Source organism: Myotis myotis, unplaced genomic scaffold (genome assembly GCF_014108235.1).
Source record: "Myotis myotis isolate mMyoMyo1 unplaced genomic scaffold, mMyoMyo1.p scaffold_m19_p_7, whole genome shotgun sequence".
Taxonomy (NCBI): domain Eukaryota; kingdom Metazoa; phylum Chordata; class Mammalia; order Chiroptera; family Vespertilionidae; genus Myotis; species Myotis myotis.
In genome coordinates, this window is record NW_023416379.1 from 21646307 (window position 1) to 21718395 (window position 72089).

General features: G+C 39.9%; 3 protein-coding genes across 5 annotated transcripts; 1 reads left to right on the forward strand and 2 right to left on the reverse strand.

Annotated features, from left to right (window-relative positions):
- Positions 1-332: 332 nt before the first annotated feature.
- On the reverse strand, positions 333-39308 carry STX7 (syntaxin 7). 3 transcript variants are annotated; one of them, XM_036316930.1, is made up of 10 exons: positions 39178-39308; positions 33686-33836; positions 14776-14845; positions 12322-12415; positions 11491-11628; positions 10663-10715; positions 10028-10124; positions 8771-8843; positions 6864-6946; positions 333-2972 (listed from the first exon to the last, which is right to left on the reverse strand). In XM_036316930.1, the coding sequence occupies exons 2-10, from the start codon at positions 33768-33770 to the stop codon at positions 2883-2885; spliced, it is 783 nt and encodes a 260-aa protein (XP_036172823.1). In that variant the 5' UTR covers positions 33771-33836; positions 39178-39308; the 3' UTR covers positions 333-2882. The 3 variants fall into 3 exon arrangements, with proteins under 3 accessions (XP_036172823.1, XP_036172824.1, XP_036172825.1); XM_036316931.1 differs by lacking the exon at positions 333-2972 and adding an exon at positions 4154-4391; XM_036316932.1 differs by lacking the exons at positions 333-2972; positions 6864-6946 and adding an exon at positions 8487-8645.
- Positions 39309-51371: 12063 nt separating this feature from the next.
- Positions 51372-52418, forward strand: LOC118660629 (trace amine-associated receptor 9). Its single transcript, XM_036318268.1, has one exon. The coding sequence runs from the start codon at positions 51372-51374 to the stop codon at positions 52416-52418; it is 1047 nt and encodes a 348-aa protein (XP_036174161.1).
- A 14020-nt stretch (positions 52419-66438) lies between these two features.
- Positions 66439-67452, reverse strand: TAAR5 (trace amine associated receptor 5). The gene has a single exon (XM_036315996.1). It carries the CDS (start codon positions 67450-67452, stop codon positions 66439-66441), a length of 1014 nt encoding a protein of 337 aa, XP_036171889.1.
- Between the last annotated feature and the right edge of the window lie 4637 nt (positions 67453-72089).

The following is a 72089-nucleotide window of genomic DNA, read 5'->3' on the forward strand; positions in this document are numbered from 1 at the left end:
AAGTGTATTTCCTTGCCCAGAGGTCAAGCTACTCAGATCCTATGGTAAGCTTAGCGTCAGAGAAGTCTGAGACCCACAGGTCAGTTTTTTGTTTTTGTTCATTGAATCATGAAAATATACAACTTTATATTTTGTTTGAGATGCTATTACTTACCACTAATGAAAAATTTTTATCACATTTAAATGAACTAAAAATTGTTACTTAACTCGTAACTTACCCAAACAACTCTCTTCATCCCATTCTGAAATTTTATTTTTATTGCAGCAACCTGATCATGTGTAAAAAAGTCAATTTTGCCTTCCAAAAAAAAAAAAAAGGCTGAATAACTTACTCTTGTGAATTGCTCTTTATTATTAAATGGTGGACAATGACTTTTTTTTACACAGGTTTTATCTTTTATTAGAACATTCTTTTTTCTACTAAAGAAACAAAAATTATACCAACTATAAAAGCTATTCTGCACTTTTCTTGCTAAACTACAGACTAATTTTGTGGAACAAGAAGTCTTCAAAAGTCATTTTTTTCTTCATTAAAAATTTGTCTAAAAAGACAGGTGTTCAAAACACTTTATTGTGTAGAAAATTTTGCCATTTTTAACAAAAGCAGTGAAGACCCCATAGGACTTAGTGGCAACCTTTCCACGGAGCAGTGTTCTCAGTCAATGATGCAGATGCTGCCATGGGAACTGGGCATGCTCAGTGGCCTGACTCCAGATGCTGTGCCCAAGGTTTGCTGTCCTAGATTGAGTTCCATCTGTATCCATATCTACATATTTTTGGAGTGATCCCATGCCCACTAAAAAAACAACCTGCATTATGTTGAAATGACACCAATTATTCTTTTACCATCAATCACTGTGCAAAACCAAAACATTTTCATAATATTTAATAACCAATACAATGGCCAAATAATTCATGCCACACTGTCATTCAGCTTAAGAACAGAAGCTGGTTAACCTCAGTCTGCATCATCCAGCATGTCTTTGGAGGACACTGAAGTGAACAACATGTGTCATTTGATAAGGAAACTTATTCAGTTTGAGACTCAGTTTGCCTCAAACAATTCCGATATGTTGACAGTCATTAAAACAACTCTAATTTTATTTTCTATAGTGTAAGCTTTGCCACCTTTCAAAGTGATTTTAAAACCTAAAGGAATACTTCAAGAATTTTAAAATTTTGGTGACTGCAATGGTTTTTTTTTTTTTTCTAATCAAAACTATTCTTTCTGTTCCAAATATTTTGTGCAAATGTTCCCCTTCAAAATTAATGATTCTTAAAAGAATGCAAGTCACTGAAGTTCCTGGTTTTAGTCACCGATTTGTGTCCCAGTTAAAATCACTTATAAATTATTACACTTTAAATAATGGTGCTCACATCATGCCAAAAAATTAAGTGCTTTTGCTGTTCTTGGGAACTTACCATAAAATAAATAAAGGTAAATGCATTTGTCTTTATGGTAATAACATTTATCAAGTACAACTGTGGCAAAAAAAAAACACAAAAAAAACAAAAAACCCCCCAAAAACACACAACTGAAGAGACCTGTGAAAGCCATTGGGACTTCCATAGCCATGAGATACTGGTGTGTGACATGAAACAGAACGCTTTTCTGCATTTACAAAGAGCCTGGTGGGCTCGCACTGACTTCAGAACAGATGGAAAGTATGAGTTCTCCCTGCATCACCCATCACCCACACACCTATTTAGATGTTTGTTTATTGTTCCCATTTGAAGCTCATAGCTTGCCATATAAAACACTGATTTTGCTACATAAGAACATTATGAAATACAAACTATAAACTAAGATAATCCTCTTTACAGTATTCAGATTAGTGCATTAAAACAACATTGACTTAAAAAAGGCAAGTGAATTCATTGGCAAACACCATTTTTTTCCAGTGAAGATGGTACAAAATAAACACTATATTTTAAGTGCTGGGTGCCGAAAAACATTAATTGTGGAACAGTTACCTCCCCAATAATTTTGACCTCAGGATACAAATGTGACCATTGTTCTACAGGATGTAAGGCAAGATCATTAATTTCCATTTTAACAGCTGTGGAAATGCACAGCAGAGTGACAGGTTGGGATCTTTAGAATTCCAGCACAATAGGTATTGATTTGTCATACTCTCCTTCCAAATCATATCAAACATTTAAAGTGACTACACATTATTCAGTAAATGTCAGATTTAAACAGAGCCTACGTAAAAACAATCTACCCTTACTATTTCACCAGGCAATCTACAGCAAATGCTTAATATATACACATCCGGTATTTGAAACACAGTAGGAAATTTTTCACTGACTTCATTCAGAGTAATCAAGGGTCTTAAGAGAAGACAACAGTAAAAGTTGAATAGATAATCTGTGCTGGTATAAACCAGAAAAAAAAAAAAAGCCAACAGAAGCAGGTCAATTTGTTTTAAGTTATTGAGAATATTTCCTCTGCTGGCCCTAATCCAAATTAAATTTGTGATTTTTAATTGAAGTAACACAAGTCTGGGTGCATGTTACATTGTGACAAGAGAGACAGATGCCCACAGAACACACACACACACACACCTTTAAATTTATTAATTCCAAAAATGAAGTCAACAGGATAAATAAATTATACATGAAAGACACATACAATGTGGGCAAAAACTAAGTTATTAGACCAAAAATCATGGAAGTTATGCCAGCACTGACATTTAAAAAAACTTTCAGTATTAGGAAATATCATATTTGATCCAAAGGAAAATTCCCCCCAAATAAAAAGTTTGGGAGCCATCCTTTATGCAACACCTTTAAAATAATAGTAAAAAAAAAAACATGATTGCAGGAGCTTTCCTACATAATTTAGATAACGCAGTGCAACCCTGTGCTCCTTCATAATTTTAGCCTTTCACTCCCCATATGACACCAATAATTACAACTCCGATGACAAGGAGAGAAATGATGATGCAGATGGTTTTTCTGGATTTGCGCTGCAGATGCAAAAACAAAAACACGTTTACAAATGTAGAGAAGCATCACCATAGCAACTGAAAATCATTTGGTTCATTTCTAGAGTAAAATCAATAGCAACTTATTGCCCCCAAAATTCTTGGCTGTATTTTTTTGCTTCTTAAAAATCTCTTCAATTCAATGGAACTATTTTTTCAAAAATATTTTTCTCAAGTGACTAGGACAAGTCAAGGGATATTTTTTCTGGGGTAGAAGACACAAGAAAACAAAAACTACTGATTTAAAGCATTAGATTGAGGTTATCTACCTATGAAAACAAAGAACAGCTTAAAAGCTTATAAATTTTAAAACTTTCAGCAAAAAGTTGTTCTTAAAAAAAAATTGTACTTCAAATTGCCAGTTATAAAAATAGTCACAGGGGTGTAAAGTATAGCACAGGAAATCTATACTAATAAAAGGGCAATATGCTAATTAGACCGGGTCGACTGGACATCTTCCACATGTCTGACTTCCTCTGGACAAAGCCACGGTGGCGGGGGCCGAAGCAGAGGGAGTTAGGGGCGATCAGGCCAGCGAGGGAGCAAGCAGTTAGGGGCGAGATCAGGCCGGCCAGGGGAGCAAGCAGTCAGGGGACGATCAGGCTGGCAGGAGAAGGCAGGTGGGGGCAATCAGGCCAGTAGGGGAGGGCAGTTGGGAGCGATCAGGCCAGCAGGGGAGAGCATTTGGGGGTGATCAGGCCGGCAGGGGAGGGCATTAGGGGCGATCAGGTTGGCAGGGGAGTGGTTAGGGGGCAATCAGGCTAGCAGGCAGAGGTGGTTAGGGGTGATCAGGCAGACAGGCAGGTGAGTGGTTAGGAGCCAGTGGTCCTGGATTGTGAGAAGAATGTCCGAGGGGTCCCAGATTGGAGAGGGTGCAGGCCGGGCTGAGGGATAACCCCTCCCTCTCCCCCGTCCCCATGCACGAATTCTGTGCACTGGGCCTCTAGTATAGTCAATAATATTATAATAAATATGTTGGTGTCAGATGGATACTAGACTTATTGGGGTGATCACTCCATAAGGTATATAAATATCTAATCACTATGTTGTACATTTGAAACTAATATAATATTGTATATCAACTGTAATTGAAAAATACATTTTTTTGTTTGTTCTTCAAAATGAGTTCTCTGAAAATGTCAGCAAGAATAAGTGTTGAGCAATTTTTCCCAAAGTTATTTTATTAGTTTCCAAAATCATTCTCATTCTTTCACATTCATGAAAACGGCATTCAAACTCTCAACATACAAATAAAAAACAAAAAGGCAAAAACATTAAGATACAGTCATTTAAAATATAAAGATTAAAGATTTATTCCATTCTTCATTCCTGGCCCAGTTGTAGATTTCTATATTTCTTAATGGCTTGTGTATCTCACAGCAACATGCAGGAATCCTTTTTCTTGCAGAGTAGAAAAATTTGTAAATATACTTTGTGTCAACCAGAAGTACCATTAAATTTATAAAAAGTATGTTTCTGACTCTGAAGTTACCCTGAAAATGGTGAATATTTTCAGTATTCCACATATTCATCTAATTTTTCAACTGAATACTCCTTATATATGAAACATAATTCCTCTAAAGTTTCAATATCATGCTTACATATTTCCCCCAGACCCCACTTGCTTACCCCAGACACGTGTAATGCACCTTTATGAACAGTCACAGGTATTCATTTCACTACAGTCCAGCTGTTACCTGGGGAACCCTCCCTAGGGTCGGGTAGTGAGGTCGTTGGGGTGCTGCAGTGGTAAGAGCATTTATCACCTTCTTCTATGCTCATGGTCCACACAACCTATTTCGAAGCACCCTATTTTGCAAAGGCAGGAGTTTACTATCAAGGCTTCCAAGTAGGACTATTGGAAAGCGGCTCTTTTCCTGGGACCTGTGTTGTGTGGCTCTTTTCTCATCCCTGTGGGGCCTCCCAAGTTAAGCATAAGGGCAGCTCCAGTTTGGAGGTGCAGCCTGGAAAGATGTGTTTCTTTTCCCCAGGGAGGCTGCAGGCTTTTCCTTGCATAAGGAAGAGGAAAAGTAAAACTTGTATATATCTACATTCCCCCAAAGTCCAAAAGCCAAATGAAATATGTAAGCCCAGTCACTGAAGAATCCTGCTACACACTATGTTTGAGCAGTTATAACTGTTGGCATTTACAGATTACCGTGTGTGTCTATTTATGAGTAATAAAGGCTATGACACAATGACGTTAATTCTTCAGCGGTGCATATCTGAATCACATGCAAATAGACGGTAAATATGCATTACTCCATCAGTGAATGTAACTGGCTGTAACTCAGCGTCGTTATACAGCTTAATTGTTCTCTACATATCACTGAATATGCAGTGATCTGTCCAGTGAAAAAATGGCATTGACATTAAAGGGAACTTTTATAGTTAGTGAGAAGAGTAAAAAGCAACTGGAAACATCTAAGGTGGTACAAATCTTAGATATTTTATAAGAAGGTAACAAGGTCTGAGAAAATAATTATGGACAACAACAAAAATGAAGTTCTGAAAGGGAAGTCAAATCTTAAGTGGGACTTAGTGGTTTCTAAAAAACCTGGCTTTTTTTCCTTTAGAATATCAAAGGTCTACATATTAAACAATATATTGATAGTTCATGGTCCTGATATGCATATAGTACTTGAAACATACTTTATATTTGATAAATACATATGGACTCTTTATATTAACCTGATTTACTTAAGAAATCAATTTACTCCTAGTGAAGGGCCTGCCGAATGCTGACAGAATACCCAATAGTCAAGGACACTGAATACAGTGAAACCTCGGTTCTCGAACTTAACCCATTCTGGAAGGCTGTTTGAAAAGCAATTGGTTAAAAAATGGAATCATTTTTTTCCCCATTAGAAATAATGTAAATTGATCCCCAAATGATTATTTTAATCTTTCTTATATACAGTATATGTCTAATGTACTGTTTAATCTATAAACACTTCTTTTCTTAAACTTATCGAACCACCCCCTCCTTGCCTTAAAGGAGTCACTTTCAGCACTCAGTACAGGGGTGTCTTCCAGGTCAGCATGCAGCATCTTTGTTTGTTCCTATAACTGCCTCCGAAATGCTATCGCCGGCTAACTGCTTTTCCTTTATCCAAATCAACAACAGTTTTTCTACCTCTTCCATTGCCTGTGATTAGTGTTTCTTTACACCCTTAGCAACATTAGCACTCTTGAAGGCCTCTTTACCAGTATGTTTTAAAACTGATTTCACCAACAACAAAAGCATTCTCTCCTTTGTTTGTGGCATGAGAGATGCTTTTGGTCTTGCTGAGGTATCAGTGTGAAAGGGCTGTCAGGTTGAAAACAGAAGTTTGGTAACTTCAACAATCGAGACATTTTTTTCTGTGAACAACTTGGTTGGGAACCGAATTGTTAGAGATTGGAGATGTTCAAGAACCGAGGTTTGAATGTCTGATTTCCACAGGACCTGAAGAGATCTCTGTAGGACAGAAATCCTTGTTCCTTAGTCCACAGTGTCACTGACAAGAAGGGAAGAGAAGGTGGAAGGGAACAGTGAGAAACAGGCTGTCCAAGAGGTTCTGGGTTGGAATGTCACGGTGACATCAGAGCCTGTCAGAAAAGCCTGGCGTTCCCTCCCTATTGTTCCCCTCAGGATGCTAAACATCAAAGTTCCTATCCCTGCAGCCATGATTCTGGTTCGACCCTGAAACATTCAGGCTAAGTGCAGTTTACACTGACTGGCATATTTCTGATCTGTCTTCCATGGGATTTTAAACTTAAACAACTATAGCCACTTTACACCTGATCACTCACACTCACATTCACACACACACTCACACTCACATAGTTAAAAGTCCGAGTTATAAGACAATTTACTTGAGTTAATATTACCTGATAATCTGATGCCCTCGACAGCTGCTGGTTTGCCTGCTGAACATGCACCTCTGCATTCTCGACGTTGGCTTCTATGCTATCTGTAAAACAACACACAACTGTAATCACATGTTGATGCTACAGTGAGAGCTGCACAAATCACTAGATTTCACTCAAGGTAAGACCAAACGCGTTCCTTATCCAAAGGTTAATATTACTATCTGATCCAAGGCAATATAATTGCTCATCTGGATCCCTGAAATAGCCCTTTGAGTGGTCTCTTCGCTTTTGGTGTTGCCCCTTTACAGTCTATTCTCAACCTAGAAGCCAGAGTGAGCTTAAAACCCATGTCATATTATAACACTCCTCTGCTCAAATCTTCTCTGGCTTCCCACCTGTTAATAACAGAAGTCCTTACACGGCTCAGGATCCTACATGATGGCATCCCTGTGACGTCGGACATCATCTCCACGCTCCCCCTGCTCACATCACTCACCCAAGAAGCCAGACGTGCTGCTGCCCGAAGGCCTTTGCACTTGCTGCTCCCTTTGCCTGGAACACTTTCTCTTACTTGCTCCCTTACCTATGAAGTCTTCACCGAAATGTCACCTGTGAGTAAGGCATTACCTGACTATGTAAAGCAGCAACATTCTCTGCCTCCAGCACTCCTGTCCCCTACCCTGGCCTTATTTCCCCACAGCACTTTTCACCATTTCACCCTTCCCTTTTTTATTGTATCTCTTCTTCAATTAGATTATAAGGTCTATGAAGACAGGGTCCTTTATCTATTATTTAATTTCAGCTGAATCCCCAATGCCTGCATTTGTGCCTGGATATAGTAGGCACTCAATAAATATTTGTTGGGTGCATAAGTGGTTTTCGAAATTTTACCCTGTGATTTACTAGGGTGAGAGAAGAGACTAGAATGGACGAATAATAGTTCCATTGAACTACATAGGTTCAAGTATTTCAATGGAACCAAATTCAGAAAGCATATTAAATGTATTTATATATATATATATATATATATATATATATATATATATATATATATACACACACACACACACACACACACACACACATATATATATTTATATTTCAAAATGATCAGGATCCTGATCAGTGCTGACAATGACACCTTAAATGAATCACTATTACATTTAAAACTTAAAGGGAGCCTTAGTCACTGGTTTATTTTTAAGAAATTTTAAAAAAGAATTCTAAGTAATACTACTAAATAAATCTACCAAAACCTCTCAGGATGAATGATCAGGCAAATAGCTACCTATTCCCTCTAATCTAAAAGGCAAGATAGCACGAACAATTATAAATAGCACAAATTTTCCCAGAAGTCCTTACTGTGATGAGAATTAGATTGGGATAAGACCAGAGATCCTGGAAATGAGCTAGAATGACATCTCATGGTGCCTTCCATGATCTCAGCAGGAGGCCCGATTAAATTGGAGGATTCTAAAATAAATGAGTCTGGTCATTTCAACCACTAGGAGCCAAAAAAGAGATCTGTTTGTTTGTTTTTTTAAAACATAATTTTATTGATTACAGAGAGGAAAGGAGAGGCAGAGAGAGATAGAACCATCAATGATGACAGAATTGTTGATCGGCTGCCTCCTGCATGCCCCCTATTGGGGATCAGGCCATAACCTGTGCATGTGCCCTTGCCCGGATCGAACCCAGGACCCTTCAATCCGCAGGCCAACGCTCTATCCACTGAGCAAAACCAGCTAGGGTGAGATCTGTTTTAGATAATGCCAAGGGTGATGTTTTGTCTGCTGTATACTATGCTTTTGATTTCAGAGGAAACAAAGGAGAGAGGGAACAGTTACTCTTGTTTAAGAACCACAGGTAAACTTCAGGTAGTTTGCTCACACCTCATAAAATAAAATCTAATCAGTAGGGCTTACCTATCACATCTCCTTGCTCATGAATCATCATTCCCAAATCTTTAAATATTTCATTAATATCCATAATATCAGCCTAAGAGAAAAAGGCACATATTATTAAAATCAGAAATTCAGTCCCTAATACACAGAAGGGGAAAATTCAAAACAAAACAAAAAACAAACCACCACACATAAGAGACTTAATGCATAAATTTCGGAAATAACAGAAAATTATTCTACTATAAGCAATCCCAGGTAAGGAGAGCTTGAATAACAGTAACCAATCCCTAAAATAAGTTTGTAACATTAAAAATATTAAGCACACCAGGATGAAAATGAAGGATCTGTATTAGGAAAGGGCTGTGATTACCAAGTTTATGTTATATAACCTGATGCTATGTTATCGCAAGCATTAGTCTTGCTATTTCCTCACAAGGACATAAAATATTCTTATGATATATTTCTAGTAAAAATCTATACATCAATTTGACAACTTAAAAGAATAAAACATTAGGTGTATGCAAATTTATGAAATGTGATGGGTAAAAAAGTTATAAATTTACTTTTCTTCAATATATAATAACTATTATTTTACCTGATTAAAGAGTAAAGTTTTGATACTTTATTCAGGAGGGATGGGGCAATTTTCATATTCATCCCTGTCTTAGTTTTCCCATCTATAATAAGGCGATGGTAATGTCACAGTTAACACTTCACAGAGATTTACGAGAACTAATGAGACAGTGAACATACAGAGCTTGTCACCATAGTACTTGGCACATGGAAGCCCTCAATAAACTGTAGCTACTGTTAGCTATTACGAGCTCACCCTCTAGGGAGCATGCAAGTGCCGTAAGAACTAAGGCTTTAGATCTTTTGAATGTCATAAAATACTAAAGAGAAATAAAATACTTTTAAAGCCCTTGTAAAAGTCATTACACATGCAGAGGACATCATCTGCCATAGAAGGCATCAGACTTGCTGAACAGACATTTACCTCCACACCGATAATTTTCTCAATACTAAAGTGACCTGAGATGACTTAAAAGAATTTAAAAAAAAATGTTAAAGTGGAAGAGAGTATGTCCTCTCACCCAGGCACAAATTCTAAAGAGATGTTTCTTAAAGGCATTATTCTAATTTATATCAGAAATGCCACCAAATAGATATATTTATTTAGTTTCCTTTCTCGAACCCTCTCCCAGCATTAGCTATGCATCTTGAGGACAAAGTCACCAAGAACTGAACAGCAGTCCAACTCTACAATGTAAAGCTTACTTCAAGTTGCCTAATAGAAGACTCTCTCTCATGGATAAGGCGGAGGTCATCCTCTGTAATTTCGTCATCTTGCACTTGCACTTGAGATTGAGTTTGGCTAATAAAAAGAAAAGAATATGGAAAAAAGAAAGACTGTATTAAACCAATGAGACTTCTTTCCTACTAAAAATACTAAATGGAATATTTTTTAAAGTCAGAGAATTGCTCAAATTCTAAGAATATAACAGAAATATTCATCAAATTTTACTCTTATTCCATATGATGGATACTACTTTTTTTAGAGTTATGATTTAATTATTGGAAGCTGTATTTGGCAGCTGGATATTTCTTTTTTGGTTGACTTAAACCTCACACAAGAGAATATATCAAATGATAATTAAGCAGTAATATTTATTTGGACAAATAATTAGAAAGTGTTATTCCTGTATTGGAATATTTTTATATATTTATAGATTATACAATAAAAACTGATTCAAATTTTTTTTCAAATTTACTATTTGTTTTCAATTTATAAGTAATTTAGGGTAGTCATAATATAATATACTGAAAGCTTTAATTCTGTTCTAGGGACCATAACACATAAGATGTATTTGAATAAGTATCTTTGGATCTGTATAATGTTTTATACCTCTTACCTTTCCCACGATACAAGATTCCTGTCTTTTGAGCTCTCCTCAGGAAAACCACCCTGAATAATTGAGCAATAGAGTGGATTGAGAAGGGGCAAAGAAAAAACATGCAACATTCACATTTTCCCTTACAATAACCTGGACTGTTTTACATGTGCATGTGAATATATATGTAAAGGAAAAAAACTGTTCTAATATTTTAGGCCAACTACTTCAAGTAATAATAAAATTATACCCTAAAATGACAAGGATGGCACTCATTAAGTATTTCTAAGAACATTTAATAAGCATTATTTAATTAAAATGAAACATAATCTTGGAAACTCTACATTAAGAAACAAGAAAATAACTTGTGATAGTGTTTAAGGGGACTTTAAATTAGACTAAGTCAAAATTCTACTCTAAATTATCTGTTCATTTATTTTCTCCAGGTGAATATTCTTCAGTATTTGTACAATATATTCACTCTGTCCATTTCCACCTTCATACAACCCCGGATCAGAGTGCTCTCTACACTAGCACGAGCCCTCAGTAACAGCTTCAGGGTCAGTAAGTGTGGGAATATTATTTAGGATTTGATCCCTAATCTTTTCTGACAAAATATTTCTATATTTTTAATGTAATCTATAATAGTTTGTCCCATGACATGGACAAAATAACCGCAGTAATACATAACTACATAACTATCATCCTTCTTAAAAACCGAGCAGAAACACTTCAACATTACTCAAATACTGATCTCTAAGCTTTATGACTTAAAACATACGTCAGTGTGGACTTCTGAGGGATCCCTAGAGTATATGCTCATTTTTACAATGCCTTTTAAATACTTACAGATACCCTGGAACTGGCTCTCACTCGGGCCACAAAGTCTTTCTCTTTCTCAGCAGCTTGCCTCTGGACCTTCTGAAAGTTTGTCAGTGATGTTGTGAACTCAGCCACTAAGCGGTCCTTCTGTATTTTCCTTTGACGCTAGAGGAAAGGGGAATAAAAACCTACTAGAATCAAGCTGTGAAGTTCTACAGAATTTGCAAAAGCAGTTTCACCACTAGCTGGCTCTTTATTTAATTCTGAAATTGTCGCTCACTCTCCAAGTACAGTGTCTTACTCATTGACTCTTAATAACATTCTGACAGTATGTTCAAAAGTTGTATAAATTTACCTTGAGGCAAAAAGTCCATAATACTGAAGTCTTTACCTCGAATTTTCATCCTGAAGTCTGGGTCATGATTTTGAGGTTATTTTAAAGTAGTTCTCTTTTTTTTTCTTTTTAAGGAAAATAAAGCCTTATACTTTTACCTAACTAACAACATCCACTAAGTAAGCACGGAAATACATATGTGCCCTTAGGACACCTCAAATCTTGAATGTGTGCATGTTATGTGAGGTCGGTCCTGGAAGGCCAGGAAACAATTACTCAGGAGGCATTTTCTGAGCACTTATTTAATTATGGGTCAGGGCAACTGCATGGAAATAATTTTTGCTTTATTGAACCACAGGATATTACCTGGGCAATTAAATATAGTTTTGTGTTCTGTGAACTAATCTCAAATAGAATATCCCCCCCTCCTAATTTCCTTTCTAGTGTAACAGTTCAAAGATCCCATAAGACATTGGATTCCTTTCACATTCAATGCATCAACAATGTGTTTTAAAGCTTGGTACCTGTTCACTGGGGGTGGTGGGCAGAGATCCAAACTCTTTAATGTACTTATCTGTTTCTTTAGCAAGTTGGTTAGTATACTGCTGCTTCTGTTGCCTAAAGAAAGAAACACAGATTATAGAGAAAGGATAAATATATTTCATTAAGCTATGACTCTGCCACTTGAATGAATCCTGATGGATAGTTTTATAAAAATCACTTTTTTACAGACTGCCTCAGAATTTCTGTATGAAAATAAAATTGTCAGAGGCTATTCTTTGATAAATATTGAGTAAATATGACATGGAAAGTTCTTGCCCTAACCGGTTTTGCTCAGTGGATAGAGTGTCAGACTGTGGATTGAAGGGTCCCAGGTTCGATTCCGGTCAAGGGCATGTACCTTGGTTGCGGGCATGTCACCAGTAGGGGGTGTGCAGGAGGCAGCTGATCGATGTTTCTCTCTCATCAATGTTTCTAACTCTCTATCCCTCTCCCTTCCTCTCAATAAAAAAATCAATAAAATATATATTTTTTTTCAAAAAAAAAAAAGAAAGTTCTTTACTCACACAGGATGGGTAACCAAACTTTGAGAAATAATTATCAGTAGCCATTTAGAAAAGAAGATGACTCAAAGCAACTAGAGACATTGGGGGTGCGGTGTGGGAGCCTTTTATCTGCATCCCACAGTTGAGAGGTCATCAATTAGTAAAGAGGATTTGTTGCCTTAAATTTTGCCCAGTTCTCAGGTCTTAAGGTACATCTGGCCTCTCATATTTCTCTACCTGGGAATTTATGTCCTACAAATACTTAAAAAGAGAAAAAGGGAAAAGGTAGTAATAGTACAAATTTACTATTATTTAAGTTTGCTGCTGAAAAAAAAAATAGCATTTTTCCACAGTGAACAGGCCACAATAACAGTAGTAAATTATACCAGTATCTACAACCAACTTGCTAGCTAGCTTATAAAGTTAGAAGATTTCTAACTAAAGAACATGACACTAAAAAACATCACATTAGTATTCATGTGATGCTTTATAAATTACAACATCGGTACCTCTCATACATATTATATGACATTTCTCATTTTAAGCACATATTAGTCACCACTTAGGATCCTTTAAAATAACACGATACTAAAGAAGAATATGTTTACATACAGATATCTGCACTTGACCATTAAGAATAATACCTATTTGAAAATATTTCCTTAGTACCCTATTTTTAAATCTTTAGAAAAAGTCTTATAACTAAAATTCTAAAAGGAACACTTTAATGATATCTACAGATTCAGAATCTCTGCTTTTAATGTTAGCAAAATATTATAACTATTAAGAATTATGTGTTTCTATTTCATTTTACTTCATTCTAATAAGTGATGGCTTATTATTTAGATTAGGGCATTTTACCACTCTGACATTTATACACAACAGAGAAGTACAATATAAATTAGAGATAACTGTAAATTCTTCAAATTGTAATTCATAAGAAATGGGAATTATTATTACCTATCTTTTAATTTCTTCCTCATTTTTTCCTTCAGAGCCAATGTTGTTTGGCATGTAACTTATTACATATATGTTACTTGAAATTTGCAGCTGTGTCTGTGCTGAGCTAAGATTTAAAACTCACGTTCAGAATGATGTTGGGCAAATCATCAAACCCCAAGTGGACATGTTTTCCTTATAAGCAAAATGAAAATAGTTCTTTTGATTTATTTCACCCCAATTTTATAAGGTTCAGATGAGAAAATGTATAAGAAAACACTCTGTAAAATCTATAACACCACAAAATACAACTGCTGTTCTTCTAACAGCATATTAATTTACTGAAATATGTATTATATAAACATGTTATATTTTTTAACAGAGACTAATGCTTCCTGAAATTCAAGTATGTTGGTATAAGCTTTTGGGGAATAGCTCATACTGGATACGTATTCGATCTAAACCAAATAAAAATCTGGTCACTGTAGCACTGTAGGGATGGATAGCCATGGGAAGTAAATCACACACACAGAGAAGCTTAGAGTACTAGTTTTCAAAAGCCATAAAAAAAACAACTTATTTAAAAAGTATAAGAAAACCCATGTTCACTGACAATAGGGTGGTGAACACTTGGGGCAGGGGGCTGGCTAGAAGAGGTCAATGGGGGGGACAAAGGGGACATATGTAATACTTTCAACAATAAAGATTTTTAAAATAAATAAAACTGGAAAGTGAAAAAAAGTATAAGAAAAGTAACTAATAAAGTCCTGCTTTGATATGGTAAGCCATATCTTTAAAAAACAACAAACAAACATCTGCCTACTCTGGATAGGGAAAAACTTACACAAAAGCTTGGTACAAATAGGGGAGAAGAAATACCTTATTAATTTCCCATTGTTTCATCCAGTAAGCATAACACTACACACTATGAAAGGAACATAACAGTTATTTTTCCCATTCTTCCTTTTTCTTTTTCTTTAATTAAATACTTACAGCTGTTGCCTCAATTCAGGAGTATCTTGAGGTGTTCCAAGTTGATTCAGTGTCCTCTGTATTTCCACAGCTATTATGATGGAAAATAAATGCATAACTGTTACAGATGGTAGGGCAACAATTAATATAAGCAATTGAGAGTTAGAAAAAAAAAGATAAATATAGAAACCAGTTTAAAAAGTGAAGTAAATGGTTTATTTGAATCTAATTAGTGATAATGAATCAATTTTCAAGAGGAAATTGTGTGGGGGCATTAACATAGCAAATTGCACTTACGATCCAAAAGTATTATATTCTTCCTTCTCCCATGAGGACATTTGGCGCAATGTCACACGGACTTTCACTTAAAAATTGTGAGGAAGATAATTGCAACAATTACACAATTCATTGGAATATAAAGTAAGTGAATTGTGGTTAATAAACAAGGGAGGAATAAAGAATTAGAAAGAAATCATTTTTCAATTACTCTGTAATAAGTGACTCAAGCAGATCATCAAAGGATGGGAAAACCACAGGACATTCACAAGACCTGAAATTACTACCACATAGATGGCATTAATTATAAAAGAGCTAACTTATCATAGGTAAATTTGTTGCTTAAAATGAATAATCACATTTAGCACCACCAATGGTACAAACTGGCACTAAGAGCCTCCTGACAATGTGATAAGAAAGTCACAATAGGACCTTGCCAAAATATTTAACCTGCATCTAATCATGAGAAAGGAATCAGACTGATCTACATTGTGGGATAATCTACAAAAAAATTGGCCTGGACTTTTCAAATGTCAATGCCACAAAAGGAAAAGAATTAAAAGCAGGCGAGCTTTCTAAATTAAAGAATGGAAGAGCCCAAAATAATAAAGCATGCAAAAGGTAATGTGATTTTTCACTAGATTCTAAATCAGAAAAAAATTGCTATAAAAAATTGTGGGGACAATTGAAGAATTTGAATTTGGAGTGAGGGATAGTAAACAAATGTTGAAAAATTTCAACAATTGGTGAATCCAGGTGAAGGTACATAAAAATCTCACTATACTATACTTTTATTTTTCTATATGTTTAAAAAAGTTAAAAATTGGGGATTTAAAATTCATGCTAAGCTCACAAACCAGAAGTCTATTACCAATGCAATTTAAAAAAAAAAAGGCTCTTCACAGTAGGGGAGGTTACATAGTTTGACGTGTATACACGAAATGCCAAGTAGAAATAAGTTGAAAATCCATCTTAAGAACTAGAGAAAAACAATCCAACTCACCCATTCTTTTCATTTAAAATAAGTGGTTTACTTATATAGCGTAAATGCTTTTAAATGGCCATTATTTATTTATGGGATAAAGGGAATGATTGTATTCCAAAACACAGGATAACTTTTGTTCACTGAGGATGACGTAATGACCAACACTTTCAAATCAGAGTTGGAAAGTGTAAATACTGAAGAGGAATCATACAGCATATAGCAATTGTTAACCACCCAGCTAGTTTCAAAGGAATCTCTTTTGCTTTTATTTTGGCAGATTTTTCTGTTGCAAGGTAAAGAATTCTTGTTTGCCGTTTTTAACTTATGGCTGCTTGCAATTAGTTATATATTTTCTTTTTACCTCAACAGATGTTCTTGGAATATCTTTTAGAGGTTTAAAGCTGTTTTTTATTTTTGTTTTTTTCACGTATGTTGGTCAGACTAATTGAAATGTAGACCTCTATAGGATAAAGGCAGGCATTTACCTCATCTCTAGAGGGTTCTTGTCTTTTTAAAAAGTCATATTAAGCCATGGGCAGGTTGGAGTGCCATACACCAAAAGGTTGTGGGTAAGATTTCCCATAGGGCACATACCTACATTGTGGGTTTGATCCCCAGTAAGGTGAGTACGGGAGGCAACTGATCCATGTTTCTAACATCGATTTCTCTCTCTCTCTTTCAAATTAATAAACATATGTTCAGGTGAGAAAAAATTAAAGAAAAAGAAAGCATGTGATTTTCTAACCATTGTGCTGTACACCTGAAACTAATACAGAATACTGAATGTAAACAGGAATTGAAAAAAATAATATTAAATAAAAGGAAAGCTATCACCCACCAAAAAAAGAAGTTCAGTGGGAGCCTAAATACCCCAAGTGGTTATTCCCCTAGTTTATTTTTTTCAAACAGAGACTCAGCAGCCCCAGTTTTAATGCTTTCTGCCTACAGGTTTTAGGGAAAGGAAGAGAACATTGAAAGCCCCTGGTGGCTCTGCACTCTAGCAAAATGGTGAACCAAGAACAACTCCAGTTCCTATGTCCTTGCTCAGAAACGCCACCAAAAACCTGACAAGCTGAGAGTGGTGATACCCCTCCCATTCCCATTTATTGGTCAGCCTGGAGGATGCAGAAGATTAGTCATGATGGTTAGCAGAACCCTAGTCAGGTAGTGACTCCAACTGACAAGCTCTTCAAAATGGGACATTTACCACAGACCATCACAAATTCTGTTATCTTACATAGACCTGCTGATACCACTTAATTTCACTTTGCTCTATCCTAAAAAAAAAAAGAAAACATGAGAGGAGTATGCTTTCAGTTGAACAGAAGAGCAGTGAGCCTTAATAGTTTTATCTTGGTTTATATACGCTCACATCTCTGTAGTATAAGCGGTTTTCAAGGATATCGATCATCTCCTCCTTTAGGACACCACACTAGGCAACACAATGCTTATATCTGCTTTTAGGATCTGAAAAGCAAGAAGCAACATGTACTTAGGGGCCAGGGAAGGTTGTAAGTATGCCAACAGGTAGAAGATAAATTTCATGAAAATATAGGGCCCTCAGTAAAGAATGAATCTTGGTCCCTTAATCTGTATGGATTGTTGACATACTCCTGCAAAGCAAAATGACAAACTGCTTTTCTTTAGTCTCAATACAAATAGGGAACAGCGCTTGGTGAGAATTATGCTGCCCCAACCCATTTTACTGAATGCCCCAAAAGGTGGCCAGCTCTGGCTTCAACTCCCCCAAAGAAACTGCAATCCAGCTAGTTCAAGTGCTAGTACAAGTAGCTCCACAACTTGGCTTTAATGACCCCATTGATCCAATGGTAACTGAAATGCCTGTTTATTACCAGGATGCTGTATAAAACCAGTCCTAAGTCCCAATAGAAAAAAAAAACAAAAAAAAAAAAACACACCCACAGGAGTCCCTTAGAATCTTGAGGCTAAATCATGCTCTCTTTGGCAAACCCATTTATCCTTTTGAGGAAGAGTTCTGATCTTGCTACTGAGCCCTGGATTAAAAGCAAACAATGGTATACCAGGTAACCAAGCGACCTGAGCTGCCCACTGTGCATTAGGTGTTATGTAGTCTCATTGGTATATCTCTTACTTCATTTTGTTCTATGTATGCCAGTCAGTTTGTCCCTCACCCCACTTCCTATAGCATTTGTTCAATGGGAAAAAAACTAGGAATGGAGGAATAAAAGCCACATATAGGCTCATCAACGTGGACTTCCCCTTTCTCACACTAACATGATTACCGGCAATGCTGCATACCACTTTGTAGCAACAGCAAGCAAATGGAAATATGTGACATAACATCATTCTTAGAGGTATCAGGCAGCCACCCAGTGGCAAGATGATTATACCCCTTCCACCTTAGTGGAGGCAGAATTTTATATTAACTGAAACAGTAGCACTATAGATCACTCCAAGATTCTACCAGGTTCCCAGTCCATGTATCAGTCACAATCATGGTATTCCACACACTAGTGCTTCTGAGCAAGACACTTACTTTACAGCGAAAAAGAAATGAACAGATCTCCCAAGGACACAGGGATTCATGGCCCTGCCAGTTCCCTTTATCCAGAACCTGCTGAGCTAGCACGTTTAATGGCCTAATGAGGCTCAATGATGGTGTCGCCCGGGAGAGTGTATTTTCGAAAGCTGTCCCACAGGATCATTATGCTCTCAAAGGATAACCACTCCAGGGTGCTGTTTCACCCACAGCCAGAAAGAAAACTTAGATTTGGGAACTAAGGGGTGAAAGTTGAAGACAAATATTTCACATTGTGTACCGAATTACCCCACGGCAAATTTTCGTCCATCTCTGGGGGTGACAGAGACAATATCCAAGTCAGAAATACAACTATGTCTTCACCCGAGTAGAAGAATGCATCTGTCCATTTGGTGCCGGGACAGTATAATGTCACTGACTGAGGTCGTTGCCAATGGGAGGTAAGGGTATACCAACTCATACCAACATGAGAGGCGAAGGAACTTCAATCTTAGAGAGCAGCTGGAGGGAATACTGCCATCTTTAACCACAGCAGTGAGTGTCACACAACAGGTGAGCCGGAGCAATGGGGACCCTGGTTTGAAAGTCTGGATCACTCGAAACAGTCAAAGTGTTGAATGAAGGCAGAGAAACATGGAATGGCTACTCAGGGGAAAAGTACTAATACAAACTGCACCTGTTTCCAGCTATAGAGCAGCAATTACAGTCAAATAAAGAAGTTTCTAGGTGGATGACAAACTGTATAGTGATGTGGAAAAATGGATAATCACTCCTATTTCTCCATAGCAAGTCTAATGGGTTTCACTTTATTATCTAGCCTGGGTATTGTGAATTTATGGGATACTCATATTCAACTTTAATTGCTGTATGTCCAACTTTAAAGAAAACTCTTGAAACATGAAACTTAAGGAACATATTCTTTACATAACCATAAACAGTTTCTTGAAAAAAAATTCACATAATCCATGGAGGCAGGATCAGATCAAAATGCACCTCTGCACGGTACAATGAACAAATTATTTTTACATTGTTCACTTCTAAAGAGGTGACTTTAGAGAATATCTTACATTTTTCACAAAATCAAGAGAACACTATTTCCCATACATACTAACATCCAGAAAAGGTGCGTTGCTATTTCCTCAAAACAAAAACAGTCCCTCTCTGGGAATCTGCAGAGCTTCAGGACTGAAGACCCATTCTGTTCCACGAGGGTCTGCTGCCATCTAGTGGAATACTTAAAAAATGCTTCATAGGCAAGTATTTTTTGTGTCATAAAACTGAGGCAGCAGTTGGTGTTGAAGGCTATGTAATGTGACCTGGCTCTAGCGAGAGCTCAATAAATGAGAGCTAACAGTATAAACTGGTTTGTTTTTCTCCTGAAGTCAGAAATGAGTAAGAATGTTCTTATTAACATAACTAACTAATGTGAGCCATGCTTCAAGAGGGTACTATAACTTTACTCCCAGTTACAACAATTGTAGAGATAATGGTAGATATCAATTGACACAAGATAGTTACACCCCATATTTAGGAGGCAGGAGTCCGCTACCTGACAAGTTTTGAAATTGAACTAGGAAAAAAAAAAGTAAATATTAAAAGAAACAAACTCTGTTTTACACTCAACTCTTTTCTCACCTATCAAACCCTCTACCTGTTTTAAACAGTGGTTTGCAGTATTATAAGAGACTAGTGGCCCAGTGCATGAATTTGTGCACATTGAAAGGAAATTAATTAGAAGGAATATTTTAATATCACTATTCACCCTTTCTCTATAATAGAAGTGTCAACCAAATTCACGATTGACAATGACAGATCAAAACACATGCGTGCGATTGGCGTCAGCGAGAGCTTTATGTGTATCACGCATGTGCAAGTCAACCTAGCCTTTTATAGATATAGAATAAACTTGCTTAATTAGACCTGCTTTCTGATGTAGCTAAACTTTTTCCAGCCCAGTGAAGCACCCCAACTTCTCTTTCAGGTAATTGTCAGTAACACAGCAATAAATATCAATACGAAGCAAATTATTATTATAGATCACGCAGGGAGAACAAAGAGTGAAATATTTAACTGTAGCAGTGTCTGACTATATTCTGCGCAGTGAGAAAGCCTGAAGTCATTTTCAAGGTCCACCATTTCTTACTTTTTTTCAGTTGGGTCAAGTTTGTAAACTTTCTAAATCTCCGTTTTCCGGCTAATGAAAAGAAAATAGGATTTCACTGAGTCTCCTATCTACCTACTCCAGAACTTCTGTAAGGATCAAATGAGATGAGGCAGGGGAAAACACTTCACAGACATTTGGTTACAATTTAAAATGTTTCTACCTGGCTATAAAGCAAGTTGTGTTCCTGGGCTGAAGAAACTCCAAGGAGGCTAGTTGCTAGGGAGAGGAAGCTGACGTCATTACCCTGATGGGCAGTTAGCATATTAGCCTTTTATGTATATAGATTCTATATATATATATTAAAATGGGTCAAGTTAACTACAATTAGAGAATCATTAGGTTAGGTTTGTTACAAGGTACTAGGTGCATGGGAAAATGTATCACAAGTAAATACCTGTATCAGTAGCTTAAGAAAAAGATCAATACAAAACGGTCCTAAGAAAAAAAATCAAGTCAACTTGGTCTATTTCATAGTCCAAGAAAAAGGTGCATTATAATTCTAAAAGGCACACAAGCAGAGAAAACTCCCTAGAGAATCTGAAAGAATTACAGGCTTTTTTCCAAATAGGCTATCTCATGCTCCATCTCGTGACCCGAACAGGGAGCTTATCTTCTTTGCGGGTAAAAGAACTGACGCAAATTGTGGAGAGAAGGGGTGGCGAGGAAGATGCAGATCTTCCAAAGGATGAATCTCGAGTGGACCAGGGCCTCCAGGGGCCACGCCCGCTGGTTTGCTGTGCCGCCTGCCCAGCCCGCGAAGGCAGATGCTGCCGCCACGAAGCAATTCCACATTTAGGACACATTCAATTTCAAATTCCTCGTTGTGTCCTTCCCAGACACTTCAAAGGTAGAAGCCAGAGAGGTTATTAACACAGTAGAAATTTAGGGCATTTTAAACTTATTGTAGGTTAATAAAGAGTTAAATCTGAAGGCATGGTTCTTAAAAATAAAGTACAAAAACAAGTCATTTGACTGCCTGGGCAAAATAGTTCGATTTCTGAGACAGCCAGGACATGGCAAGTTCTATCTCAGCAGAGATATTCAGTCCTAATGTTTGACCTCATGCACCTGCTCAATTCACCTGCTCTGAGAGGGTCTGGAATCAGAAGTAACAAAGACCCGGGCAGCCAGGGGCCCCTTGAGAAGGTGGCCTGTGTGAGCAGTGAGCACGGGCCAGGATTTGGCAAAGCAGCTCCTAACCTGTGTCTGAAAGGAAACTCTTGGCCAGGATCCCCGCGTTGTCTCTCGAGTCATTGGTTCCTCCTTCCTACGTTTTTGTTTTTTTTTTCTTGAGAAAGAAACAACAAGCCAACCTATATAAACTCAGGAGTCATGGAACAGACCTTTGCTCTCAGCAAAACCAGGTTTTCAACAATGTGAGAATCGTACCCACATATTCTGTTTCCTCCTCCAAGTTGTCTGGTATGTGCCACCTGAAGACCTCTGAGTTTTTAAAAGTTATATTTTAAAAACCAGACAGCTTATGTTTGTAAGACAGTTTATCACGTATTCTGAAAATAGCTGTTCTCAGTTTGCTTCAGTGGTTCTCAACCTTCCTAATGCCGCGACCCTGTAATACAGTTCCTCATGTTGTGGTGACCCCCAACCATAAAAGTATTTTCATTGCTATTACAAAAACAATATGTAATTATACATGTGTTTTCCGATGGTCTTAGGTGACCCCTGTGAAAGGGTCATTTGACCCCCAAAGGGGTCGCGACCCACAGGTTGAGAACCGCTGGCTTATGTGGAGTCCTGGCTTATTGGTTGTTTTTGTTTATGGCAGAACATATAAAATCTATTTCATAGTTTTAAAATGGAAAACAATCCTTAAAAAAAAAAAATAAAAGGATCTCGATAAAGGGGTGGGTGGGGTAAGGTGAAGCCTCATTCTAGTTCTCCAACCTTCCTGACCCCTCCCTCCCCACAACCCTTCGCCCACCTCCCTGGTGAGCTTGGCCCAATAACTCTTTCAGCTCCAAAAGCAGCCAAAGGTAGGCCACGTCATGAAATTCACCTCCAATTTACATGGCGGCAGCAGCGATTCTCAAACCGCTACCTTAGTCCTAATTTCTGATCAGGGCTATTTAGCAAAATAGTGCTTCTCAGATGTTGCTAAAACACTGAAAATGGGTTTCTGCTTCCAATAGGAACATGGTTGAAGTTTGTGTCTGAATCTTCCTTCCTGAAGCCATACAGAACATGGGGGGGGGGGGGGGAAGGTTTTGGGGGATCTATCAAAGTTATATTTGCAGAGAAATTAAGACGACAACAAAATTCTCAAAAATGTGTACACGTGGCCAAAAGCAACAGAAAAGAGCAGATCCTGTGTGGGAAGCCATGTGGGTGGGGTAGGAAATAGGGGAGTCTGAGAGCGGAGAGGGGGAGGCAGAGCGGCAAGGTATCACCAGCAAATGCCCATTTCCAGAGGAACATAATCACACCCTAAGTGGGACCAGGAGCAGGGCTGGGAGGACCGGGGTCCTCTGCTGGGGGAGGTGGAAAGGGGAAGGAGGCAGACTCCTCAGGAAGACGTGGCTGTGTATCTTGGGGCCAATGGAGGGGAAAGCTCTCCTACACCAAACTGGGTTCTGAGAAGCAGGGCAAAGAAACAGGCCTCATGCAGGGCAGAGAGAAAGGAGACCCTGAGCAGAGAGACTGGGCACTTCCCCTCCCCCCACAGCCAGAACATCAAACTCATGCTCCTGAACAACAACAAAAAGAACAGATATAACCACACACACGAAATATATCAAAAAATTATAGGAAAGCATAGCAAATTCCCTACAAAGAAAACACAGCAGGAAAAAAATGTTGCCACAAAGCAGATTAAGGTAAAAATTATAACCTAAAATAGTACCACTATTTTTTTTTTTTAACTCAATGAGGCATCCACAATTCTAAAGAAGATCACAAAAGAACTCATGGAGATGGCCAGATAAGAGGCACTGGTGAAGTGGAAACCAGAGGAATGAGGAGAGACTTACAGAGCACTACTTGTAGGAACTTAGGGTTCTCCCAAGTTAATTGATAGGCAAACTAAATTAAAAGCAAACTGTTTTTTAAAATCCCAGTTTGGAGTAAGTATGAAAGGCAATTATTCTTTAATGAAAAATATTGCTCAGTAATTGGTGAAAAACAACAAAAAATAATCAAAGAGATGAAAATGAGAACTGGCGAAACCTCTTCCACCTACAAGTATTTGAGCAGCAAACCTAGCTGCCCCCTGGGGGAAGTGCTTCCAGTGCTAGTACTTTCAAAATGCTGCATGTATCTACTTACATCGTGTGCTCTATTTACCCTGCTCATTCCTCTTTTGTCTCTTTCCATTGTTCACATTCATATGTGTTTCCTTTTAAGAACTGAATTCACAAAAGGATAACATGCCTTTCCCTTAAGATGTCTTTATACACTTTGCTTCTTCTTTACTGAGGTACTTGTACATTGAGGGCATGACATCTGACAGCTGCCCATCTTATTCAACTGTCTTCCTTCCTTCCAGGGTCACATATTGGCACCACAGCATTCTCCTTTCTAAAATTTTCTGTTCCGGCCTTGGTCAACCAACAAGCCTTAGCAGCCTCTGCATGCAAAGCTCTTGAGGAATACAATTATGTATAAAGACATGACTCCCTGCCATAGAAGAGATTATGGACCAGATAACAAAAAATGTTGGCACTTAGAAAAAATATATAAAGACTAAAAGATGGGGAAAAAAATTTCACAAGACAGCATCTTATTACCAAATGAGGGGAGATTGCTGCCATAAGGCCAAAGGAAAGGAAAATAAAAATTTATCCTATGGCTACTACTTTTTGAAAATATATACATGTAATTTAAATACACTGGGTAACCTAATTTAGAGCATGCATTGCAATTTTATGGCAGGCTGATGCAAGGCAGGCACTGCTCCTATAGTATAGACAGAGCTGTGAAAAGACATTTTATTTCAGGGAGCTGACACTTTAGTAGGGAATAATTGTAGTGTTTAATTTACTAATAAAAGACATAATAAAAATAAAACAGGTTCATGAGGAAAAGAGTAATGGGAGCTGCCCCCTGCACATCCCCTACTGGGAATCGAGCCTGAAACCCGGGCATGTGCCCTGACCAGGAATTGATACCTCGGTGCATGCATGGGAAGACATTCAACCACATTGGCCATGGCCAGGAGTCATATCTTAAAGTTGGAATTCATAAAACAAAAAAGAATTCACTCAGATTTGGTCATAGACAGCACTCATGTTTGGTCATGTAGGAGAAAAGTCACCAGAGAGAAGAAGTTGTTGCTCTTTGTTAAAATTCCCTTGAATAAGACATTAATTTCCACACCTATCTCTGTTTAATGTCAACAGCTTAGGCATGAAGAAAATGACAATGAAATCAAAGCTATTTAAGTTTTTCTCCTCAAGGGGGAAAAAGGAAACCCAATAAACATTTTCAGATGTGTGATGTTAGAAGTAGATCGATCTATCTATCTACCAATCAACTAGCATTTTAGGAGGGAGATGGAGAGGAGGAGGGAGAAAGAGAGGAAGAACAGTCTTCAACTCCCTTTCCTCTATAAATTGCCTTCCCATCCAAAAATGCTCACCAACAGGAAAAAAAATCCCCAACTCCTAGGTAAATACACACAGCTCCAGTAAATTTCATAAACTGCTCAGAACTGGAACTATTTTTTTCAAGAAAAGCTTGCCCTGGCACTAAAATAGAGAAGTTGACGTCAGCTTCCCTTTTGTGCAATCATGTGTTAAGATGCAAAAACAAGTGTCTCCTTCACCAGACTCTAATGAAAAAAATTGTATTCATGCTCATAGTAACAAAAGGGCTCACATTTGTATAGACTTCGTATTTCATCTTATAGTCCTAAAGACCTAATGGGGACAAGAGCCAAGCACTGGTCCTAATTAACAAATAAGTATGCACACAGAACGAGCAGCTAATTAATTACAACAAATATTTTTTCAACTCTAAACAAATCTGTGTTGGACTAACAGCTATAATCTATAAGAGCTAAGCATTTAAAAAGTGAAACCATAAAGACTCAACATAAATATTTTTCAGTCACCTTCTCTTAACCTTTATAACATGGGCTTAAGTTCAAACATTTTATCCCTCTCCAGAAAGTTCTGCCTTTCCAAATCTTCTGGAAAACACACACACACACACACACACACACACACACACACCATGTAATAAATCCTGCATATTTTAGCAGAACACTCTGAACACATAAATTCAGATGAGTATAGTTTATTACCAATGGATCAACTCTGTTCATTTTCCAAAAGCTAACTGTTAGCCACTCTGTATCTTCCTCTTTCAGATTACTCTTAAAAAACAAAAATAACAATTCAAATACCAGAGTCTCATTAGCACTGATGGGAAGACTTACTACAACATGGTACACAGGGAAAACTTTTATCTCAAGGACTATGTTTCATGGTCAGCTGTTAATCATTTCTATGTATTAATTTCCTCCAATTCATAACTTGGCTAATTCTGGCATGATTAACACCAAAATCCCTGTGACTACAACTGTCCCACTTCTTAATACTTAGAAATAATACCTAAGTCTAGCTGGTCTTGTGAATGACTGTATCTATTATGGGATTTTAAAAGTACTTATTATGGGTCCAGATATGGCAATTGGTCTCTTAATAACAAAGAGAATAATCCTGCATATGTTATAAGAGTTTTCAGGATTCTTTAAAACTTTGGTTAAAAATATAGCCTGTTAAAGGTGGAAAACCATAACCCAGCCCAGAGGGGGGAGGAGGGAAATATATATGTGTGTGTGTGTGTGTGTGTGTGTGTAGCCGGTTTGGCTCAGTGGATATAGTGTCAGCCTGCGGATTTAACAGTCCTGGGTTCGATTCTTAGTCAAGGACACATGCCTGAGTTGTGGGCTCGATCCCCAGTGGGGGGCACTCAGGAGGCAGCTGATCAATGATTCTCATCATTGATGCTTCTATCTCTCTCGCCCTTTCCCTTTCTCTCTGAAATCAATAAATATATATATATATATATATTTTAAAAAGAATATCATGTCCTAGAAAGTGAAATAGCTCACTCAAAGTCACACTGCTATTTGGACTTGATTTCAGGAAATGTGCATGCACACACATGCAGCTAATCTAATTAGAAACTTTTCCTATCGTCTCATTGATTCTCCTAACTAAGTGATATTCTAAAAAGTCTGATTCTAATGAGGAAATTGCAATATAAATCACAATGAGATACAAATATAGCTAAAATGTAAAAGACTGTAGATGCCAAATTTGGCAAGATTTGGAGCAATACAAACTCTGATCACTGGTTGGTGGGAGTATAGCCTGGTGCAACTACTTTAGGTAACTGCTGTATCTACTATAGCTGAACACACACATATCCAGCAACCCAATTCCTACATACATGAAACAAAAGAATGTACAAGAATGTTCATAACAGCAAAGAAACATAAACCAGAAACACTCCAAATGTCCATCAACAACAGAAAGAACTGATTGTGGTTATGTTTGAATATGGAATACTAGAGAGTACTGAAAACAAAAGACCTACACTACGTGCAACCACATGGATGAATTCCAAAAACACAATGGGAGAAAGACGTCCAACACAAAACATATTACTTGATTCTATTAAATAAAGCTTAAAAACTAAGAAAATTAATCATGTTAGAAGTCAGGACACTAGTTATCTTTAGAGAGGGTATAAGTGTGAGAAGAGCTTCAGGGGCTAGTAATGTTCTATTTATTTACACGTGTGGTGTTGTAACAGGTGATTCATTGAGCTGTACACTAATAATATACTACTCAATATGCTAGTATATATTTGACACCTATTTTTTAAGTTAAAAACAACAATAATTATGTGATAGATTTCAATACATTTATTGTTTCTTTAAAAAACATGAGTTCTTTCTGTGTGTTCTGAATAAATTTTTCTATACTGTTTGTGTCTGTGCAAAGATAAACGACCCCTATGAAAATACCCTACTACTTGGGTTTATTTATACAGCAGACTCAGCCATTTCAACCCAAAGGTTTGCTTACTTTTGTGCTATACATCACTAGCAGGAGTTTGTTTCCGATACTCCTAATAAAAATGTTACTTTTAAACATCTCATGCCAAAGCTTGGGAACTAAATGTAACCACTTCTTTGATTCATGATCATTTTCTAGACCTGGGATAACAAATAGTTTAATTTACATGCCAACGCCAGTCTACAAGGAATTGCTGCCTGGTGCACTGAGAAAGACTGGGCGCCGTGTCAGGGCCGGCCACAGAGAACACCGCTATGCCGTGGGCAAAGGATGAGCGCTGGGAGCACACATACTTGCTGAGTCTGTGACAGCCGCCAGCACACTTTCTCTCACAGGATGAAAATGTCTTCTTAATCATTTTAAATGCTCCACAGAGAAATTCCCAATAAAGTTCCTAAGAAGTTATATTATTTTAATATAATCTATGTTTGTCTAAATATATTTTATATTTAAGTATTCATAATATTTAAGTATTTTGTTCGATATAAATTATATTACTGCAACATGGTTTAAATATTTCACTAGTAAAGCAAATTGATAAGACTACACATTATTTTTAACAAAAAATCAGTTAAGGGGAAAAAAATGTTTAAATACATTTTGTTTCATCTATCCTATTCTTTGCAAAACAGAACTGCCAGAATAAAATTCTAGAAGAAAAAAAAGAGCAAAAAACCCCCCACCAAACTCCCATCTTACTAAATGTTATCCTTGGGTTCCTCCAAGAATGAAAAATCTTTTTGATTGCTGTTTTTCTTCTTTTTGGTATAAACTAAACCATACAACCCAATACTGGGCAAGTTTTCATTAATCTATATATAGCAAAGCTAATTTAAAAGTAAGCTTTCCCACTGCTCAGGAAGACTACAGCTTTACTTGAAAGATGCACATATTCTAACTCTAAAGGTATCACCTTATTTACAGCATATTCTCCTTAGGTTACTTTTGTAAAACTAGATAATTTGTGCAGACACAAATTCCCAAGATGCAAATGTACTGTGAAAAGAGCACCCAAACGCGGTGCAAAAGAACCATTTTATTCAGTCTCATCCAGTATTATTAGCATTACCAGGTGGGGAAAAGTGAACTGAAATTTCACACTTCTGCCTTTCACTTCCACGTGATTTCTTCACAGCCCTGCTCAGTGACATACACCGGGTAGTAGGTTAAACTTTTAAAAACTAACTCTATCTAAATCTAAACTTGCCTTCATTTAGATACTGAACCTCAGAATTAGAAAAAATACAGTGATGACGGGTTTCACTAAACTCATGACCCCAAATCTCAAATGAATACTCAGCCTGCCATTAACCCTTCTCTGCTTCCAAGGTAGGTCAATTCTCTCAGTTGTCAAAGCTACAAGGAATCACTTTCTCTTCTTTCCATGGACTTCCACCAGCCTTCCTTCCCAATCTCTATCCAATGCCTTTTGCCTCCTATTTTGTTTAAAAACAGCTTATTCAGACAGGAACTCCTCATCTTCACCCACCACATTCTCTGTTTACACCACACAACTCAGTACAGTGGACGAACCAGACACTAAAGATCCATTCCCCTCCCCCACTAGCCTTCAAGACATTTCTTTTACAATTATACTCTCCCTAGAATCTCCCTTTTGGACTGGAAAAATGCAACCTTTCGTTGATCCTCTTTCTCTTTCCATGGTAGAAGCTGCCAGTTGCCTAAATATTGATTTTTCCCCTTCTCTCTCAAATGAAGCAATATCCAGTTTTAGTGAGCACATTGCAATCCAGCCTTCCTAGCAGCTAGGCATGGCCATGTGACTACATCTCATTTCTGGTCAGGATATAAGCAGAGCTGAGCAGGATTCTGAGAAGTCTTGGTCCTTCTTCCCACTTTTCTCCATCTACACTTGGAATATGGATGTCAGACCACTCTTTCCAAAGTCACCAGTTTGCAAGGTCCAATTCTCTGCTTTTATCTTAGTCTCTCAGCAGCATTAGATACAGATGATGCCTCACTCAGTCTATATATATATATATATATATATATATATATATATATATATATATATTATTGTTTTCTCTTTAGAGAGGAAGGGAGAGGAATAGAGAGTTAGAAACATCCATGAGAGAGAAACATCGATCAGCTACCTCCTATACACCCCCAACTGGGGATGTGCCCGCAACCAAGGTACATGCCCTTGACCGGAATCGAACTTGGGACCCTTCCGTCCGCACGCCGACGCTCTCTCCACTCAGCCAAACCGGTTAGGGCTCTCACTCAGTCTTGAAACACTTTTTTTTTTAAAATTTCTAGAAATCCACCAAATGCTAATTTTCTTGTTATCTCTCTGGTCACTCCTGATTCTTTATGCTGCTTTCTCCCTGCCATCCTGACCTCTACTTTTTTTTTTTTTTTTAATGCCCCAGTCCTCTTCTCTTAACTGTACTCACTCCTTTGCAATTATTTTAGAACCATGGTTTTATATTCTGATGACACTCTGATGTCCTAATTCATATATTTATTTATTTTAAAAAATATATATTTTATTGATTTTTTACAGAGAGGAAGGGAGAGGGATAGAGAGCTAGAAACATTGATGAGAGAGAAACATCGATCAGCTGCCTCCTGCACAACCCCACTGGGGATGTGCCCGCAACCAGGGTACATGCCCTTGACCGGAATCGAACCTGGGACCCTTCAGTCTGCAGGCCGACGCTCTATCCACTGAGCCACACCGGTCAGGGCTGATGTCCTAATTCATATATTTAAAATAGATGCTTCACTTAGATGTTTAAAAGACATCTCAAAAGTTACTTAACAAAACAAAACTCTCTCCACTTCTGAACTGTAGACCTTCCCATCGCAGTACATGCTCACCATTCCCTTGGTTGCTCAATGCAAAAACCACGAGTTATCCTGGATTCCTCTTTCTCTCTCAGTCCATCTGCATTCATCAGCAAGTCCCATTGGCTCTGCCTCCAGAGAACAGCTGTCATTTCTCTCTGTCCCCACTGCTACCACCCAGGTGTAAGCCACATCTCTCTCATCAGACACCCATGATGGCCAATGTGTCCCCCCTCTATTTTCTAAGAGAAGCCAAAGCAATCTTTTCAAAGTGCAGATCTGATTATGCCTCTTCTCCGCCTCTCAGAATGAAATCTAAACTCCCCAGATAGCCTCCAAGGCCTACTAAGTGACCTGCTCAGCCTCCTCTCCGATTTCATTTCCGGTCACTCTTGCCTCAAGTGCTGTGTTTCAGCCACACTGGAGTTTTATTTCGTATTTTCTGCACATACTAATCTCTTGGCTACTTTTTATTTAGTACCAGCAGTGGCTTCCATTTAAATGTTCTTTCCCAGTGTCTTCTCACTACCAGCCCCTTTTCCATCTAAGCTAGGCAGCTTCTTATGTTTACACAAGACATAAGATTATGCTTCAAATATCTAAAGGTGGTGGTTGTACCTTCTAATGGTTAAACACTCTCCATATAATGGGTCTTCACAAGAATAGTAGTGGATCTAATCACCACTTCCAAACTGTGCTAATGGCTATGCAGCAGCATACTCAGCTATCAACTATGCCATGTATATGCAACTCTGGCCCAATTTACCACTTCTCATCTGCCTGGATCAACTGGTCTCTTTCTCAGCAGCATGACCCGATTTAAGTTAACCCTTACCTCCTTTCAAGTTCACACATAATCTCCACCTGATCATCTTTCACACCACTAAATGCTTACTGCCTCTAAAATCCCAGTACACTACAGTTATTTCTCCTTCTTCCCAGAAGTCCTGGCATCATTTAGCTTGAGGATACCTTCCCTATTCTTTGGAGGAAGGCCTCCTGGACTCCTTTCTTACACAAAGGTCCTGATTTTCCAAACATGTAAATTAAAGTAAGTTCTCTTAATTTTCACACAGGTGGCCTGAGGCTGCCAGCATGATTTCTAACCAGCAACAAGGAAGCCACAGAAAGGAGAGGCCCTTGGGAGCATCATCAGAATAGACAAGAAGCTGGAAGAATGAGGTGGAGACAGTCCTGGTGCGCTGGCACAAACTGGAACAATCCGTGATGTACCATTCCTATGGTCCCTGCTGTGGACAGACATGACACCTCTACACTAATCACTTCCTTTTCCTCTAATAATAGCCAAAGAAAACAAGAATTACTCCAAAGCAGAATAAGCATTTATTCTACCCAGCTGTGCACAGTGGCACTCTTTTAGAACCATCTGTAATCTAATTTACTCCCTTTGTCTAATTTACACACTGATATCTCACTTAAATCATTCATGTAGAGTAATAATTGTTGGGAAGTTAATAATTAGATAAAGATACACAGTTTGATCATCTGAAAGCAGTCCTTATTTCTGCAATGTGTCAGCATTCTGGTAAAAAGAGTAGCCTTAAAGAAGTAGGCTGAAGAATAAAACTGTACTAACATTCTAAAAGTGTTGCCCAGGTAATGCCCAGAATGTCAAAACAGTGACCACAAGATGACTAGAATCATCCAGACAGGTGATTAGCTGTGATTTAGAACAAAGAACAAAACAAAACAAAAATTCTATAGGCTCAAATCTGCTATACTGATTTTTTTTTTTTGTCTTAAGTACATTCTGAGGAGTAATAATTTCTAATAAAATGCCACATTGGATCAGACTACTAATATTCTGTCTTTGACAGGTACAGCAAAGGAATCTGGATAATCCAAATAGTTAGCTTCTATATCAAAGGTTCTCAACCTGTGGGTCGCGACCCCTTTGGGGGTCGAACGACCCTTTCACAGGGGTTGCCTAAGACCATCAGAAAACACATATATAATTGCATATTGTTTTTTTGATTAATCACTATGCTTTAATTATGTTCAATTTGTAACAATGAAAATACATCCTGCATATCAGATATTTACATTACGATTCGTAACAGTAGCAAAATGACAGTTATGAAGTAGCAACGAAAATAATTTTATGGTTGGGGGTCCCCACAACATGAGGAACTGTACGAAAGGGTCGCGGCATTAGGAAGGTGAGAAGCACTGTTCTATATCTTCCTGAGTAGATAATAATGTTCCCTCCTTAGTTCCTCCCTGCTCCTGAATAACATACCACATAGTTACCCTTTACAGAATTAACCTAAACCATATTCAGTCAGATTTTTTTTTAATAAACATATGTTCCTTAAAAACTTGAGCCATAGTCTGTTTGGCTCAGTGACTAGCGCATCGGCCTGCGGACTGAAAGGACCAGGGTTCGATTCCGGTCAAGGGCACATGGCAGGGTTGCTGGCTCGATCCCCAGTGGGGGGCTTGCAAGAGGCAGCTGATCAATGATTCTCATCATTGATGTTTCTATCTCTCCCTCTCCTTCTCCCTTCCTCTCTGAAATGAATTAAAAAAAAAATTAAAATAACCCCAAAACTTGCTAGTGCTGCCTAGTTCCAAACCTGTGAGACTTAGTCAAGTCTCATTAATCTCACCTAGAATCAGAGAATTATAAAGCAAACATAAGTATCTACTTTTTCACATCTTTATTCATTAATAAAATTATATTATGTGCCTGAAGCTCGAAAGAAAAATGCAGTTCAGTGTTATCTCTTCTATATATAATTATTTCTTTTTTAAAATATATTTTTATTGATTTCAGAGAGGAAGGGAGAGGGAGAAATAGAAACATCAACGATGAGAGAGAACCACTGACTGACTGCCTCCTGCACGCTCCCTACTAGGGATCGAGCCAGAAACCCAGACATGTGCCCTGACTCAATCTGCAGGTCAACACTCTATACACAGAGCCAAGCTGGCTAGGGCTATAATTATTTCTTATATTCATTCTAAAGAATTCTAGCCCTCTGAAATCTCTTCTTAAAGGAACTCCTCCGTCTCTCAAGCACTAGTAGTTGTCCTTTTATTCATCTCCACCACGTTCAGCTAAGAATTTAAAACAAACAGTGAAGTCAATTTAAAACTCAACTTACAACATTGTGTGATCTTCTGGATGTTGGAAGAGATGCGCTGGGCCAGCTGAGTGGGGTCACCAATGGTTCCTGGCGTGTAAGACATGGTTGATCTGCTTAGTCACTAATTTCATCAGATGTTGGTGGGCTATACAGTTTTCTAAGCAGTCACCTAAATAACAAAACAAAACAAAAAGTCGCATGGTTGTATTTTTAAAGTTACTGACTTATGGTTTCCAAACAGTCAATTTGGGAGGTTGCAAATACAAACTTGACTAACCTAACAGGGTTGAAATCTCTCCCCTATGTCTATCCAAAAAACTAAACTTTATAAGACACTATCAAGTTAAACATATTAAACAAAATAAGGTTCAAATTGTACATTCCCTTTGAACTTCTCTGATTTCTCTAAGGAAGAGTTTTAAGTCCTTTTTTCTGTGTATAATTTTATTTGTTTATATATTTTGTCTTTAAACTGTGAGCAACTTTAAGGCAGGGCCCACATGCTATTTATCTTTCTCCAACATTTAAAACAATTCCGGGCACAGAACAGATATTTAAATATTTATTAAACAGAATACAGACTTCAGGCTACCCCCAGGAATTTCATTACTCTAATGTAACACACAGCTCAGGAACATATGATTAATGGTCTCTAATTTTAGAGATCAAAAAGGAGGAAGGTCAAATTTGAAAGAGCAAAGTCAACAAGCGAGGAAGAAAGCAATGCCCTGTAAAATGCTCACCACACAAACATCTTCCTGATAGAGCAAGAACAACTCTCCTCTTCCAGGGCCAGCATTAGGACAGGAAGCAAAGCTGGGTTACTGCTATAGTAAGGAAGTAAGATGAAATTCTTTTCTTTTTCTAGCCACACCACACAACTGGGAGTTTGAAAAGCAAGAATGAAAAGGGGTGTCCTATGTACAGGACTGTGAACAACAAAGAATTTCAACTACTCCTACACCATCTTTTCACTGAGTGTGCATTGAATATTGCAGAGTTGTAGGCGGTCCATTTGTAAGCCAGCCGTCTACCACGAGTTTGCTAGAGGCCCCGCATTAAAAGAAGCACTCAGGCCTGGCTCAGTGGTTGAGTGTCAGCCAATGAACTAGGAGGTCACGGTTTGATTCTCAGTCAGGGCACATGCCCAGGTTGCAGGCTTGATCCCCATTAGTAGGTATGTTTCTCTCTCATTGATGTATCTCTCTATCCCTCTCCCTTCCTCTCTCTAAAATCAATTTTTAAAAAAATTTAAAGAAGCACTTGGGAGCTGCAAGCAAATACAATAAAGGTAAAGTATTTGTTTAAGTCAAGTTTGTCTTTTAGGTGAAAGGATAAAGTTAATCACGTAAAACAACAAAAGCAATACAAATCAGTGAAGAAAAGGTCACTACTGATAGGGACTGTGGAAAGGAAATATCACTCTTGCCCCTATCTAGAAAGAATTCATGAAACAGAAGCATAAGACTTGGGTCCCTGGTATGACGGGTATGGAAAACAAAGGCAAAGCACTAAAACCTGGAGCGGGTAGACCCTGAACATGTGGACAGAGCAAACACACTGTGTCAATCACCAGAGGAAGGAGAGGTTCCGAGTCAACTCTGAGTCAGAAGGTTCACGGCTGGGACAAGTGAGAGACAACACCGACAGAAAAAGAGAGGAACGACCGAACATTTACTGCACGTCTGTGCAGGGGAAAGCATTTCACAAAGACTATCTAATTCAATTTTCAAAATCTCCCCTTTAAAGTAGGTAATGGCAAGCACACCTTGTTTTAACGATGAGCAAACTGGTTTATAAAGATTAAGTCACTGGGAAGGTAACCCAACCCATCCACCAGGTGGAGGTGGGATTCAATCTCAGGGTTCTGGTTCCAAAGCTACTGATGCTGGGCTCCCACACAAAACTAACGTCACAGAAGAGGGCGGGCCCTACAGGCCGGTTTAGTTTGAATGTGTTGTGATAAGAAACCACAGGAGAACTCTGGTAGCGGAGAAGAGTATTTCTGTTCTAAGGGTCAGTGCTGGCAGGAAGTACAATAGCTGAGCTGTTGAGATGGGAACAATACTGGTTTCATGCCTCAAACACTGACATGTGCCTGGCCACCCTGGAATTCCTGGGAGCTTTTTGATGCTCTCTATTCTTCTTCATTGATCCACAGGTCCAATTTATCTATTCTGGGCCCTCTGTACCTCACCAAGGCCTCGAAGTAGACCCAAAACCAGTTTCATAAAAGGTAAATTAAAACCTCAATGCAGACAGCAGAGCCACTGCAGCAGGGTGGCAGGAATAAAGTTCCAGGCAGCTTTGGACTTGGGCCTGCAGTGACCTGAAGCTCTGGGCGCAGTCAGAACAAGACTGGATCTGGGGAGTCAATGAGACTAAGCATCTACCAACCACCAACTGGATCTCAAAATTACGTATCCATTTTTTTTCAAGAAGAGCTTTATTGAGATATAATTCACGTATCATATAATTTACCCACTTAAAGTGTGCAATCCAGCCCTAACCGGTTTGGCTCAGTGGATAGAGCATAGGCCTGCGGACTGAAAGGTCCCGGGTTCAATTCCAGTCAAGGGCACAAGCCCAGGTTTTGGGCTCGATCCCCAGTAGGGGGCATACAGGAGCCAGCCAATGAATGATTCTCTCTCATTGATGTTTCTATGTCTCTCTCCTCTCCCTTCCTCTCTGAATAATTAAAAATATATTTAAAAAAATAAAAAATTGCACTATTTAGTACATTTGTAATTTTAAAAAATAATACTACTAAAGTGTACAATCCAACAGTGTTTTTAAACATTCATCAAGTTGTGCAACCATCACCACATCACATTTAGGACATTTCATTACCCTAAAGTCCATACCCATAAGCAACCACTCCCCCTTGCTCTCCAACCTCCCCAGCTGTAGGCAACCACTAATCCACTTTATAGCTTCATAGGTATGCCTATTCTGCACATTTCATATGAATGGAATCATACAGTATGTGTTCTTTTGTGACTGGCTTCTTCTCTCAGTATGTTTTCAAGGTCCATCCATATTGATGTATGAATCAATACTTCAATACTTTTATAGCCAAATAATATTCTACTACATGGTTAGAGGAAATTTTCTCCTGGCTCAATGACATCTTTCTTTTTCCTTTCCCTCTATCAACTAGAGCTCTAGAAAAACTGGCTCACAGCCAACACAAACACACTGGATGAGGAAATGTTCCTTTTTCTTACTTATGTACTCTCTTCTACCCTCTTGAGTGTATGTGTGTGAGGGGAGGGGTTCCTCCATCCACATACACAAACACACCTATATACAAATGAGTCTCCCCTCCATGTCTCCACGTCATACTCTTAACTCCGATTAGTGTCCATGGTCTTTGCAGCTACAGGAACTCACCAATTTCCTTTCAGCTGCCAGTGGAACTGGCAACAAGAGATCTCTGTCTTGGACGAGACACTAAGCATTGGGGCATGGACAAAGCAGTAGAAATAGTCAGTTTTACTTTCTTAATCCTGAGCACTAGCATAAAGCATTGGATTTCCCTCCACACCGTGTCCCCAAATGTAAGAATATATTTGTCAAAATATAGCATTTGACAGAAAAGGCAATGTTTTGTTGTTTTTTTTCCTTCACGTCTGATTTTAAAGAAAGTAACAACCTAAAAAGCAAGAAGGGGAGGCATCTTGAAACATTCTATGTATCTTTAAAAGTTTTTATATAAACCTATTAATGAGAGGTAGGCAGTCTATTTTGTAGACTGCTCTGTTCTCGGTACCTGGCTATATAACAGGTGCTTAATAAATATTTGTAGAAAGAGTGAATACATGTACCTATTTCCTAAGAACACACACCCAGTTTGAGGGTAAATGTCACTATTTCTAAGACACTGAATTCCAGTGGCTTCTCTCAGAGCCTGAATGGCCCAGGCTTACTGCTGCCTTTAGGCCCCGGCTTGGCGCCACTTCCTGTCTAAAGACGCTTCTTCCCATGATCTCCATGTGACTGGCTCCTTTTTCGCAACATTTCCTCACATGCTAGAGAAGCCTTCAGTGGCCACTGGATCTGAAGTGAGAGGGGAGGGGTCCCTCCATTGATCTCTCTAACTTACTGCATCATAGTGCTACTCACCATATAAAGTGACCTACTTAGTATACTGTTTAATACCTACCCCTACCTCTGGAATATAACTATGAGCGATGAACCACATTCTTTAGCTCAGCTCTTCCATCTGTTAATTATTAGATTATCTGATTTCAGTTCACAATGCCAAGAATTATTTTTCACCCTTTCATGCACTAAACTTCCAAATTAAATGGAATCACGGCAAACTTTACCCAGACTTACTGCAGATGCTTTATATACTTTTCAACCACCAGCACCGAGCTAAAGTCTGGTACCCCAAACAAAACTTTTGGTTTGACTTTTTTACTGGGAGCAGGAGGAGTAAAATGTTGAAGAAAAATGATGTAGACCTTAATCAGTTAATATGGTATCATATTAACTTCTACAGAAACTTTAAAACTACAGCATAATTCTTAACTAGTCACAGGTTTGAGACTAACTTCTCAAAGTGGCCTGTAAAGCAGAGGCTGGCCCACATCACAAGACAGTTCAACTCTGTTATCAGTTTATGCCCCTGAGGCTCAGGCCACCTCCAACATTACTAAACAGAGCAGCATTTCAAAACCATTTCCTTTTCTCCCAGATCCCGTACAGGTTTTAAATTTTACATAGTTCTAGTCAGAATACATTGATGGAAATTAAACAAAATTAATGTATGCATACAAGAGCCAGGCAAATGCAAGAAACGTAAGAGAGAAAAATATACTAGTAGCATTTGACCAGAAAAGCAACGTTGTTTCTTTGTGTCTGAATTTAAATAAAGTAACAACCTAGAAAGCAAGAGAAGGGAGGCATCTTGAGATACTTTATGTGTTTTTAAACGTCTTTATAGAAACCAGTTCATGACATGTATTGAGAACATCAAAGGAAAGTTAGATTTAATCCAGCCAAACAGAAAACCGACCACAATGAGCCTCTGAATAAAGGTATCTGGTCCCTTTACTGTAGCCCTATAAGTCTCAGTTCTTCCAGATCCGGAAGGAGAACTTTAAAATGTGTTTTCTAAATCAGTGGGTTAAAAAGAGGAAGAGGTCAGTTCGTGTCTCGATGGAGGCAGAAGCGGGATTCCAGAGCTGGCGGGGGCTGGCTCCCGGCCGGTCCCGCCCTGGTGCGCGCAGCCCGCAGGTGCGCCCGAGCGAGCGGGGCCCGGGCGGCCGCGGGAAGGCAGCGAGGCTGCAGGCGCCGGGCCGCGCCGCTCACCCGTGGATCGGGGGGTGGGGGGCGTGGGGCGCGCCGGGAGCTGGGGATCCCCAGCCCTCCGCCCCCCGAGCGCCTGCCGCAAAGCGCAGAACGGCCACCTGACGACGCGTATAAACAAGGAGGCGCGGCAGCTGCAGGGACATCGGACCTCGGCTGTCCGGCCAGGGACCCCCTTCCCGTGCTCGTCTTACCGCAACCTCCTCGGCTTCCTGCTCCTGCACCTCCTCCCCTCCGACAACAGGCTCCCACGGGCGCCGCGCCCCCAGCTACAATTCCCAGCCGCTGGGTGTTGGCGACGGGACACCCACTGCGCATGCCCACAACACAGCCCAGTAAGGGGGCGGGGATTGCCTTTCTCCCATTGGGCCGCGGTGCTGAGTGACAGCGGTCGTCTCCCGCCCCTTCTGATTCCAAATGAAGGAATGGGCATATCTGCAAAATTGCAAGGGAAGTATTTGGGGGGCGGAGGGGGTAGGGGGGTGGGGGTCTGACTTACAGATGGTGAACGCCCTAGCTAGCGTGCAAAAAACAAGAGAAAGAAATGGAGGGCAGCTGTCTTTATCTGGTGATGCCGGCCTCCCTTAGACTCAGGATTTCATCCCGCCCCATCAGCTCATTCTGGTCTTGTTTCTAACCCTTGACTCTGCAGGAGACCATTTCACAATTCCAGTAAAAACTGCGAACGCAAATCAACAATCCTGGCAGGAACAATGAAAGAATAAGCAGGAGTCACCTCCATGTGCTCATCTAGTGGGCAAGTCTTCATAGCATACCAGCATTCTAAGCATCCTGGAAGGGCAGGGCATATTTTGTACAGAGCTTGAAAAAAGCATGAAGTCTTCTAATAACTATTCAAAAATAACGTCATTGTTAGGTAAAAAGCATCACTTTCTTCAAGTGAAATAGTACCTCACCAAATTGGCTTGGCCTTTGCTTGTATCAGGGCAACATTATTTTCTGAAAGGATCCCCAGGACATCAAAAGTACAGATGCATTAAAGTGGAAAAAAAGCAACCCTAGAATATTTTGCATTGGTACCTCCTGAGCAAATTCTAGTTTGTTTGGTGCTATATATACATATACTTAAGTACAAAAACAAGGGCAGCCACGGATAAGAAACAAGGATCTCTTGGTTTATCTTTCATTTTTTACTTTTAACAAAGAAATGGGAGCAAGAAATATTTTGTATTTCTCATCTTTATTGAAGAAAACTACAGTGCAAGTGTGATAAGAAGCAGTGACTTATTATACTCTGTCCCTGTAAAGAGGGAGCAATAGAGAGGTGGGCATTCCGCCAAGTAGAAACACACATTCCATCTAAAAGCGTAGTTTGATTCAGCTATAGCTGATGTGGACTTTGAGGGATTTTGGCCTAATATAGTCAAATTATCTGCTTTGTTAAGATATAATGGAAATTCAGATTTTTATGTGAAATTTCTCCCTTTTTTCAGTATTCTTAAATTTTGATTAAACATTCTGTGGTCAGATAAAGTATGTTTCAACCTCTGTAATAGACAGTAGTGTCAACCATAGAGTTTTAAAGCTGGAGAGGCCCTTATAGATGATCTGATTCTACTTCCTCATTTCACATATTAAAGAAACTGAAACTAAAAGAAAGTTCATCAAAATCACCCAAATGACTATGAGCAGCACTGGTCCAGATGACTGAATTCAGAATCTTGAGTACTTCCTACCATATAATTCATTCAGAAGTATTCATTGAAAACCTGTCCTATGTTGGCTGCTGTTCTGAGCACTGCAGATAACTAAGACGACTAGGGTATTTTCCCTCAAGGAGTTGAAGGAGTGAGATCCTTCCTAGGACACTGTAAGAGGTGCTATGATGAAGATGTGTACCCAGCACCATGGGATCCCAGAGATAAGGATGCCTCACTGTGGAGTCAGGGACCATTTCAAAGGGGGAAGTGTTAACAGAATCTTGACAGATGTCTTAAGAGTTCACCAGGAAGACAAAATGGGAAAGGCAAAAGGAAGAGCACATAAAAATGTATAAAACCATAGACAAGTGCAAACTCTTAAGTATCTTTCCTTCCTACCTAATAATAGACAAACATGGTAATTGACCATACCTTTGCTACACCTCCCATTGGCTAATCAACATGATATGCAAATTAACCACCAACAAAGATGGCAGCTAATTTGCATACTGCAGGCAGGGCGGGACAGCGCAGCCACCAGCACGAGCCACCATCCCGGCCACAGCCCGGCCCCAAAAGCCCCAGAAGCCACCCAGAAGCCGGTGATCAGGGGGAGATGGGGGCCCCCTGCCCAGGCCTGACACCTCTGGCGGAGGCGTCAGGCTTGGGCAAGGGGCCAACCCGGCGATCGGAGGGTGATGGAGGTCGATGCCTCTGGCCAAGGCGTCAGGCCTGGGCGGGGGGCAGAGCCAGCAATCGGAGGGGTCTGGGGGTCCCCTGCCCAGGCCTGACGCCTGGGCCAGAGGCATCAGGCCTGGGCGAGGGCGGAGCCGGTGACTGGGGGGAGATGGGGGTCCCCTGCCCAGGCCTGACGCCTGGGCCAGAGGCGTCAGGCCTTGCGGGGGGGGGGGGGGGGTGGTGGCAGCAAGCCGGCGATTGGTGTGAACTACAGAGGAAACACCTTTTCTGACTACTCATTGGCTAAGCTCCCTGTATGCCACTGGTAATATTCTTAGTAACTTGGGTAATAAGAATCCAAAAAGGTGATCTAGGGGTTTTCACCACACTCCTGGCAAAAAAAAAACACGAAGGTCCGCTGCTGGAGGGCTAAGAAATGTTATATCCTGCCCTAGCTGGTTTGGCTCAATGGATAATGCCTTGGCCTGCCGATGGCAGGGTCTGAGTTCAATTCTGACCAAGGGGCATGTACTGAGGTTGCAGGCTCCTCCCAGGTCAGGGCTCATGTAGGAGGCAACCAATCAAATTGTTCCTCTCGCTTTGATGTTTCTCTCTGTCTTTCCCTTTCTCTTCCACATTCTCTAAAAATCAATGGAAACATATCCTCAGGTGAGGATAAAAAAAATAATAAAGAAATTATTATTATATGAAAGACACATCTTGAAAATGCCTAAAGAAAGTTGTCATTTTTTCATGGTGAAGGTACTGGAGTCCGTGTTGATGAAAAAACCTTGCTGGCTGCGGTGACTGGCAGTGGCTGCAGCAGCGGGGTAATGGGGCTGGTGCCTTCCCCTAATCAGCCCGGTCACCTCCCACAAAGGGAGGCCAGACTGCGGCTTAGGCCCTATCCCCAAGGGAGGCAGGAGCGGGCCTAAGCCGTCACTAGGACATCCCCTGAGGACTCCCTGTATGTGAGAGGGGCAGGCTGGGCTGAGGCACATGCGCCCCCCCCCCCCTCACAAATTTCGTGCACCGGGCCCCTAGTCACTATATAATTTTATTTAGATAAAACCTAATGAGTGTGTTAGAAGGCCATGAGACTGGAAAGGCAAGTGCCATTTATACGATAAAAAGCCCTTTTATCATGTTGAGTATCAAATAGGAGTTAAACTATTAAAGAATTCTAAGCAAGGTGTGTGTGATGTGCTCATAATTCCATGCAATGAAGAAAACTCTGGAGAAGTGGAAGAAATTAAAGGGAAATGACATTGAGATTAGAGAGAGAGAGAAAGAGTGAGTGAGATTACAACTATCATTTAGGAGGCTGTTGCAATAGAATCTCCCCAATATCAGAGATACTTTTTTAAAATATGCTTTTATTGATTTATGAGAGGAAGGGAGAAGGAGAGATAGAAACATCGGTGGTCCATTAGCTGCTGGGCATGTGACCTGACAGGGAATTAGACTGTGACGCTCAACCACTGAGCAACACCAGCCAAGCCCAACATCAGAGATATTGAAGGACTGACCAAGGCAAATGCATTGGAGAAGAAGAGGTTAGGAATGTTTGGAGAAATATTTTAGAAGACTTGGAAATCAAGTAGATATGGAGATTACTCCTACTCTTGGGGTATGTGAAATTGAGCTGAACATAATGTAGCTAAGATCTAAGTTTGTTAATAAAGTCATTGCAGTTTGAGGATGGAGGTGGTGAAATGAGGGAACAAAGTGACAGTAAGTTTAGCATTGAACATGTTATCTTTTAATATTCTGGGAAAGTGATATCCAGTTTGAGATGAGTTCAGTGACCTACAGGTACTTAAAAATGTGAGGCGGAGTTCCGGATAGAGCTGTGGTTGGAGCTATGAGAAGAGATGAGCTCACTAACTCTAAGGATGGAATGTTATGAACTTTCTATGTTTAAGGAGGGCATAGGAAAAACAACTCTGACAAGAAGTAATCAGAGAAACAGGAAATAAACCAGGAAAAGGTAAACTAAAGAATGAAGGAAAACATCTCAAAAAGAGGTAATGATCTATGATATTACATACCACAGTGAGTTCAAGTAAATTAAGAACCGAAACTTGTACATTGGACTTGAGAATTAAGAAGTGGTTGGTGTTATGGACACAGACAATAGGGTAGTGAAGACCTGGGGGTGGGGGTGGAGGTAGGGGTTGGGAGGAGAGGGGAATAATATATGTACATATATATAAAGAAGTGGTTGGTGAATTTAGGAAGAGGCAATCCAATCATTCAAGGAACTATCATGCAAAGAATTTACATCTACAAAAGGTCTGGTGTATTCTCCAAACATCCTTTCATGTTACATTGTTTGAGGGGAAAGCGGGGGAAGAAGCCAGAGCTTCTGTGTGGATTAAATTGGTGTAGAACTGCATGCTGGCACTGCTGTGGCCCAATCAGGGTGCATGATGGAGGCTTTGTAGAAACCCAAACTCATGGAAGAAATGCTTTGAGACCCAGGGGTATTGGAATGTCCCTGGTGGCTGGATCTCCTGCGAACAAATGGCTGAAGTCAGCTGGGATTGAGCAAATGAGGGGGGCGGGGGGGGGGGGTTATAAACTATATGAGAAAGAACCAAAATAGCCAATAATTACACTTGAAAAGCAAATAAAAGTACACAAAAGCAAAATAAAACAAGACGTTTTATTGTTGCTGTTTTGACCTAGCAAATAAAAAACAAACCTGGATTTAATAAGGAGAGAATCTATTCAGAAGTTATTGTAATGGGGAGAAACCTTTGACCATAAGTTTTGCAGATGTTTCATGATTTAGGCAACAGTATTATATTTATATATTAAAATATATATGTATATATATATATATATATATATATATAGAGAGAGAGAGAGAGAGAGAGAGAGAGAGAGAGAAAGGAGTAAACAAGACTAGAAAGAATTGGGTGTGAGGACTTGAAATGAATGGACTTGACAAGATCAGAAAATGTTTCACCTTGAGGCCAGTCTAGAGGGGGCACTGTTGAGGAGGGGCTGGCAGTTTGCTGGCTAGGCTGAGGCTCGACTGAAGTTCAGGCACCTGGGGGGAAGGGAAGAATCTTAACCAGTTTGGCTAGCAAGCATTTTGTTCTGATTAATCTGTACTGACAGAAGCTTAGTTTATCATTTATGAGGCAAAGAATGGGAATTCGGCCTTGTCCAGCCTTGTCGTAGGTAAGTGAGCAGGAGTGGGGATTTTCAGGGAGAGGGAATTGTGTGAGTCTTATCTAAGTCATATGAGCAAGGGTGGTTGTATACAATCAGCCCATTTCCCAGAGCGCAAATGTATGAGGATTTCTTTAACTATCACTGTTTTCATGATCACAAGGCTCATATAAAATTCAGCATCACCAGACACCTAAGAGACTGGCAATATGAGAAAGGATGAGAATACACGGTGCTGCCAAGGGTGGGTGTATGGGGAAATGGGCGCTGCCTTACAGTGTGGCAGCTCTTCAAACTGACACAGCCTTTCTGCAAACGTTCAAATGTGATGTAAGCTCATCAACCTCATCTTTAGAAATTGATACTGAGAGAATGCTTGGACAAGTGTGCCGGTATAATCTATAGTATGATACTACTTTAAATACCAAACAGTTGGGGACAACATAAATACCTATCATTGAGATCCATTAAGGAGATTTGCACACACATAACAATGTGGCATTAGCAAAGATAATGGAGCGTTAGAAGTGGTGTAGTGATTAAGGGTCGCTCTCTGGAGTCAGGCCGCTCGGGTTCAAACCCCAGCTTCAGCATTTATTGACATGTAATCTTGGGCAACGCAATCTCTCTGTGTCTCAGTTTTTTTCACATGGGAAATAGAAATGTATTTACATCACAGGCTTGTTAGAGGGATTACATGAGTTAATACAAGCTAGCATGTAGTGTAACATAAATATAATAGTGTAGTTAGTATTACTAGATTTATATTATTGGCAAAGGTGTCTTCCCTACATTAAATATGAAATCCAGCTACAAAATGAAATATGTGTTATTATACCATTTTTAAATGGCACCAAAAGCAAAGGCAACAAAAGAAAAAACAAACAAGTTGGACCACAAACTAAAAGGCTTCTGTACAGCAACGGAAACCATCCATAAAATGAGCCCGGCTGGTGTGGCTCAGTGGTTGAGCATCGACCCATGAATCAGGAGGCCCTGGTTGACTCAGGGTCAGGGTACATGCCTGAGATCGATCCCCAGTAGTGGGTGTACAGGAGGTCACCAGTCAATGATTCTCTCTCATCATTGATGTTTCTATCTCTTTTCCTCCCTCTCCCTTCCTCTCTGAAATCAATGAAAAAACATTTTAAAATGATGCTCAACATCACTAGTTATAAGGAAAATGAAAATCAAAACCACTAAGAGATATCACCTAACATCTGTTAGAATGGCTAGTATCAAACAGACTGGACATAATTGTTGCCGAAGATATAGACAAAGGGAGTCCTTGTGCACTGTGAGTGGAAATGTAAATTGGTACAGCTGTTACAGCAAATAGTATGGAGGTTCCACAAAAAATTAAAAATAAGAGTAGGATCAGTGACGAAACTAAACAAAAATGTATTGTAGAATTCTGTTAGGTAGATTATTATGAAATTATTAATTCGATGATCAGTTGGAATCATATCTATTTTAGTTGGAAAAACAGTAAATTACTTTTCACAAGACATCTTCCATCACATATATGTAGGGTCAGGTAAAAGTAGGTTTACAGTTCAAAAGGAAAAGAATACAATAATCTATACTACTAAAAGGGTAATATGCTAATTAGACCAGGAGACCTTCTGGACGTCTTACCAGACAAAGCCATGGTGGCAGGACCTAGGCAGAGGTGGTTAGGGGCGATCAGGCCAGGAGGGTAGGGCAGTTGGGGGCGAGCAGGCTGGTGGGGGGAAGCAGTTGGGGGCAAGAGGGCTGGCAGTGGGGGGGGGGGGAGTTGGGGGTGAGCAGGCTGGCCAGGAGGGGCAGTTGGGGGAGGGCAGGACATCCCCTGAGGGGTCCCAGATTGGAAAGGGTTCAGGCCTGGCTGAGGGACAAACCCCACCCCCACCACCACCATGCACGAATTTCGTGCACCAGGCCACTAGTTAATAAATAATACAAGAATAAACTCTGCTTTTTTTGTATTCACAACTGTAAACCTCCTTTTGCCCCACCTTGTATGTAAGACGGCAGGAGTTCAAAACGAGTCACCCCAAGATGTGCTTCTGTGGTAGGTGGATTGTTTTGAGCTAAAGGCAATTCTAGTTTCAGGCTCAAGAGAAACGTCTGCCCCTCCCTTTAACTACCTAAAAGAAGTTGACTTAGGGGCTTTGCCCATAATAAGAGATTATCAGCGATAACTTTTTTGTCCCACCTGTATGACAAGGGCAAGTTTTTATTCACTAAACACCTGCTCTTCTTATCATTCTGCAGTGAAGCCCCCAAGGTGCATTGCCTCATCCCTGGCTCATGATGTCATATATACTGTACCTCAATCTTCCTATCTCTGAACCTCTAGGGCATGTGGGGTCTCTGACTAGCTCATGTGTGTGTGGGGTTCCCATACATATGTATGTATTAAATTTGTTTGTTTTCTCTTGCTAATCTGCCTCATGTCTATTTGATTACTAGACCAGCCAGAAGAACCTTGAGGGTGGAGGAACGTTTGTTCCTCCCCCACAGGACCACGAAACATTGGGTGGGAGTTATTTGGAGTCAGTGAATGGCATCTTGGGGTCAGTTATTTTACCTGTTACTCCTGTAACACTGTAACCCCTGCAAACTGTATGCACAATGTTAAGTGAAGGCGAAAAGCCCCAGAAACAGCCAAACAATTATAAATCCTCATGTACACAGCCTTTCTTTTTCTTATATGATTAACAAATGGAGGCTCAGAGAGTTTGGAGATGTGTGCAGGGTCACAGAAATCAGAAACTTGAATCCTATGTGTCCTTACTCTCTTCAGAGTCTCTTTGATAAGAGAACTTTCTACAAGAGATGCCATCAACCTGGCTCTCCCCAAGCTCTTGCCCCACCCCCCACCTCCACTCCCTAGGGATGGCCCTCCCTCTTTCTAGAGTTCTTATCTCAGAGCATTGACTTGTCTGCTTGCTTACCCAAAGTAGGATATGAAGCTGTTCAGGCTAGGGACTGCGACTTTCATCACGTTCTTTGCACCTAGCACTTTGCACCTAGCATGGGATGCCTGGCCAGAAGGTGCTTAGCAAGTGTGAAAGGAATGAATGGGTTTTCTGACGCCAAGTTTAGAGCACTTCCCTTTTAATAGTGCTACTTCCCCTGGAGCAGCATTTCTCAAAAAGTCTTCTGTGGAATGCCACGATCATAAGAGGTGCTTGATTTAAGAAGCATATTTCCGATTTCACTCCAGTCCTAGAGATTAGAACTTCCGGGTGTAGGGCCTGGAAACCTTAAACAAGTCCCTCATGTGATTCTAACAAAGGCAAAAGTTCAGAAACCTTTCTTTGAGTTGTTTTTCTGGAGGGGTGCCTCGGAAGGGAGCGAATAGATAACTAACTGGCACGCTTTCAAAGTGTTTGTTGGGAGGCCCTCCCCTCCCCTCTTTTTGTGTGTGTGGGGGGGAGGGGGCGGGGGGGGGGGTCATTTTTAAACAGTCACTTCTAAACATTTACCTGTTTAGCTTTTGTGTCTCCTTGTTTGGTCAGCCCAGTAGTGTTCAGAGTGACCACTAAGGGGCAGCAGAGTATGGAAAAATAAGAGAATCACAAAGCGGAGACATTACCTTTGAAATAGTTCCGTAATAAAGATGCTCCAATCCCCTTCCTACCTTTACCTACCATGTAAATGCCTCATTTCATCAATGTCCTCCGCTCCCCTGCAGCAGATTTACCATTGATAGTTCTTGCCTGAATCAGTATTAATTGTGATGGCTTTAAAATAATGATGTTTTTACCCTGGCGGGTGTGTCTCATGTACTGAAATGTTGCTAGTTTGATCCCCAGTCAGGGCACTTGCCCAGGTTGCGTGCTTGATCCCCAGTAGGGGGCACACAGGAAGCAGCTGATGGTTGTTTCTGTCTGGCATTGATCTCTCTCTCTCTCTCTCTCTCTCTCTCTCTCTCTCTCTCTCTCTCTCTCTCCTTCCCTCTCCCTTTCTTTCTAAAAAGCAATAAAAACCTTAAAAAAATAAAATTATGGTGTTTTAGCTCTAGCACTCTCTCAACATGTATCTTTTAGAAATTATTTTACTTTAAGGAAAAGCCCTCCTGCATGTGCATATGTATGTACGTATGTTTGTATGTCTCTCTATTTTAGCTCATGGATTCCCATTTTCCCCAAATGGCTTATAAATTTTTACTTTCACTAATTATGTTGGTATTTAAGTTGTCCCATATTTAGCCAGTGGGAGCCCATTCATGCTGCAACAGTGTCCTTGTGAAATGCTCCAACTTCTTTTTACATTTCTTAGTTTCTGATATAAAAATATTGAAACAGGAATTTTAGGGGAATATAGGCAGGCTTAGGGAATTTTTAGAATTGGAGTCCCATGGAAAAACACAGGGCTACAGACTGGGAGAAGATACATTTCCATAACACAAGGAAGCCAGGTGCAGTTATATTTCCATAAGACAAGGGAGCAGCACATAATATTTCCATAAGACAAACGAACTGGAAATAGCCAAAAAGGTCTATATATAAAGAAGGAGGAAGATAGCCCAGAGGGAATAGGAGGACAATGAGGGAGGAGGGCCTCAGGAGTCACTATAGTAACCAATTCGAAAGGAAATATTAACCAATCAGAGGGATATCAGAGTACATGAACTGCAGCCTTTATAAACCATGGAAACAGGAAGTCGGTGGGACCCTTTCCCCCTCCCCACATGGAAGTCTGTACTTGTTCTTCAATAAATCTCCACCTTTGCTATACTACCTTCTGTCTGTGGATTCATTCTTCGACTCTGATGGACAAAGAATCCAGGTTCCAGTACAAAAATTCCTTTTCAATATGTTTCAGTTTCTTCCTGTGTCTCCTCTGTCCCATTGCTTGACTGAGTCACTTCTTTGAGAAGCCCTAGTTTCATGTACTGGTGGAAGCTATTAAACACCAAATGTGCGTCTCAGGAGTGCGCATTCCTCCTCAAGTATCTTTGCTTCTGGGGGGCGGGGGTTGCGTTCAGACACTCTATAGCATTGAAGGCGGCTCTTTTAGGGCCTGAGTATAGAGACCTGAGGAAGCATCACTCTCCCTTAGCACAGCAGCAGCATCACTTGGGCACCAGTGAGGTGGGGAGTGCTGAAGAGACAGCATCTTTTACACAGACACTCAGACTCTCAGTCAAGGTCCCAGCCATGGTGGCAGTGGTGAAATTCCTTCAGCCAGCTTGAAAGATGTGGTAGACTTGATTAGGACAGCTGAGGCAGAAGAATTCGGAGGGGTGGGGCGTGTCACATGGTGATTTTATTGGGTAGACTGTCTTGTGAGCACATGGATGCACCCATCCGAGGCCTCCCAAGAGTAACTGGAAGATACTTTGTATGAAGAGACTTAGATTTATGCAGTCAGACCAGTGAGGTAATATAAATATAATATAATATAAATATAAACTGGGAAGTAAAAGTAAAAATGGATGAATTAAAAATTCACAGACTGGGGAAGCCTATCCCTAGAGAATACAGGTATATAGATAAAAGGTCCACATACACAGCTGTATGTACATACGTTCTTCTAGGATACTACCCTTTCAACAGAGGCCAGACTATGAGATAAATGGTAATAAAAATAGTCCAGTCTCTAGCTCAAAGACTAAATTTAGATGAATGGTTAAATAAAGTAAAAATTAATTATTGCCCTGACCGGTTTGGTTCAGTGGATAGAGCGTCAGCCTGTGGACTGAAAGGTCCCAGGCTAGATTCCGGTCAAGGGCATGTACCTCCCAGTAGGAGGTGTGCAGGAGGCAGCTGATCGATGTTTCTCTCTCATTGATGTTTCTAACTCTCTATCCCTCTCCCTTCCTCTCTGTAAAAAAAAAATCAATAAAATATATTTTAAAAATTAATTATTCAATATTGTTTGGTCTCTAGTTGCACCTTGGATGACTTAGCATAAATCCATTCCTTCCAGAGACATGACTAATCTACATACACCCCTCCAGATCATCCCAGGTGTTGCCTACTCCTCGGTGAAAGGTTTCAAACCATACTGTTTTGCATTTTAAGTATGGGAAGGTGAGTGACTAGGTGAGTTGCTGCTTATTTTAATCAATCTTACTGATTTTAGACATCTAAAACTGTCTATTAGCCCAGAAAATACTTACACACTGATTATATTAGTATCAACTTGATGAGATTAGTTCTCCAAATCATCTCCAGCTGTCTAAACTATGAATGGCGATAAAAGTAAAAAACAAAACAAAACTCAAACTCTGGGAATATAAGCAATGAAAGAAATATATTCAGCAAGTAAGTTTAGCAAGCTATTATAAGTAAATGTTTCTTCAGCCTTCACACTCTATACTATAGGGATATTTGAGGTTACAATTTGAAGGAGATGCAAATTACTTCTTCTTGAAAAAAAAACAAAGAACGGTTTAATTATTGTGAAGCGGTGGCTCAGGGGAGATAACTTAGTAAATAAAACTCAGCTATTGGTCCCCTAATTATTTCTCAACTCAGGTGGTTATAGGTGAGATTTCAAAAGGCAAACACAATGAAGGGATTTTCTAATGATTATCAAATTACATTCTATAAAATATATGATAATATATAACATTGGACTAAGTATACTGCCAGCCAATTATTTAGTAGTAAATTTGACTATAAGTTTAATGGCATTCTGCAACAAGTTTCCACTCTAAATATATTAAAAATTTGGGAATAAGTGCTTTTTGGAAAGACTAAGAGGTTATAGTTAATATGCAAAAGAAAAAAAAAAAAGGTAGAAAAGTTCCTAACTTTCATTTTAACTATATTTTTTTCTTTGCCACAGTGTTTCAAGTTGTCATCTCCTTGTTTTAAATTGCTGAAACAGAAAATCTGAGAACTTTGAAATAACTCCCAGGAGAAGGCATGGTGAACAACTTCTCCCACGCTGAAGCAGTGGAACTCTGCTACGAGCATGTGAACGGCTCCTGTGTTAAGACGCCTTACTCGCCAGGACCTCGAGCCATTCTGTACGTCTTCCTTGGTTTGGGGGCTGTGCTGGCCGTGTTTGGGAACTTACTGGTCATTACCGCTATCCTGCACTTCAAACAGCTGCACACACCTACCAACTTTCTGATTGCATCCCTGGCCTGTGCTGACTTCCTGGTGGGAGTGACGGTGATGCCCTTCAGCACAGTGAGGTCTGTGGAGAGCTGCTGGTACTTTGGGGAGAGTTACTGTAAATTTCATACATGCTTCGATACTTCCTTCTGTTTTGCTTCTTTACTTCATGTATGCTGTATCTCCATTGATAGATACATCGCTGTTACGGATCCTCTGACCTATCCAACCAAGTTCACTGTCTCGGTGTCAGGAATATGCATTGTTCTCTCTTGGTTCTTTTCTGTCACCTATAGTTTTTCTGTTTTTTACACTGGGGCCAATGAAGAAGGAATTGAAGAACTAGTAGTTGCTCTAACTTGTATAGGAGGCTGTCAGGCTCCATTGAATCAAAATTGGGTTCTACTTTGTTTTCTTCTATTCTTTATACCCACTGTGGCCATGGTGATTATATATGGTAAGATATTTTTGGTAGCTAAACATCAGGCTAGGAAGATTGAAAGTACAGCCAGCCAAGCTCAGTCCTCCTCAGAGAGTTACAAGGAAAGAGTAGCAAAGAGGGAGAGAAAAGCTGCTAAAACGTTGGGTATTGCTATGGCAGCATTTCTTGTCTCTTGGCTGCCATACATCATTGATGCTGTGATTGATGCTTATATGAATTTTATAACTCCTCCTTATGTGTATGAGATTTTAGTGTGGTGTGTTTATTATAATTCAGCTATGAACCCCTTGATATATGCTTTCTTTTACCCATGGTTTCGGAAGGCAATAAAACTTATTGTAAGTGGCAAAGTCTTCAGGAGTGATTCATCGACAATTAACTTATTTTCTGAGGAAGCAGATATAGATTAACAAGATTACTCCAGGGACTTCAAAATTAACATGGAATTAAGGTCAAGTGCAAAATTAAACACTTGACTCTAGAGCAGCAACTGTAATCATTTGCCAGGTAGGAGGATGTTACATTTAACAAAGCCCTTGTCATCTTCAGGCATTTTCACATTAAATTTTAAAAATTTAGTGATGGGTGAATAAAATGTGATGATTACTTCCCACTTAGTATCTGTCTATGTTGTTTTTTTTAATATATTTTATTGATTTTTTACAGAGAAGAAGGGAGAGAGATAGAGAGTTAGAAACATCGATCAGCTGCCTCCTGCACATCTCCTACTGGGGATATGCCCGCAACCCAGGTACATGCCCCTGACCGGAATCGAACCTGGGACCTTTCAGTCCGCAGGCCGATGCTCTATCCACTGAGCCAAACCGGTTTCGGCCTGTCTTTTTTTTTTTATTTTTATGGTAATTTCCAATGCCTTCTTAATTTCCTATTTGTTTTTTCAAATAATTGAAGCTTTGCAGTTTCTCCCACACTTAATACCAATGTTCAGTTTTCTAAAATACATACAGGATAAAAACAAGTCTCTGCCTAACTTGCAATTTAGATTCTTTGGGGACAAAAATCTTCTTTAAAGCATATTTTGTCTGAAACTTTTTAAAATCTAAAATGAGTTTATAAAACCTGAAATGTGGAACTTCCTAGTAACTGGATTGTCTGGAAAACACCGAGACTCTGGTGTTTTCTGAACCCTGGCAACACTTCCCTTCATTTTAGAACATGTTCACAAAAATCATATACAGTGATTATATGATTTTATGCTACACCTGACTTTGGAAAAACATAATTTATTATGGTCAAATAAGCTTGTGGACAAAAGGATGGTTTCTGTCATTTTTAAAAAGTAATTTGAAATAAAATGATTTTATAAAAAAGCTAATTCAAATTCACATTATTTTCACTTTAGAGTTCTCTCTTTGTGCCAGACACTGTATTTGGCATTGGAACTATAAAACTGAGTGATCCAAACATAACCAAGGATTATTTCAAAAATAGCAAATACTCAAACTGGCCTTATACACTCCATGGATAGCTTGTTTTCTCATCTGAGAACATTTCTTAGTCACATACATTTTAATTTAAAAAATATGTTGATAAGCTTAGTGTTTTAGGATAGAGTAAAAATTTGAAAAATTAATAATAGGTAATTTGCCTTCTCAAGTCTTTGACACAGCTTTAAATTTTAGGTAGTTAATTTTCACAGACTATTCTGTAACAAACTTGTTTTATGACATGAAAAGAAGAGGTGACTAAATAAGTAAAGTTACATAAACATTACATTACATGTGTTTTATAAATGAACCACTTTGGAAATACTTTACACATGATTAGGATTTTTTTTCCCATATTTGCCCATTAATACCTTCCAAATAGAGCTGACACTATTTAGAGGGGGGAAGATGAAGACACCTGTGTCAGGAATTGCTAAGAATAAAAAATACATTTTATATATTACTAGAGGCCCAGTGCACAAAATCCATGCATGGGAGGAGGGTGTCCCTCAGCCCAGCCTGCACCATCAATAATCCAGGACCCCTCAGGTGATGTCTGACTGCTGGTTTAGACCCGATCCCACAGGACCACTGGCTCCTAACCGCTTGCCTGCCTGCCGGCCTGATCCCCCTAACTGCTCTCCCCTGCCAGACTGATCTCCCTAACTGCTCTCCCCGGCTGCCCTGATCCCCCTAACTGCTCTCCCCTGCCAGCCTGATCACCCCTAACTGCCTCTGCCTTGGCCCTGCCACCATAGCTTTGTCCGGAAGGATGTCCAGTCTAATTAGCATATTACCCTTTTATTAGTATAGATTGTCCTCAAGAAAAATAATTGTGTAGGTATTATGGAAAGCACACTTTAAATTGCATTATTAAGGACTGAAAAATGTCATCATTGATGTTTTTATCCCTCTTTTCCTCTCCCTTCCTCTCTTAAATCAATACAAATATTTTAAAAAACAGAATAAGTAGTCAAAGGTGAGACAGAATCTGAGCATGCAGAAAAGATGGTTCTTTACAAAAGGCCATGGGACAGGAAAGCAACCAAAATGAAAATTAGAAAGCATTATGAGAGGAATGAAGCAACAAAATAAACTGTAACAATTTAATAAAAATTATATTTCACAGGAGGGAAATATGATTTTGGCCATGATTGAATAGCTTGTTACAAACCACCCCTCCCACAGAGAACAATTATAAAACTCAATTGAACAATTATTCAAAACCTTGGAAAGCAACCAAGGGATAACTTGGTATAGATTGGACACAAGTATAGAGAGAAGGGGACTCTGAGGTGAGCGGGCCTTCTCCAGCAGCTGGAAGGTCAATACAAGGCAAAGGGGGGCATTGCCAGCTCCTGCACAGACTCTCAGAAAAGCACCCACTCTGATGGCCATTGCCCACATCTCGACATAAGGCTTTTTTCAGTGTTTTAAAATATCAACCTAGAATATTGACCCAGAAAACAAGTGGTCACATTTTGAAGACCACTTCATCAAAAACAAATTTATTTATTTATTTATTTATTTTTTGTTTTTGTTTTTAATTAAATCTTTATTGTTCAGATTATTACATTTGTTCCTCTTTTTTTTCCCCCCATAACTCCCCTCCTCCCAGTTCCCGCCCCACCCTCCGCCCTCACTCCCCACCCACTGTCCTCATCCATAGGTGCACGATTTTTGTCCAGTCTCATCCCGCATCTCCCACACCCCTTTCCCCCCCAGGAATAGTCAGTCCATTCCCTTTCTATGTCCCTGATTCTATTATAATCAACAGTTCATTCTGTTCATCAGATTATTTATTCACTTGATTCTTAGATTCACTTGTTGATAGATGCATATTTGTTGTTGATAATTTGTATCTTTACCTTTTTCTTCCTCTTCCTCTTCTTAAAGGATACCTTTCAGCATTTCATATAATCCTGGTTTGGTGGTGATGAACTCCTTTAGCTTTTCCTTATCTGTGAAGCTCTTTATCTGACCTTCAATTCTGAATGATAGCTTTGCTGGATAAAGTAATCTTGGTTGTAGGTTCTTGGTATTCATCACTTTGAATATTTCTTGCCACTCCCTTCTGGCCTGCAAAGTTTCTGTTGAGAAATCAGCTGACAGTCGTATGGGTACTCCCTTGTAGGTAACTGAGTTTCTTTCTCTTGCTGCTTTTAAGATTCTCTCTTTATCTTTTGCTCTTGGCATTTTAATTATGATGTGTCTTGGTGTGGTCCTCTTTGGATTCCTTTTGTTTGGGGTTCTCCGCGCTTCTTGGACCTGTAAGTCCATTTCTTTCACCAGGTGGGGGAAGTTTTCTGTCATTATTTCTTCAAATAGGTTTTCAATATCTTGCTCTCTCTCATCTTCTGGCACCCCTATAATTCTGATGTTGGTATGCTTGAAGCTGTCCCAGAGGCTCCTTACACTATCCTCGCATTTTTGGATTCTTTTTTCATTTTGCTTTTCCGGTTGGGTGTTTTTTGCTTCCTCGCATTTCAAATCATTGACTTGATTCTTGCGCTCCTCTGGTCTGCTGTCGGGAGTCTGTATAATATTCGTTATTTCAGTCCGTGTATGCTTAATTTCTAGTTGGTTCCCCAATATAAGATCGAGGGTCTCATTAGTTTTCTTGTAGATCTCATTAAGTTTATCGGCGGCTTCTAAACAGTTCTTGAGAGACCTTAAAAGTGTGGTTCTGAACTCTATATCTTCCATTGACAATTTTGTCCTGTTTCTTTGTCTCCGCATTTTGTTATGCTTCCTTGGTGCACCCCCTAGTGGCCTTTGTTCGCAGTCTTATAGTTAAATCTTGATTGTTGTAGCTAATTCCAGGGAGGGTTTGACCTCCAGGCCAAGTGGCTATGAGAATCAGCTGTGTCAGCAGTGAGAGAACTTCTGTCCTCTAGGGAGGTGCTAATCTAGCCTTTGCCTGAGGCTATCTGGCAAATGCTTCTGTGCAGGGCTTGGGCAGGGCGGGTCGCACAGGATCAACAGGGTGGGCCGGAGAGAGCAGTTATGGCGGCTCTCAGTCCTGTCCCCAGGGGCTCTGCCTCTCTGAGTCCCAGCACCCGCTGCAAAGCTCGGAGAGAAAGCTACACTCGCTCTGACCGAAGCCAGACAGTCCCGCTTCTCCCGTTTGAGTCTGGGTCCCTAAAGACTCGCCCGGATCTGGAGCTCAGATTCTGCGACTCCCTCCCGATTGAAAATGCCAACCGCGCCCTCCGCCCGCCGCCAGCCCGCTCCGCGCACTCCGCACCTCAGAATTTGACTTCAGCACTGCGCCTCCTCTGAGTGTCCGTATGCGTTTCTCTTTCCTCCTAGTTGTAGGACTTCCACTCAGCCAGCGTTCCTGTGGTTCTGAGTGACGTCCCTTCCGTTTTTTGGTTTCACTTTTGAAGTAGTTGTTCAAAGCAGCAAACTCGGGCGTTAACCTATGCCGCCATCTTGGTTCTCCACAAATTTATTTTTAATCATTAAAGCTGAAATAGGGGAAGTTTAAGAATTATTTCAGAATTAGTAAATGACTAAATAAGTGGTGGTGGTGGTTTGAGGGGGGGTTTCTTTCTCAGAAATAAAGGAGATTTCCCAAAATGTATGGTAGGATAGTGAGAAGTATTCTTTAAATTATTCAGGGAAAGCATGAAGGAATGAGGCTTTAGTCATTATATTCATCCTTCCCTCTAGTCTGGTAAGGAAGCCTGGTTCATCAAATACAGAGTGGAACAAGAAGGCTTACAGTTGTTCATATGGAAAATAGTACAATAACTAATAAATAATAATACAAGAATAAGCTCTTTCATGTACTCACAACTATAAACCTACTTTTGCCCAACCTGTATGTTACTAGATTTGGGGCAATTTGAGCTTGGTGCGCCACAGACACAAAACGGCTCTTCCATTGTGTCTACTTGTGCAGCCATACTTGCTCTACTGACTCTCCCTCTCAATCTTTTAAAACACGGTGGGCAGATGGCATAGCCCTGCACACACTTTCTGGGATTTAAAATCCCATACAAATCTCCATTCTAATTCAGATTAAAACTTTAAAATCACATCTAGTTTAGCGCTCTTACCTTGCCTATTCCAGTTAAGACTACCCAGGCCTACAGTGGGGAGGGTTATAAGTCTGCGTTTACAGTTTTTCTTCCAATATCCTTTCCTTCTTGTTACCCTATTTGCCCTCCATGGTAGAGCAGGAATGGGATAAGGAGAATCTATATATATATAACCCTAATATGCAAATAGACCAAAGACCGAATGGTGGAACAACCGAACAACTGGTCACTATGACATGCGCTGACCACCAGGGGGTGTGCACGGAACATGGCAGGCGTTGGCAGCAGACGGCAGAGCGGGGAACATGGCAGGCATCGGCCGTGGTGGAATGGTGGAGCAGGTAAGTGGGGTGCCAGACCAAGGCAGGGCACTAGTCCCTGTCATCAGGGCGAGCCTCTGATGGTTACTGAAAATTCTTTGTTCCCGCGTGCCATGGTCCTGCCCGGCGCTCACACCTGCTGCTGGTGCTGGCCCCCCTTGCACCCCCTGCTGGCGCCGAAGCCACTGCTCACACCCGCTGCCAGCACCCGGCCCCAGCCCCAATCGCCCCTGAGGGCTTCTCCACCTCCCCCTGCTTCAGATGGGCAATCGGGGCAGCAGCCGCTTCTCGCACCCACTGATGGCGGCGTTGACCCTTCTCACACCCGCTGCTGGTGCCGGCCCCAATTGCTCCACTCTGTCAGCAGGAGCGGCAGCGGTGGGAGCAGCACTGGGCTGTCAGCAGAGAGGGGACCAAGGGCCGCGGTGGGAGGGGCTGGGCGGGGGCTCAGAGGATGGGCCGAGACCACCCCTGTACCCACCGCAGCCTCGTGGCCACAGTTCTTTTCAAGGTGCATGAATTCGTGCACTGGGCCCCTCGTATTTAGTCGTGGGACAAAAGTTTTCTCATGCCTGGTAGTGGTATAGGCCTGATGGACAGTGCTCTGATGTGGCAGGTGCCCAAATGGAGCTCTGTTATGAGGTGCATGTGTGACTCACACATATGACTCATTTGGGGGGCAGCCTGTCCACTGTCAAGTTCCCTCTTGTGGGTGAGCCACTCTAGTTGACTTCTCCAAAGTCTTCCTTAGAGTCTGTCTATGAGGGGAAACTGGATGTGCTTTTGCTTCTGGGGTTTCTGTCCACAGGACCATTCTATTGAAGAAGGTATTGGCAAGATAATTCAAGCTTGGTTCCCTCTTTAGGTCTGCCCTTTGTTTATATTGAGCAGAGGCAAGTAGAATTGCAGAGAGATGGCTAGGAGGACATGGGCTAGCTGGTGGAGAAGCCTCTACGCTCTTACTGATTTAAGGGGCAAAGACGTATGAGTTTCATGTGGGCTAATAGACACGTGAAAGACGGTCAGCCTGACCTCTTCTTGCATGTTTCCCTTTCAGGGTGCACCGGGTGTCGGTGACACATCCCACAGGACGTTGGGAAAGTCAAAACAGTACCATATTATTGGAAGACTCCCTACACAGAGGTAGGCCATGACCTCTGAGCAAAGGTTACAAGGAGGCCAAATTTTGTACGTTATTATGTTCCTTTTATTCTACTGTGGAATAGAACAGAAAAGGAGGATGAGATAAAGGATGAAAAATCAGACATGCCCCTTCCCTAAAACCAGGCTTTTTAAGCTTAGATCCCACTAGCACTGGGCACAGGGAAGACAGGGATACTCGATTAGGTATAGATTGTAGCTTTAAAATGGAGCACATTAGAATGAAGATCTTTAACACTCACAGTGACTAGACAACTATGAGATCTGCCTGAAGGGATGACAAAGGAAGATTTGCTATAGCACATTTGGAAGCTCTTATTGGGGAAACATTAATTTTGTGTTCTTTCTCACCCCAATAAAAGTATTCCATAAGCAGTTCACATATATTTCTAAAAAGTACTTGTTAAACACAAATGAATTATATAATAAATAAAATAACTGATTCAGTGATGCAATCACTTGAAGACTTGCTAAGACTGTTAATTGGATTGATTGTGTGTTATCGACACAGGTTAACACTCACCCTGCTTTCTGTTTGGTTACCTCTACCCTCTAATCCTAAGAGGAAAGAGTACAAAACCTTTCTCTCCCCTTCCTCTCATTAACAAACTTCTGAGTTAGGGCACTGACAAGACCATAGAGGCCATTAATGCACCTTTCTCCCACTTACATCATAATAAGTTAGGCCTGTCTCACACTTTCAGTCATTGGGGAGATGATTTATTTAATGGACTGTTATTTTAGAAAAGTTTCAAACCTGCAACCTGAAGGTCAAGTGCAGATCTGAGACTGAAAGTTTAAATAATCCTAGATAACCAAAGTTTGCCTCCAAATCCTGCCCTTGGTGTTAGAAGCATAACCACTGAGAAACATGATTACTATGTAAATTTGATCTTTATTTGATGCAAATCCATTTATTCAAGATGGTATTATGAGCAATATAGGAAGAGTTACATATGTGCAGGAATTTTACAGGACTTAAAGAGAATCTCCAGTTTACATACCATCTCAGCATGAGGCTAAATGTTCTTTATTGACTAACCTCCAATGTGAAAATACAAAGTAACTAAGATTTCGCTAATAAGTTTGAATGCTGTAGCAAAAAAAGTGAGAAAATGCAGGACAACCCTTTTCATAGCATAGATCTGATATTCCTTTCTCTATGTGGCTGCTTTATTGGACATCTGCTTCCATGGGATCATGTCAGGTTTATTATCATTTATTACTATTTCACTGTCTCTAATGTTTGGAGTTGACCAAATGCTGCCCTGGTTTGTTTTGCTGGGCATAAAAACCCTACCTACTGAAAATATCACCTTTGCTACTAAAAATACTCATGGGTCAGGACAGTGGTTCCTTGACATTTGGGTTTCAGAAATAATAAAATTGGTTAAAAATTTGGTGAACAAATAGATGATAATAAAATTTTAAATGTATCAGCTAAGGACTTAAACTTTGAAACACCACCAGTGGCAACAATTGCATGTCCTTTACCAAAATTTCATTAAAGGAAGTTTTAATAGCTAATTATGAGAAAGGCATTATTTAACAATGATGCCTAATAATGCTTGCTCCGTAACATCCCATTACATAGATGAAACCTAATTTAACTTATCCCATATTGATTGAAGCTTTTTCCAGTTAATAATTAAAAGTTATACAATGAATATCTTGGTCATGTTTGCTTCCTTGCCTGGTTCTTTTCTTAGGATTAGTTGCTAGAAGTAGAAGTACAGAGTCAAGTGACATGTGTGATTTAAATTGTTATGTAACTATTTTAAATTACCTCAGAAAGAAATTAAATTATATTTGCCCTAGATGTATATGAGCATGTTCAACTCTCATGAGAGCCCTCAATTTCCTGCACTTTAATTATCATAAGGTATTACTGATCCTTTTAATATTTGCCAATGTTACATATAAAGCTCTATCATATTTTAAATTATTTGTACAACTTGCATTTTAATGTATTTATTTGCTATTTCTTTGTTTGTTCTGTAAAATTGTCTGCTCATTCCATTTGTTAGTGGAATGATTGCCTCTATCTTACTATTTTATAAAAAGCTTTTAGACTTTTAAATCTGTGAGCCCTTTCTTCATCATGTATACTGCCAATAGTTTTTCCCAAGTTTGTCTTTTTTCCCTTAACCTAGCTTTGTTTTCATTTGTGTTTTATAAAATTTAAGTGGAGTACATGAATCAATATGAGTTTTCTGTAATAATTTCACCAATAAAAACTTATAAAAACTATACTTCCTCTAATTTTTTAACTTCTGGAAGAACTCAGCTTTGCTTTTGTGAAATACACGAAGCAATATGATTAACAATGTTTTTTCAAAAAGTTATATGCCATCTTAACATTTCTTGGATAGTCCATTCTTTTTCCATAACTTACAATACACTGTTTAAAAAATCATGGACAATGCATAAACTTTGGATAGTATTTACAGGAAAAATAAAATGACAGAAAGTTGCCCTCCATCATGACTGGAAGGTAAAACAACACAGCTCATGGAATGAGAAAATTTTCACATAAAATGACAGTTATTACTGCAGAAATTGTACCATTTGCTCATGATTATTTCCACAATTGCAAAATACCCCCAAAAATATAAAATAAGTCTTGTCCTGAGTCAAAATGGCTAATGTGCATGGATGACTCAGAGACCTATAGGAGCTCCAAAAACATGGGCCCCAGAAACAAGCTGCTCAAAATGAATGCGAAGTTAAGCAAATCCAGAGAAAGCCAGGGGATATAAGACTTTGGGAATACAAAATCGGGAAAGCTTTGAAAATGACAGAAAGGTAAAGTTGGTAAGCTAGGTAAGAAGGGTACAGGGGGCCTGAAAGAGGAAAATAATTAGCACTCAACGATTGATCTTCCTCCCTGCTTGAAATTCTGATTTCTTTAGTGCTGGTTACGAGGTATGTTGTGCTTTCAGGTTAAGCCCACACTGTTCCAAACTAGAATTAGAAATGTGTAACTGGAAGTAAAGGAACTCAGTCATTATTAAGTTAAGAACATATGAGGGTATGTGGCTCAGCAGTACAGCCTTTAATGTTATGGACAGTGAAGTCATACGATCTTGGATTAAATACAAGAGAAGGGAATCGTAGTGCCTATGGTAGTCAAAACAAGAGCCTCTCAAAAACATGTGTCCTAACCCCCAGAACCTTTGAATATATGACCTTACATGGCCAAGGGTATTTTGCTGATGCAATCTTGAGATGAGGAGATTATCCTACACTACCAACATGGGCTCCGTGCATCACAAGCATCTTGGTGAGGGAAAGAGGGAGGGAGGAGAGTCAGAGTGGCCGAGATGTGACCGTGGAGGTAAAAGTGAGAGTGATGCCACCTTCTCCTGGATGTCAGAAAAATGATCATCAGATTCACCAACACCCGTGAGCTCAGAATGAAAGAGTGTAGTGAAGTACAACCCAATACAAACAGCATACTTCAAAACAGCATAGGTTGACTGAAAAGACTAAAAACAGTATATGAAATGTTGACGCCAGTGTCCTCTAGGAAGTGGGGATTAGAGTTTATTTTTCCTCTTCTGTGCTTCTTGGTATCTTTCAAATTTTTTGTAATAGATGATACTGTTTTTATCATTGAAAGAACTTATTTTCAAAAGAACAATAAAAATGTAAGAAGGCACATTGCCGGTATTGCCTCAAGTGCATTAAATTATCCAGTTCTGTAAGCATTCACAATGACCAACAGGTCCTTCGGATTGCGCTTCTGGGAAAGAGGCAGACTGGCTTCCCAGGAAGCTCCCGGCCACTGGTGGAGGGCAGAGGTGGTTCAAATTTCAGTCTGTTCTTTGTCAACTTTGTGACCTAGGACAGTATTCTTCACCTATCTGAGCCCTACCCTTTCATAGAACTTTTTTGGTAAGTATTCAAGTTCTGTAAAGAGAGATTTTTTTAAAAAAATAGTACATATTAATTTTTATTCTGATCTTTCTGGTTTGTTTGTTTTTTTCCCCCTTAAGAAACTATCCATCTTTAAAGCCTAGTTCAAATGCCACTTCCTCTTTTAAGTCTCTGTGATTGCAACAATTTATGGAGCACTGCCTGAGCCAGCTACTCTGACAATTTATCCACATGGTTATCTCACCTCATCTTCACAATACTGCAGAACAGGTATTATTATCTCAGATGAGAAAACTGAAACTTGTGGGAGGTAAATAACTAGCCCAAGATGACAGGGAAAGGAGGGGGTGCCATCTGAATTTGGTCAGGCCCCTCTGACTTCTTAGCCCTCACTTTTGAACATTGGTCCCTCCTGAAATAAGTGACTGCTCCCTCTTTAAGTTCTATAGCTCTTTGTCGTAACTTTATTGGGAACTATTTTTTTTTTTTATTCTGGCTTGTTTGTTCTTATTTTAGTTGTTGTCATGCTTTTCAGACTGAAATTTTTTTAGTGGAATGATGACATTTCAGGAATTTTGTATCTAACAGAGTTTAGCATCACACTCGGCACAACTAATAAATATTAGTTGAGAGCTGAAAGTAATGCTACAATCCCCTGAAACTTGGCCCTAAGAGAGGTAGGTCAAGGTTACATACTTTGGATTTTCAAGAACATAGATAAGGCCCTCAGAACAATCCTGGTCTTGCTGTTCAGGACCCACATCCACAGTGGCATGAAACCCCTAAGTCAGGGGTCCTCAAACCTTTTAAACAGGGGTCCAGTTCACTGTCCCTCAGACCGTTGGAGGGACAGACTATAGTTTAAAAAAAAAACTATGAACAAATTCCTATGCACACTGCACATATCTTATTTTGAAGTAAAAAGACAAAACGGGAACAAATACAATATTTGTATTTGCATGTGGCCCGCGGGCCGTAGTTTGAGGACCCCTGCCTAAGTTCTTCTAAGGCAGGAGAATTGAAAGTATATAAAAATTTTTAATATAGTTTTATTGATTTCAGAGAGGAAGGGAGAGAGAGAGAGAGAGAGAGAGAGAGAGAGAGAGAGAGAGAGAGAAACATCAGTGATGAGAGAGAATCATTGATCAGCTGCCTCCTGAATCCCCCTACTAGGGATCAAGCCCACAACCCAGGCATGTGCCCTTGACCAGAATCGAACCCAGGATCCTTCAGTCCGCCAGCCGATGCTCTATCCACTGAGCCGAACAGGCTAGGGCAAATATTTGTTTTTAAGAAAGCTTGCCCTGTGGTTCCAAACTATTCCAGGATGACTGGTGTTATATCTCATAATACACTTGCTGTGGTCAAAATGTGCAAGCAGAAAAAGATCACTTTCAAGTCTGGCAGCTACTTCCAGGCTAAGTTAAGAGTGAGACAAAATGAGGACACCATGACACACTCACTGGAATTTTGTGTATATTAGTCAATTTTTTCAGCATAACAAACAAACTTCCAATGATTTACAATAAACATTTACTTTCTGCTCATGTTACATCAGGGCCGCGATGACAGCTGCCCTGCTCCCAGCTGTAGGTGAGCAGCAGGTCTGCCTTGCGTCTTCTCATTCTGGGACCCAGGCTGCAGGAGCAGCTGCTATGGAGACAACCTGTTCTCAGGGAGGGGGCAGAAATGTAAGACCTGGGCTGAACCCTACAATTACATTGAAAGCTCTAGTTTGAACATGGATTGCTTTGCTCAAAGCACATCGCATGACCAAGCACAAGATCAGTGGATCGGGGAAATTTGCTCTCTCCTAGGGAGTAGGGAGCAGGGAAGACTAGAGTGGGAAAGGAACATAAAATAGAGGTGAAGAGTGTGGAAGACAAAACTCCGTGGCGTCATGTGGTAGGTGCCAAGGATCGGGACCACGAATGGCGAATTCCTTCTCTTTGATGATCAAAGTCTTTCTCTGAAATTCCAACTTTGCAGCTATTACAGTTCCAGAAAAAAAGCTATGCAAACTTAAAACTCAACATAGAAGAGGAAGCCTGATTCTCTCACGCACTTTGTGGGTCACTATTAATGTGACTTCTTGATTCTTGATGTCCCTGCAGAACTAAGTTTATGGAACAGAGCTATTCAGAAGCAATACAAAAGGGCTCTTGCTATGGAAATGGCCCTGCTCAAAACCCCTAGTCGTATAGATGACATATGGGTCACATATTTATACTGATATACATAAACATCCATAGGTGTTATATATTCATACATGCTGTAGCTGTGGTGAGCTGTAACCTGGTTTGACCAAATTGTAAGAAAACAATATAATTAAATTGGGAGATGTTTAGAGAAAAAATAATGGTCAGGTTCATACTTAACGAGAAGGCTCTATCTTGGAATTTGAAATCATGCTGTGTTTGTGAAACAGGAAATTTAAAAACATACACACGACAAAACAATAATTCTAAGCAAGTACAAAATACATCAAGAAATGGTTCTGCTTGTTGAGCTACTTCCCAGTGGAGATGAACATGAGCATTTACCAGGCTGCAGGCTATCGCAGTTAATGGTGAGGTCTGATTGCCACTGACTTCTGTTCACATTTGATCACAAAGTCAGCATGCTCAGGAGAAGGACATGCTATTCACATGTGGTTTGATTCTGAGGAAGCATGTGGCATAGGTACTTGTTTTTCCAAATAAAATCATATACTATCATAAAATCAAAAGATAGTAGTTCTAACTTGTGTGATTTTTAAAAAAAAAAGAAATACTAAAGTGATGAGATGTGGTTCATTATCACTTTTATTTTTATTATTTTTGTGTGGGAAATATTCCACATATTTTAAAATTTCTATTTATAAAGAAAAAGGAGAAAAATATTTCTTTAAAAATATAAATACATTTAAAAAATAATACAGTTACTCTATGGTCATGGAAATAGACAAACCTGGCGTATAAACCTGTTTAGTGATTGGATTCCAAGGAAACAGGGAGCCTAAAGGAAACATTTTGAAAAATGTTCCAAACACTTGACTATGATTATGAACAATAAGGTGAAGTTAGGACTCAAACAACGCTTCCCAAAGTTAGATTATGTGATATTTGAGCTTAAGGACTCCAAGGAAAACAAACAGTTACAAACCCTTCATTTTTAAAATGAAAAAAAAAACCCCAGTGATGGGGGTGAAAGTCAAAGATTGCTGAAGTGGTCACACCCGGCCCTACCACGTGGTAAGACTAGGAAATCCTGACCTTGGTGCTTTTTTTCCTCTGCCTTCCAATCCTAGTTGTCTCAAGAAAGTAATGAATGAGGACTCAAATATTTTCACAGTTTTAATTTATCCAATAAATAGTTAAATGATCTCTCTCTCCCTCTCTCTCTCTCTGTCTCTCTCCTTCCTACATACTACTATAGGAATATTCAATGAAGGAAGAGAAGTTAATTTCTCCCGTCCACTTAAACCAGGCTGGCTGGAAGCATGCCCCAAAACGCATGACACCACCCCACCCATTGCTACAGCATCACTATCTTTCCTGCAAGCCTCTACCATTTGCCTGAGTTCAGGTCAAGGAGTCATTCTCGGTACAAATCAATAGTGGGTGTCCGAGGTGAGAAGATCTCCTGACTCAGGATGAGTTTCAGAGCCTTCCTGAACCACCGGTAGGAAAAGACATAGATGATGGGGTTGCAGGCCGAGTTGAAGTAAGCCAACCAGATGAAGATGTCGAAGACCAGTGGTGGTGTGATGAAGTTAAGGAGGCTGTCCACCAGCGTGTCAACGGTGAAGGGAAGCCAGCACAAGAGGTATATGCTCACAGCGATGCCCAGGGTCTTGGCAGCTTTTCTTTCACGTTTGGCAGCCCCAGCCAGGCTTTTGTTGAAGGCGCTGATCTGCTGGGCCTGCCGGGCAGCAACCACGAAGATCTTTACATACAAGCTGATCATGATGAGGCAGGGGGAAAAAAACACAGGAAAGTTTAACCAGCCCCAAAACTTATTGAACAGCAGCTGGCAACTGCCCACGCAAGGCATCTCTTCCAGCCACTGGCTGAGCCCTCGCTCCACTACATCTGTGTAGACAAAGAAGGCAGTGTAAGCTGCTGGCATCCCCCACCCTGCCAAGATGTACCTGAAGGCCACCCTGACTGTGACCTTGGAGGGATAGAGCAGAGGCTCACAGATGGCACAGTGGCGGTCAATGGAAATGAAACAGAGATGAAAGATGGAGACGAGGCAGAAGAGGGTGTCCAAGTAGGTATGCAGGCGGCAGAGGAAGTCGCCAAAGAACCAGCAGCTCTCCACTGAGCGGATGGTGCTGAGTGGCAGTACCAGCAGACCCAGAAGCATGTCAGCCAGAGCCAGAGAAAGCAGCAGGAAGTTGGTGGGAGTGTGAAGTGCTTTGAAGTAGGACACAGTGAACACCACAAACAAATTTCCTAGGACTGTAATAATTATGCCTGCTGCACAGGCCAGGTAGATGGTCAACCGGATGCCCAGAGGATGGACAGTCCTGGGGCAAGACCCATTCACCTGGTAGCAGAACGTCATGGGGTATTCTCCAGCACCCTGGTTGAGGACAGTGCTCATTTATGGTTCCTACTCTTCCTCCTCTCTCTCTGAAAACAGGCCACCTGTCCACACACCAAAAGAATAAAATTATTTATCTGCTAAACAATTAGAAAGTGAAATCTAGAGAGGAACTAAAGGGCAATTTGGAACTTAGTATAATTTCCCTGGGTACTGAATCAAATGCACCCTGAAAGCCAAATGCAGCACAGGATTCAAGGTCTCATAAGACTTGAATCTGGCCCTGGTTTGTCTGACTGGGCACTTCTGAAGCTGGTTTAGATGTTATCCTTAAGGAAAGAGAAGAAGGATGTAAGCTAATGTTTTCTCAAAGAAAGAATCTTGTTAACAAATCATTACTTGGGTAAAAAGTAACTTCTGGTTCCTCTTTTTGATAATTAAATAAATTGACAATAAAATCAATAGCTTGAGTGTTTTAATAATATGTCAACTCTTCCCAAGGGCAAAAAAAAATTCAGCATACAAGTAATTAAAGGAATGAAATTGCCCTGTTTCAGTTTTGCATCCTGCACAATTTCTAAAGTTAACACACAATATTTATACATCTTGTGAAAACTATCTGATATGAAAAATATTTTATCTATCTTAACACTAGTCTATAAAATGTTTAAGCAAGTTCTAATAAGTTGAATTCAGAGTTTCCAAGCTACTTACAAAGGTAGGGATCAGAATCACTTATGGGAAAAAGTCCTTCTGGTAACAGGTAGACATAGGTATGTAGAAGCCTCTTCCATCTGCAAAGATGACAGATGTGCAATTAGTTAATGATCTTATACTCCAAATAGAAACTACGTCTCCATATGGTATGGTATGCAAATGAGCACTGAACGAGTACCAAGGGACCTAGTTTACACTATTCACAGGTCTCTAGTTTGCTTCCTTCTCAGTAGAGCACCATTATTAATCCTGCCAATTAATTAGAGATGAAAATTAAATACTGGATTTGTAAAGTCTTTAAACTTTTCAGTGAGTTTCATATATCCCTAATGCTTTAGGATTTTTTTATATACATTTCTCTCAACAAGAGAAATAATGAGAATAACTAATCCTAAATCCTTTGGTTTGTGATCCCCACCCTGAATTTATCTTGTCTTCTTTAAGCTCTATGTTTTGTACTGGTTAAGGAAATCACAATAGATGACGCAGTTCACCTGGACACAGAAGAGTTAGATTCTTGTTCTGCCATTTTTCTAGATCATCACTTATCTTCCCCGCCCCTCCACTTCTCCCCATCAGCAATAGTACCTACAATTAGATTCATATGTCTGTACATCACAAAGGTATTATCTCTATTTCTTTTTTTTCTAAATATATTTTTATTGATTTCAGAGAGGAAGGGAGAGGGAAATAGAGATAGAAACATCGATGAGGAAAGAGAATCATTGATCGTCTGCTTCCTGCATGCCCCCTACTGGGGATCGAGCCCACAACCAAGACATGTATCCTTGACCGGAATCGAACCAGGGACCCTTCAGTCTGCAAGCTGATGCTCTCTCTACTGAGCCAAACCGACGAGGGCTCATCTCTATTTCTTGATACCAAACCTTCAGAAGGTGGAATGCCTCTTGGTGAAATCAGTTTGCAATATAAGTCAAACTGATGTTGCAAAACTGACATAATTCTAAAGGTAATAATACATTACATCCATCAGCAGGGCCTGTAGGATGAGGTGGGACAGGTCCAAACAAATGAAAAAGGTTGGCTTATACTTTCACCTTCTTCACAAAACCCTAGCTAAACCAGTGGTGATTGCTTAAAACTGCCTTATACCAAGTCCATGTGCGTGGAAATAGATTTCTGACTCCAGAAGTTAATCAGACCAGAAAGCCTCTTACTTTACTACATACCATGACACCCCTTATATTGCAAGTCATAATCCACATGCAGTCAGCCAGGGACTCTAAGACCCATGACTCTAAGTCTAAGCTGACCAAGAATCTGTAAAAAATAGGAACAAATATCTTACAACTGGAATAAGGCCTATAGGGGGAAACTCTCAAAAAAGGTTTGGGCCCTAGCCAGTTTGGCTCAGTGGCTAGAGCACTGGCCGGCAGAATGAAGGATCCTGGGTTCGATTCCAGTCAAGAACACATGCCCAGGTTGCGGGCTCGATCTCCAGTAGGAGGCATGCAGGAGGCAGCCAATTATTGATTCTCTCATGTATTTTGGAGTAATGAGTAATTTCCCAATAGCAAGGGCAGATTTAAAAAAAGCAGAAAGGTTTATGAATGCATTTAGGATGTATGTCTGTGAACATTAGAAACCTTAGGATTAGATGTCCTGCATAGAGATGTGATATTGTTGGCCACGTCAGAGAATAGAGAGGGGTTGATTAACCAAATGTTCCGATATTACTATAAGGATTACTACAATAAAATATGCTTAACATTAAAATCTATGGTGATGTTAACAAATATTTCCTTTGCAACCTACCAGTTTCTTAAGGTTATTGTTATGAAAAGCAACCTGCTTCCTGAAAACATAGGCAAACATTAATGAATAAATTGCTCCAGCCACATATGAACATCCTAAGTTTGTATGTTCCATTTAAAAATTTTCCAATTTGTCAATCCATAAGATAGTGAACAAGATTTCTACATGACCAAACTTTTCTGCGAAGCACTTAAACTATTGACACATTAGGAAAAGAAAGGGACAACCTAATTTCTAGTCTCAGGAAATTCACCGAATGAGCATGAAAGCTTCTTTCTATATGTGGCAAGCATTTCTGAGTTGGTGAATCATTTTCCACTATGTGCCTCTGCTGGCCCTGTGCTCAAGTTCCCCAGCACAACATTGTGCACATATGACCAAAGCCCATTAGAACAGGAGTTCAATTTCTTCTTTACATATAGGCTCTTTTCACCATCTTCCCTTCTAAGAAAAGAAGCCCCCATTGTCTAACATTCTTTGTTTTATAATTGTTTATTTTTCTGAATTTGAGTAACTCTCATTTTCCTCAAAGTTTCTATGTGTTAGTCATCCAGTGAATGTGCTGAGATTTTTATGGGAAGGGCACTATGTCAAGCACTGTGGGATTCCAACATGAATAATATAAGGTTGCAAAAATGGCATAATTCTAAAGGTAATAATATATTACATCCATCAGCAGGGCCTGTAGGATGAGGTGGGACAGGTCCAAACAAATGAAAAAGCTTATAGGCTAGACTAGAGGCCTGGTGCATGAATTCATGCATGGGTGGAGTCCACTCAGCTCCATCCCTGATTGGGGTGGGGCAGGGCTGGCTGGGGGGAGGGGACGTGGGTGGCTGGCCAGCCGGCCCATCCCCTGGTCGAACTCCCAGTTGAACTCCCAGTCGAACTCCCGGTCAGGGGGACAATTTGCATATTAGCCTTTAATTATATCAGATGAGCAACTACATACCTGTGCACACCCAACCCTAACACAAAGCAGGATTCAGAAGAGACAGGTTTGGGGCAGTGGGGTGGACATAGAAGGAAAATGCTGGGTGTGTTTAGTTTGAGATCTTGAGGGAACATAAAAAAAAGATACTTTACTGATAGTAAAAAATGAGAAACTTGGGGAAAATGATAGTGATGAAGATGAATATATTTGAAGGAAATAGAGAGGTGGTAATTGAATCTGTGAGATTAACACAGGGTTTCTCAACCATGGCATTATTGAAGTTTTGAACCAGATAATTCTTTGCTATGGGGGGGCTGGTCTATGCATTATAGGATGTTTAGCAGCATCCCTTACCTTTACCCCCTAGATGTCAGTACTACCTCCTTGCTGGTTGTAATAAACAAAAATGTCCCCAGGCATTGCCAAATACCCTCAAGGGCATAACTCTTCCTGATTGAGAACCACTAGATTAGAGAGACAGAGAGATAGTGTGAAGAATGAAAAGAATATTATAAAAAAATTTGGTGAAATGAGTTTATGGGGTAGAAGAAGAAGAGATAGACATAATGACACAGAGAAGAGACATTCATTGAGGCATAAATATTATCCTAAAACTCTGGGACAGTGAAAGAACTTCAGTTTATGAATGAAGCTCAGGCTTGGTGAATAATTAGTATGTGCATACCCACCCACCCCCAACAAGAAAAACAGACCACCTCTATACATGCATGCAGGCCACATGTGTATATAGATAGAACATATATATCAAAAAAAAGAAAGAATATGCTTCTAAACTTTTTTTATCCATTCTTCTTATTTAATAAGACAGTTCAATTTAATCAAAGTATTGCCAACCTCACATCAACTCATTTTGAAAAGAGGTTTAAGTCAGAACCAATAAAATTGGAAGTAAATACAATTGTCTGTTTCCTTCTCCCTTTCTGTCAGTCACATGCTTCATGATTCAGGCTTCCAGTACTCTCAAACTCTCTTCCTACTCCCCTAAGATGTAACAATAACCTCAAAAAACACTTAGATAAATTGTACATGGGTGTCAGTGAGTGTGGGGACCAACTGTGTCTCCTCTTTCAAGAGAAAAAGTAAAAGACCCTTATTATTTAATTTAAGCCAAAGGAATAATTCTAAATCCCTAATTTGGAAATTCAGGAATCAGCCAGAGAGTTTCTTCTTATTGGTGGTGCCTTCCTCAGAACCCAGAAATTAGACACTTTGGTAGCTCTGGTATACCAAGAGGCTAGACTTAGTGCTC

What these genes read in the sequence shown, in the direction of transcription:
- STX7 (XM_036316930.1), bottom strand. Translation starts at nt 33,770, where the DNA reads ATGTCTTACACGCCAGGAACCATTGGTGACCCCACTCAGCTGGCCCAG. An exon ending in CCAGAAGATCACACAATGTT is followed by an intron (nt 14,846 to 33,685) that starts GTAAGTTGAGTT and finishes CCATCATAATAG; the next exon opens with CTGTGGAAATACAGAGGACA. An exon ending in TGAGCAAGGAGATGTGATAG is followed by an intron (nt 6,947 to 8,770) that starts GTAAGCCCTACT and finishes GTTGTTTTACAG; the next exon opens with ATAGCATAGAAGCCAACGTC.
- LOC118660629 (XM_036318268.1), top strand. Translation starts at nt 51,372, where the DNA reads ATGGTGAACAACTTCTCCCACGCTGAAGCAGTGGAACTCTGCTACGAG.
- TAAR5 (XM_036315996.1), bottom strand. Translation starts at nt 67,452, where the DNA reads ATGAGCACTGTCCTCAACCAGGGTGCTGGAGAATACCCCATGACGTTC.